This window comes from Loxodonta africana, chromosome 5 (assembly GCF_030014295.1).
Source record: "Loxodonta africana isolate mLoxAfr1 chromosome 5, mLoxAfr1.hap2, whole genome shotgun sequence".
Taxonomy (NCBI): domain Eukaryota; kingdom Metazoa; phylum Chordata; class Mammalia; order Proboscidea; family Elephantidae; genus Loxodonta; species Loxodonta africana.
The window spans coordinates 125,426,045-125,498,133 of record NC_087346.1 but is presented as its reverse complement, the minus strand read 5'-3'; positions in this window follow the sequence as shown (position 1 = coordinate 125,498,133).

The following is a 72,089-nucleotide window of genomic DNA, read 5'->3' as shown; positions in this document are numbered from 1 at the left end:
ACATTTAGAGATAATTTCATCTTCTCCACTTCGTTCACTTACACACAGGAGTATATTCTAAATTTTGTCATCACCAATACATGCTCCACTTCCCAATATTTTATGTGAAGCTTTGGCTCTCTGACCTTGATCTACAATAATTCTAGCACATTTTACACCATATTCTGCTGTATCATTGTGATGGTTAAGATTGTGTGTCAATTTGGCTGGGCCATGATTCTCAGTGTTTATATGTGATAACTCCCATGATGGGATATGCCGTGAGTAACCAATCAGTTGAAAGGAACTTTCTTTGGGGGTGTGCCCTGGATCCAAATATAAGCAGCTGTTCTGGCTTTATGCTCGCTCTGGATCAAGTCTGCTGATCTTGGGATTCATTGATATTCACTGCCTGTGGGCAAGAGCCCTGCTTTCCGATCTGCAATTTTGGGTTCACCAGCCCCTGTGGCTACATTAATTGAGAGAACCCTTTATCCTAATCCATGGCTTTGAGACGTTCCCGCCTCTACAATCTCATGAGTTGTTTCTGTTCCACCGGTCAATGTGTCTGTTGTTGTACCAGTACCAGGCTGTTCAGAATACCGTAGCTGTGTAGTAGGCTCTGAGCTTAGGTACCAGGCCTCCTACTTTGTTCTTTTTCTTCAATAATGGTTTACTTATCTGGGCCCTTTTCCCTTTCCATATAAAGTTAAAGGTTAGTTACTTCATCTTGTTAAAAATACTGTTGGTATTCAGATCCTGGAATTGCATTGTATTTGCAGATTCCTTTGGGTAAAATTGACATCTTCACAATGTCGAGCCTACCTATGCACGAGCATGGTATTTTTTCCACTTCTGTAATTCTCATTTGGTTTCTTGCAGTAGTGTTTTGTAGTTTTCTTTGTATAGGTCTTTTACATTCTTGGTTAGATTTATTCCTAAGTATTTTGTTTTTTTTTAGGGGCTATTATAAATGATATTGCTTCCCTGATTCACTTTTCATAGTTCTCTTTATTGGTGTATAGAAATCTAGCTGAATTTTTTTTATCTAGTATCCTGCTCTCTACTGAATCTTTCTACTAGTTACAGTAGTTTTCTTGTGAAGTCTTTAGGTTACTCTATGTATGGTATTATAACATCCATGAATAGGGATAGTTTTACTTCTTTCTTATCAATTATGCTGCATGAAATTAGTCAATCACAAAAGGACAAATACTGTATGTGACCACTATTATAAAAACACAGGAAAATGTTTCCACACAGAATGAGAAAATCTTCGAAGTTTACAAGGGAGTAGAGAGGTGGGAGGGGTGAATGCTAACTAGATAGTAAAAAAAAAAAAAAAAATTTTTTTTTTTTAGATAAGTGGTAACTTAAGTGAAGGGTAAGACAGTACACAGTACTGGGGAAGTAAGCACAACTTGATGAGGTCAAAGTCATAGAAGTTTCACAGACACATCCAGACTTCCTGAGAGACCAAGATACTGGGCTGAGGCATGGGGACCATGGTCTCAGGGGACATCTAACTCAATTGGCATAACATAGTCTATAAAGAAAAGGTTCTACATCCGACTGTGGGAGTAGCAACTGGAGTCTTAAAAGCTTGCAAGTGGCCAGCTAAGATGCATCTGCTCGTCCCATCTCAGCTGGAGCAAAGGAGAATGAAGAATATCATAGACACAAGGGAAAGATTAGTTCAAAGGACTAAGGGACCACAACTACCACAACCTTCAGCAGACTGAGCCCAGAACAAGTAGATGATGCCTGATTACCACCACTAACTGCTCTGGCAGGGATCACAATAGAGAGTCCCAGACAGAGCAGAGAGAAAATATGTAGAACAAAATTCAAATTCACACACATACACAAAAAACCAGGCTTGCTGGTATGACAGAGACTGGAGAAACCCTGAGAATATGGTCCCTGGGCACACTTATAACTTAGTACTGTAGTCACTCCTGAGGTTCACCCTTCAGTCAAAGATTGGACAGTTCTAAAGTGCCAACAATAGCACAGATGAGGGATGTGATTTATAATTCAATCCTATATACAAGACTAATGGTCACACAGCCCAAAAGCAAAGATGAGAAGGCAGGAAGGGACAGGAAAACTGTACAAATAGAATGGGAAACTTTGGTGGAGAAGGCGAGAGTGTTGAAAAATCGCAGGGTTGGCAACCAATGTCACAATACAATTTGTGATTAACTGTTTAATGAGAAACTGATGTCTATGTAAATTTTCACCTAAATCGCAATTTAAAAAAAATAGAAGAAGAATAAAAAGATAGAAGGAATATACAGAGTCACTCTATCAAAAAGAATTGCTTGATCTTAAGTCATTTCAGGAGGTAGCATATGCTCAAGAACTGATGGTACTAAAGGAAGGAGTCCAAGTTGCACTGAAGGCATTGGAAAAAAAAAAACAAAAAACAAGACTCCAGGAATTGATATGATATCAACTGAGATGCTTCAATAAATTAATGCAATGCTGAAAGTGCTCAGTCATCTATGCCAAGCAATGAGGAAGATAGTGACCTGGAAGAGATCCATATTTGTGGCCATTGACTGGAAGAGATCCATATTTGTGGCCATTCCAAAAAAGTCGATCCAACAAAATGTGGAAATTTTCTAACAATATCATTAACAGCACACGCTAGCAAAATTTTGCTGAAGTTAATTAAAAAATGGCTGCTGCAAGATGTTTTCTTGTGTATTATCAACTATGAGAAGTCAATTGACTGTGTAGATTATGACAAATTATGGATAACATTACAAAGAATGGGAATCACAAAACAATTGTGTTCATGCAGAACCTGTACATAGACCAAGAGGAAATCATCTCAACAGAACAAGGAGATATTCTTGGTGTAAAATCAGAAAAGTGTGTACCATGGATGTATCCTTTCACCATATTTATTCAATCTGTGTGCTGAGCAAATATCCCTAGGGGCTGGACTATATAAAGATGAACACAGTATCAGGTTTGGAAGAAGACTCATTAACAACCTGTGTTATGCACATGACACAACCTTTCTTGCTGAAAATGGAGAGGACTTGAAGTACTTACTGATGAAGATCAAAGACCACAGTCTTCAGTATGGATTACACCTCAACATAATGAAAACAAAAATCCTCACAACTGGACCAATAAGCAGCATCATGATAAACAGAGAAAATATTGAAATTGTTAAGGCTTTCATTTTACTTAGATCAGTATCAATGCCCATGGAAGCAGCAGTCAAGAAGAAATCAAATGATGTATTGCATTGAGCAAATACGCTGCAAGATTTCTTTAAAGTATTAAAAGACAAAGCTGTCACTCTGAAGGTTAAGGTGCACCTGATCCAAGCCATGATATTTTCAATCACCTCATATGCATACAAAAGATGGACAAAGAAATTAGAAGACCAAACAACAATTGATGTATTTGAATTACAGTGTTGGCAAAGAATAGTGAGCAAACCATAGACTGTCAGAAGAATGAACGAATTTGTCTTGGAAGAAGTACAGCCAGAATGTTCTGTAGAGTGAGGATGGTGAGATTTTGCCTCACGTACTTTGGACATGGTCTCAGGTGGAACCAGTTCCTGGAGAAGGGCATCATGGTAGGCAAAATAGAGGGCCAGCAAAAATGAGGAAGATCCTGGATGAGATGTGGGCTCAGATATACATACTATTGTGAGGAGGGCACAGGACCAAGCAAAGTCCTGTTCTATTATTCATAGGGTCTCTATGCGTTGGAACCTACTTGATGGCACTAACAACAACGATAAGTTATATAGAAATGCAATTGATTTTTTTTTTGTAATTCGGACTTGCATTCTGCAATTTGTTAAATTCAAAGTTTGGAGTTTTTTTTTTTTTTAATTGTGGATTCCATCAAATTTTCTACGTAGACAATCATGTTGTGTCCAAATAAATAAGTTTTATTTTTCCTATGTAATTTGTAAGATTTCTTTCTCTTGACATATAGCAATTACAATATTGAATAAAAGTGAGGTGAGTCAATGTACTTGTATTGTCCCTAATCCAAGGAGTCTAGCATTTAATCTTTCACAATTAACTATGATGCTAGTTGTAGATTTTTCACAGCAATCTTTTGTCAAGTTCAGAACTTTTTCTCATATTCCAAATTCACTGAGGATTTTGATCAAGGAATGGAAATTGGATTTTGTCTAATAGTTTTTGTTGTTGTTTGATACTATAAGACATTTGCCTGTTCATTTTGTTAATATGGTAAATTTTATTGATTGTTTTCTGAATATTAAGACAGCCTGAAAAATATTTCCTCATTATTTCTCCAAATAATTTTTCATTCTCTACTCTTTCTCCTCTCTTTTTTGGAATCTAGTTATACATGTATTCACCTGCTTGAAGTTGTCTCACAGTTCGCTGAACCTCCACACGTTAATTTTTAATTCCTTTGTTTTGGATATTTCTTACTGCTATATCTTCAAGTTTTCTTATCTTTTGTTCTACCATGACTAATCCGATGTTAATCCCATCTAGTGGATCGCTCTTTCTTTTAAATCTTAGGCACTGTAGTGTTCATCTCCAGAATGAAATGTGGTATCTTTTATCTCTCATGTTGCTACTTAACTCTTTAAGTGTTTGGAATGCAATTATAACTTCTTTTTTGTTTTGTTTTGTTTTTATGTCCCTGTGTGCTGATTCTTAAACCTGTATCAGTTCTAGTTTGACTTCGATTGATTGGAATCTTGTTTTCTTGCTCCTTTTCATGTCCGATAATTATTATTGGGTACCAGACGCTATTCATTTTATTTGTTGAGTCCTGAAAAATTTTTTATTCCTACACATAATTTAGGAAACCTTGGTGGTGTATTGGTTAAGAGGTATGGCTGCTAACCAAAAGGTCAGCAATTTGAATCCACCAGGTAGTTCTACCCTGTTCTACCCTGTCCTATAGGGTCACTGTGTGTAGGAACTGATTCAATGGCAACAGGTTATACACAATTTTGAAACTTTGTTTTAGGATGCAGTTAAGTTACTTGAAAGCAGTCAGTTCTTTCAGGTCTTGATTTTAAATTTTTTTGTTTGTTTTTATGTGAGACCAAAGAAATGTTCAGTCTAGTCTTGCTCCTCTAATGTGACAAAAAAAAAAAAAAAAAAAAAAAAATCCACTGGTATTTTGCCCAGTGCCTCATACATCATAAGATTTTAGTGCCTGTCTGGTGGGAAGAACCACAATTTCCAGTCCCTTTGTGAGAAATGGACACAGTTAAATCTATTCCTTCCAATGGTTCTTTCTTGACCTCAGTAGTTCTCTCACTTATGTTCATTAATTTTTACCTACATTAGTACTGGAGGGTGATGCAATAAAAACATTCAGAATTTACTCTCTGTGCAGCTATTTTCTCTCCAGTACTTTGTCCCATAAACTCTTGGTTTCCCCAGACTCCCAGGTTCATCCCAACAAGTTATAGAGTACTCTGGCCTCCACCAATATCTCCCCTCCCTAAGCCAAAGTCTAGAATCTCTTAAGGAAGAAAGCCCTAATATTTGTAAACTGTAAGCCTCATTTTGTTCCTCATTTCTCAAGGGTAACTATCCTTGGTTATCTGATATCTAGGGTCTTGCAAAACTTTGCCTCCTGTTGTTTGCCTATTTTTTATTTGTTTTACTCAGAAGGGTCAATCCAATCCTTGTTATTCTATCTTGGACAGAAAAAGAGTCTCGAAGTTCACTTGTTTCATCTTTTTGCCATAAAATACACAGTATTTTCTAAATCTATACTTATGCACTCTGGTTATTTTATATTCCAAAAACCTCTTGTCAACGAGTAGAATCCAACTCAGAGTGAGCCTATAAGGACAGAGTAGAACTGCTCCATGGGGTTTCCAAGGCAGTAAACTTTATAGGATCAGGCTACAACATTTTTCTTCCATGGAAAAAAATATATTCTTGCTTCTATTTGAAGTCAAATCTCCCAATGTCCTCTCAATTTCTTAAGGAATAATCTCTTGTAATTATTCCCTTCACAGTTTGTTCAATTTCATCCTTTACGTCAGGGGTCAGCACAGTTTTTCTGTATCGGACTAGATAACAATTTTTTAGACTTTGCAGTTCATATGGTCTCTGCCGTAACTATTCAATTCTGCCATTATAGCACAAAAGCAGCTATATATAATATGTAACTTAATAGGCAGGGCTGTGCTCAAATAAACTTAACTTGTAAAACAAACAAACAAAAAAACTGGCTGTGATCTGGATTTGGAATTGGACCACAATTTTTAATATCTGCTGTGCTTGGTTATTCTCATGGCATAATGTTCCTCAGCATTATGCTTCCAAGTAACTTAACTGCGGGAACATCTATCCATACTCCTTACATTTTCCTTCTCATTTTCTACTTTTTCTATAATGGATCCTCATTGGGCTTTAATCTCCAAAACTTACTGGAAATAACTTTAATCAAGACAGTGAATAGCTACACTTGTTATGGAAAACTACATAGCGCCTCCTTAAAAAGCTAGAAATAGAAATACCATACATTGCAACAATCCCACTACTGAGGTATATCCTAAAGAAATATGAGCCTTCACAAGAATAGACATACGCACACTCGTGTTCACCGCAGCATTATTCACAACAGCAAAAGATAGAAACAACCTAAATGCCCATCAACAGATGAATGGACAAATTACAGTACATAGAAACAATGGAAAACTATGCAACAATAAAGAATGATGATGAATCTGCAAAACATCTTACAACATGGATACATCTGGAGGGCATTGTACTGAGTAAAGTAAGCCAGTTACAAAAGGACAATTATTGTATGAGTCTAGTGATATAAAAACCCAAGAAAAGGTTTACACACAGAAAAAAATAATCTTTGATGGTTACAAGGCAAGAGAGGTATGGGAGGGGCAAATTCCTAACTAGGTAGTAGACAAGTGTTAACTTTGGTGAAGGGAAAAATAACACACAGTATAGGGGAAGTCAGCACAACTTAATGAAGGCAAAGTCCTAGAAGCTTCCTAGACACATCTGAACACCTTGAGGGACTAAGTTACTGGGGCTGAGGTCTGGGGACCACGGCCCCAGGGGACATATAGGTCAATTGGCATTACATAGTTAATAAAGAAAAGTTCTACATCCTACTTTGATGAGTAGTGTCTGGGGTCTTAAAAGCTTACCAGCAACCATCTAAGATACATCTATTGGTCCCATCCCTTTTAGACCAAAGGCAAATGAAGAAAACCAAAGACACAAGGAAAATATTAGTCCAAAGGATTAATGGACCACAGGAACCTCTGCCTCCACCAGCCTGAGCCCAGAACTGGATGGTACCCAGCTACCACCACCCCCTGCTCTGACAGGGATCATAATAGAGGGTTCTGGATAGAGCAGGAGAAAAGTGTAGAACAAAATTCAAATTCACACAAAACAAAACAAAACAGACTTACTGGCCTAACAGGGACTTAAGGAACCCCTCCAGACTATGGACCCCTGGGCACCCTGATAACTCAGAACTGAAGTCCACCTTTCAGCCAAAGATTTGACGAACCTATAAAACAAACAAGACATGTGAAGAACCTGCTTCTTAATTCAATCAAGTATATGAGACAAAATGGGCAATACCAGCCCAAAAGCAAAGACAGGCAGGAAGGAACAGGAAAACTGTACAAATGGACATGGGGAGCCTACAGTGGAAAGGGAAAGGGGGAGAGTGTTGACACAATGTGAGGATTGCAACCCATGTCACAAAACAACTTGTGTATAAATTTTTGAATGAGAAAAAAATACCATCAGTATGAGAGCAAAAGGTCAACAATTTCTCAAAAGCATAGATCAGAAGACAAAGGGAGTAGGGAAACTAGAATACTGGGAAGGGAAAAACAGAACACAATTAGAACATTGACATACTGTGATAGATGTAACTAATGTCACTGAACAATATGTATGAAAATTGGCAAATGGAAACCTAACTTGCTGTGTAAACGTTCACCAAAAATTCAATAAAATGTTATTAAAAAAAAATAACAAATGGCATACAACTTTACTCATATTATACTATCTGGTACCTTCTTGAACCACTTTATGCTCTTGTTTACAAACACACTGGCTTGCTTTTGTTTCTTTATCATATTTGCTTTCTCTTATCAATTTTATTTTCTCATCCCTTCATGTCTCACAGATCTATAAATGTTAAAACCCCCTGGGCCACTTTTTTTTTTTTTTCTATCTTATCTCTCCCTTACCTGATTTCATCTGGTTCTAGAACTTAAAAAAAAAAAAAAAAAACCTATATAATAAAGCCTTCTAAATTTAAAGCCCTAATCCTCAATACTTCCCAGAGCTCAAACTTGTATATTCAACCTCCTATTTACCTTGTCATATTTGGATTTGATAGAGAGTTCAAACTAAACATATCATAACCAAAACATAACTCTTAATATATCCTCCTAAATTTGTTACTCCTCAAGTATTTTTTCCATACCTGTAAATGGCACAAATAGCATTATTGCTCAAATCTATTGCTAAGAGTCATTACAGATTTCATTTTCCTTCATCCCCAACAACAAATCAATCTATAAATCCTATTGGCTCTACCATTGAAATATATCCTGCATTTCACCGTCTATACTGAATGTGACACCTTTCTTGGTAACACTCTTGTCTAATCCACTGACATATTTCACCAGGAATACAACAACTTAATCCTCTCTAGCTTTCCCCCTGCCCATTGCCACAGCAGCCAAGCATATCTTTTTAAAATATAAATTAGATTATTTGACTCCCATCTTCTAAACGCTATATATTGGGTTACTATGAGTCATAATTGACTCAACGGTAATGGGTTTTTTCTTCTAAACCCTACAGTGTCTTTCAACATTTAAATAAGCATCCAATCTCCTTCTCAAGACCCCAAATACAGCGTGGTCTGATCTCAAGCAACTCCTTCAACATCATTTCTTACTACTATCCAACCAGCTTACTGTGGGACATCCGTTTGGCCTTCTACTGGGTATTATTCTTTAAATATGCCAGGCATACTCTCGCTTTAGGAAATTTATACTTGCTGGTCCATGTGCCTGTCATTTACACCACGTGCAAGGCCTCAATCCATTCAGCCATCATCCCAAAACTCATCTCCTCTGAGAGGTGTTCATTGCTCCACCATCATTGTCTATGCTACATTACCATGTTTTCATATATTCATAAAATAAATAAGAATTATCTTATTTAAAGTTCCCTGAGTGGTGCAAGAGGTTTGTGATATGCTCTTATCCTAAAGGTTGGAGTATAAAATCCATTAAGATGTGCCATGAAAGAAAGCACAGCAGCTCTACTCTTAAATTCATATTTGTGCCCATTCCAAAAAAAAAAAGTGATCCAACAGAATGTAGAACTTATCAAACAATATCCTTAATATCACACGAAAGTAAAATTTTGCTGAAGATAATTCAAAAATGGTTGCAGCACTACATCGACAGGGAACTGCCAGAAATTCAAGCTGGATTCAGAAGAGGACATGAAACAAGGGATACCATTGCAGATGTCAGATGGATATTGACTGAAAGTAGAGAATGTCCGAAAGATGTTTGTCTGTGTTTTGTTGGCTATGCAAAGCTATTCAGTTGTGTGGATCATAACAAATTATGGATAAGATTGTAAAGAATGATAATTCCAGAACACTTAATTGTGTTCACGTGGAGCTTGTACATAGAGCAAGAGGCAATCCTTCGTACACAGCAAGAAGATACTGCATATTTAAAATCAGGAGAGGTGCGTGTCAGCGTTACATACTTTCACCATACTTAGTCAGTATGCTGAGCAAATATTCAGAAAAGCTGGACTATAGGAAGCAGGCGTGACATCAGCATTGGAGGAAGACTCTTTAACAAACTGTGATATGCAAATGACAGAACCTTCCTTGCTGAAAGTGAAAAGGACTTGAAGCACTTACTGATGAAGATCAAAGACCACTGCCTTCAGTATGGATTATATCTCAACATAAAGGAAATAAATATTTTCACAATTGGACCAATAAGCAATAAACAGAAATGATTGACACTGTCAAGGATTTCATTCTACTTGGATATGCAATCAACAGCCACAGAAGCAGCAATCAAGATATCAAATCAAGTATTGCATTGGGCAGATCTGCTACAAAAGACCTCTTTAAAGTGCTGAAAAGCAAAGATGTCACTTTGAGGACTAAGGTGAGTCTTGTCCAAACCATGATATTTTCAATCACCTCATATGCATGTGAAAGATAGACAATGAGTAGGGAAGACTAAAGAACAATTGATGCCTTAGAATTATGGTGTTGGTGAAGAGTAGTGAATATACCTTGGACTGGCAGGAGAATGAACAAGTCTGTCTTGGAAGAAGTGCAGCCAGAGTGCTCCTTGGAAGTGAGGATGGCGAGACTTCTTCTCAGGTACTTTGCACATGTTATCAGGGGATACCAGTCCCTGGAGAAGGACATCATGCTTGGAAAGGTAAAGGGACAGCCAAAAAAAAGGAAGAACCTCAACAAGGTGAATTTGCATAGTGACTACAACAACGTGCTCAAACATAGCAATGATTATGAGGGTGGTGCAGGACCAGGCAGCATTTCACTCTGTTGTATGTAGGGTTTCTATGAGTTAGAATCGACTTGATGGCAGCTAACAACAGCACAACTTTAACATATGGGCTAAATTGACTCAAAGGCCAGCAGTTTGTTTTTATTTTTTATCTTATTTATGCATTTGGTTTTGTGGATATCATTATTTCCACCATGGGTACCCTTTCACTACAATGTAAGTACCATAAAGGCAAGAATTTAAAAATCTTACTCACTTCTCTATCACAGGAGTCTGTAAATTGTTTGGAACACATTAGACACTCAGTATATATTTGTTGAGGGGTTGACAAATTCCAACCAAATCTTTACTTGTCAATCACATCATTATAATGAGGTAATAAAAAATAAAATTGTACATAATATCCTCAAGAGGGAAAAAGTTACAGTCAAATGTAAGGTAAAATGTAAAGAAAACCAAAAAACCAAACCCATTCCCATCAAGTTGATTCTTTTTAGGTAAAATTTGAAAAAAAAAAAAAAATCTGGAAAAGAAAACTAGACAATGAATTGTTTCTATGTGTTTAAAATATTATAGAAAAAGTGAGATAGAAAAGTGATGAACTTATTTAAAAAGAATTTTCATAAGTTGGCCAATAAGCACTACATATGAATTACGAAGCGTGTTTCAAGACAGTAAAAAAAAAAAAAACCTTAAAGGGCACATTAGGGAAATAGATACATAAAGTAGTAAGAAAATCTAGATGTTAATGAGTTGAATCAAGAAAGCACGTTTTAAAAAAAAACACCTTGAAAATAACTGAGACACCTTCTTCCAACATTGATGTAAGTTAATATTTGGACTAAAATGACAAGTGTCTAAGAGATTTTAAAATGTCAGGTTTGTTCTTCTAAAAACGGTTACTGTTGTGGAAATTAACATTAATCTATTTTTTTCTCCCCACGTGTCAATGAATAAAGAAAAACAGAGAATGTCACACAGTCTTCAAAAATGTTCTGTCACCCAAAATAGTAATAAATGATATGTACAGTGCATCTCCAGTATAACTCTGTTGATAATTCATTTTCCACACACCTCTGGGTACTACAGAAGCTTTTAATAGACTCTCTAGTACACAGTCTGGAGTGTGTTTTCCACTCAGACATTGACACAGTGGAATAATGCTGAGGAAAACATAGTACAACTCAGCCCTTTGGTGAATGATTGGAAGAATGATTGAATTTTTTTTTTTTTCTTTCTAGGATAGAAATCAGTGTTGTTGGTACTGTTCCACATTTTTATTATTGTAAGTAAGGCTTGCATTTTCTGTGGAAGAGTTTGTCTTATTCTGACAAATACTCACTGGAAGTTTATAGGCAAGCAGAGGAGAAGATATAGTAATTTTATAGAGGGAAAAGAAAAAAAAAAAACTACAATGAAAATGACTTATGATCCTTCAGCGGATATCTGATCCCAGAGAGTGCCATTCAAACCATTTGGTACTGCTGAGAAACCCATGGTCTTCATAAATCTTCCCTGTTTTAAGGGACTATTCCATTTCTTACCATACTTAGAAGAGTTGTTAAATTACTACTCCTCACTTCTTAGTCCTTAGAGATGAGAATTATGTGAGGTTAGTGGATTTTATACAAGTGCTTTTATGGTTTTCTAGGTCGATTGAGGTTAACTTTTGTTCCTACTTTCTGGACAATGCCTTTTGTTTTCCTCCTTTGTTCTTTTCTTGTCCTCCTTTCAAATATTGATATTTGGTTCTTGAGGTTAAGAAAGCAAAATCAGTAAATATGGAAAAAGAGAGGGGTACAGAGTGCATGGAGGGATTATGAGATGAAATTTGATGTGGGAGAATAGAGTAAGGGTGGTGTGACTTTTAGTTCCAGAACCCAACCCTCCACTTGAAGTCAGAAGTGGGGGTAAAAGGAGTGGCATTGTGTTCTTAAGAAGCCATTAAAAATATCAAAAACTTAATTGAGCTATTTCAAATTGAATATTTCCTATCATACGGAAATGAGAACTGATGTTTCAACTTGTGAAGAATTCTTTTTACTCTTCGTAAGTGTAACAATGGTGGCTTTCAGGGTAGAGATCAAAGAGAGCCATTGATTGTGAAGGTGGTGGTGCTACATATTTTAAACTGTCCACTTATCCTGTGGATGGAGCTAACTTTCTTTTTCAACAATGAGTCAAATGAGTACCTCTCAACTCTTTTTTTTTTTTAATTGTTACACAGAGATAAAAAAGCAAGTATTGTTCTACATTACATTTGATTTCTTGGCTGAGACAAAGTCTCCAAATTCCTTATAATGCAAAGCCATGAGGCTGAGAGAACCTTTGCATATGGAGCAAAAGACTTTTTTAGGAAGAAAAGGACCGATATTCTAAGTGCTTCATGAGTTTTAAGTTAAGGAGATAGGAAGGTGTGGATGAAGGATTCTATAATGCCCTATCCTAAATAATGTGGGAGGGAAGCCAAAATAAAATAAAATGACTCTGAGGATAGGAAAAATTGGGATAAGTGGCTTGATTTCAAGAAAAACAGGCATGAGAATTCTTGGTACATGTTGACATCATGGGAGTTCACTCCTAAGTCTGGATGGCCCTCATGACCCGAACATTTTACTGTATGATGCCATGTAGACTAATAGAACTGCTATTTTGCAGTTCCTTGGGTTGGCAGCACACAGAACTGGACCTGGCATTATTACTGAGTGCATGAGCACCCCTAGTTGTACAAGAAGAGAACAGTTACAAAGATAGTGGAAGAAGGCTACACCCTTCTGGATAGACATGTTGTTCCCTGAGAAACTAATCTTCTCCACTCCCAGGCACTTTGCTATAAATATGCACCTGAATTTCTTGGATAAATCAAGATGGGCATTTGAAAGAGAACACTACCAAAACAGTATATTTTGGACCCCTATGACTAATTAAAAAAAATGATAAGTAGGTTTTAGCCTGATTTCATGGGGGCAGTTCATATTTGTCAAATATAATAAAGCTCTTAAAAACCCTTTAATTTATTACATTTAAATTTATGCTTAATTGCTTATGCATTTTATCCTCCCAAGTGAGCGTCCATTATATATTTACCTTTGTACCTCTAATACCTAACACAGTGACTAATATGTATAAAAGTCTTTACTTAAAATATAGTAAAGACACTCAAAAGTCACAACTCTTTGTTTCTCACTCTCAGCTACTGGTGTCCAGAGAATAGTACTTACTGAAAAGATTGCCTCTAAGAGATTTAATGAAGCAACCACATGCTGAGCTAGAATTAGTCTTCTCCAGCAATTGATTACTAATTGAATTCATGATTAATAAATACATGGATTTCTAAGTTTATAAAGCAGAAGTAAACATTTTTTTCTCTCTTAACCTATAACTTGGCACTACAACTTGAAAACAATTAATAGATGACAACACTTATCTCCAGCAGGTAGCAGAGATACATTTTATTAGAAATTTCATGAACGTATTGCTTCCCAAGTTTTTCCATTATTATTTTTATGGTTAAATGGAGGAGTAAAGCTTATGATAAATTAAAGGGATTTATGCCTATAAAAAGTGAATGAAGTCACTTTCTCTCCTTTAGGAATTAGTCATTATTATTGCAGTGAGTAAAGAATTGCTGCTCCTATTATGCACATCAGAGGCCTGAGTGGCTTTCATTGAGCTTGTGAATAAGCTCTAAAATTGGTGAGTTGAAAAAAATTTTTTTGAAATAGGTTAGAGTCAATATTCCACTGGTGCACAAGCACAATGGAGAGCTCATTCCTGTATCCAGTGGTCTGCTGTACTCCATACAGCCCAGGAGTGATTCTCTTCCTTAGTCTAAGCATAACGTTTTATCAAGGAGGTACAGGCTGAGTGTACTTCTCTTTGACTAAGAGGTAAAATTGAACAGATTTCTCCTTGACCAAAAGGAGAAGCCATATTCACCTAAATAGTGTCATAGTGTCATATACAAAACTGAAGGCTTTGCTTAAATTAAAACCACCAGTTGGCTTCAAGCTGCCTTTTCCAACTCATGGCAATCCTGTGTAAGTCAGAGTAGAACTGTGATACAGAGGGTTTTCAATGGAAGTAATCACAATACCTTTTTTCTAAGGCACCTCGAGGTGGACTTGAACTGCCAAACTTTTGGTTAGAAGCCAAGCTATATAGTCATTTACACAACCCAGGGATTAACTTACCCTGGGGTGATAATATTTTGGCTCAGAATCGTTGGCTCACTTACAATTGTATATGTGCATGCGTGTGTGTATGCTGGAGACTGAGGGGTTATGAGGATACTGCCCAAATTCAAAGGGCCTTTCATAAAATTATGTATAAGGTCAATAATGAAAAGGAGCAGAATTTTAGAAATATGGTCTATAAACTTGGATAACTGAGGAAAGAAGAGGGGCGACCCAGATAATCTGTAATCTATAATATGTAATACCTATTTTTTTTTTTTTTTTTTTTACGGCTCTTCTGTCAGTTTGTACTGTGGTGGCTTGTGTGTTTCTATGATGCTGGAAGCTATACCACTGCTATTTTAAATTACCAGGAGGGTCACCCATGGTAGACAAGTTTCAGAGGTGCTTTCAGACTAAAACAGATTAGGAAGAAAGGCCTGGAGGTCTACTTCCCCAAATAAGCCAATTAAAATCTTATGGCTCAAGACACGACATTGTATGACTCACTTGCTTTGAGCATGTCATGAGGAGGGATCAATTACTGGAGGAGTGTGTTATGTTTAGTGAAGTAGAGGGACAACAAGGACCAGGAGACCTTGGGTGAGATGAATTGGCACAGTAGCCACAACTATGAACTCGAACATGCTCAAGATAGTGAGGATGATGCAGGACTGGGCAGCATTCCCTTCTGCTGCACATGGGGACACCATGAATCAGAGTAAGCTGAATGGCAGCTGACAATAATAACAACAATACATCATATAAAATATGGGGTATGACATTCCATATAGTATTAAACCAAACCCACTGCCCTTGAGTCAATTCTGACTTGATCCTGTAAGGCAGAGTAGAACTGGCCCATAGGGTTTCTAAGGCAGATTGCCACATCTTTTTCCCTTGGAGCAGCTGGTGGATTCCAACCACCTACTTTTCAGTTAGCAGCCGAAGGCTTAACCACTGCACCACTCTTTATTTCACGTAATATAGGCATAAATAAATATAAATACAAAGTAATTTATAATACATTAATTAAAATTAAATTCTATTTATAAAATATATATGTACATATATACAAATATATATGCATATTTATGTGCACAGCATATATTTTAAGCTCATGATTTCTATCACAGCAGAAGTATTTGTTAGGGAAAATCCTAGATTTTGAATGATTGGTATTGGTTCAACTGTCTTCTGGTAAAAGCAATGAACAGTTAATACCTAAATATCATTACGTGATTCACAATTGCTAGGCTTTCTTTTTAACATCCTACAATTTGATTCCTCATTGAAGGATTGTGTTTTCCTGACTTAGTAGATACAGATTTTACTATTTATTTACTTTCATAGAACCCATTTTCTATGACCAGAAAAGCACTGAGTACATTTCACTGAGGCCCTAACACGTTCTTGAGTCATTGATCTCAATATCACCGCATTTCCCAGACATCTTTTACATGAACTATAAACCAATTCTTCTCAGGTAGATGAGGAGGACTATATTATAAATTCACATCAAGGACATCATCCATGAAGAAAATGAGAGGTCACTGAAAAGGCTGGAAAGAAAGAAAAGACCAAGATGGATGTCAGAGGAGACTCCGAAACTTGCTCTTGAGCATCGAGCAGCTAAAGCAAAAGGAAGAATTGATGAAGTAAAAGAACTGAACAGAAGATTCCAAAGGGCCTCTCAAAAAGACGAAGGATTACAATGACATGTGCAAACAGCTGGAGATGGAACACCAAAAGGGAAAAACGAGCTCGGCGTTTCTCAAGCTGAAAGAACTGAAGAAAAAATTCAAGCCTCGAGTTGCAATAGTGAAGGATTCCATGGGGAAAATATTAAATGATGCAGGAAGCATCAAAAGAAGATGAAAGGAATACACAGAGTCATTATATCAAAAAGAATTAGTCGATATTCAACCATTTCAAGAGGTGGCATATGATCAGGAACCAGTGGTACTGAAGGAAGAAGTCCAAGCTGCTCTGAAGGCATTGGCAAAAAACAAGGCTCCAGGAATTGATGGAATATCAATTGAGATGTTTCAACAAACAGATGCAGCGCTGGAGGTGCTCACTCGTCTATGCCAAGAAATATGGAAGACAGCTTCCTGGCCAATTGATTGGAAGAGATCCATGTTTATGCCTATTCCCAAGAAAGGTGATCCAACTGAATGTGGAAATTATAGAACAATATCATTACTATCACACTCAAGCAAAATTCTGCTGAAGATCATTCAAAAACGGCTCCAGCATTATATAAACAGGGAGCTGCCAGAGATTCAGGCTGGTTTCAGAAGAGGACGTGGAACCAGGGATATCATTGCTGATGTCAGGTGGATCCTGGCTGAAAGCAGAGAATACCAGAAGGATGTTTACCTGCGTTTCATTATGTAAAGGCGTTTGACTGTGTGGATCATAACAAACTATGGATAACACTGCGAAGAATGGGAATTCCAGAACACTTAATTGTGGTCATGAGCAGCCTTTACATAGATCAAGAGGCAGTTATTTGGACAGAACAAGGGGATACTGACTGGTTTAAAGTCAGGAAAGGTGTGCAACAGGGTTGTATTCTTTCACCATACCTATTTAATCTGTATGCTGAGCAAATAATACGAGAAGCTGGACTATGTGAAGAAGAACGGGGCCTTAAGATTGGAGGAAGACTAATTAACAACCTGCATTATGCAGATGGCACAACCTTGGTTGCTGAAAGTGAAGAGGACTTGAAGCACTTACTAATGAAGATCGAAGACTACAGCCTCAGTATGGATTACACCTCAACATAAAGAAAACAAAAATCTTCACCACTGGGCCAATGAGCAACATCATGATAAACGGAGAAAAGATTGAAGTTGTCAAAGATTTCATTTGACTTGGATCCACAATCAACAGCCATGGAAGCAGCAGTCAAGAAATCAAAAGACACATTGCATTGGGCAAATCTGGTGCAAAGGACCTCTTCAAAGTGTTGAAGAGCAAAGATGTCACCCTGAAGCCTAAGGTGTGCCTAACCCAAGCCATTGTATTTTCAATCGCATCATATGCATGTGAAAGCTGGACAATGAATAAGGAACTCCGAAGAGGAGTTGATGCCTTTGAATTGTGGTGTTGGCGAAGAATATTGAACATACTATGGACTGCCAAAAGAATGAACAAATCTGTCTTAGAAGAAGTACAACCAAAATTCTCCTTAGAAGCAAGGATGGCGAGACTGCGTCTTACATACTTTGGACATGTTGTCAGGAGGGATCAGTCCCTGGAGAAGGACATCATGCTTGGCAGAGGACAGGGTCAGCAGAAAAGAGGAAGACCCTCAAAGAGGTGGACTGACACAGTGGCTGCAACAATGAACTCAAGCATAACGATTGTAAGGATGGCGCAGGACTGGGCAGTGTTTTGTTCTGTTGTGCATAGGGTCAGTATGAGTTGGAACCGACTCGATGGCACCTAACAACAACAATTGCCAGAATTAAAAAAAAAAAAAAGCTAACCATTATTTTATTCATATATTTACTTTTTCTGTGAAGCTCCCAAAATGTCTTTTGACTTCTATCCTTATTGTAAACTCGAGTTTCATTTTAGTACTCTATGTCACACATTCGTAGATCTACATACTATTCTCCCAAGTTTTCATACTGTTTTAGACTTTATTCCATGTCAAAAAGTTTTGTTATATTCATTAGGGTTTTAATAAAAGGAAAGTGCATCCATTTTACTTCAAAATATGTCTAATTTTTGAATTTTACACAGGTAAAGTATAGATATATTTATATAAATTCATATATACAATTATATATAAAAACAGAACAACCTATTTACACTAGTAAGAATCTTGCTTTAAAAAGAAATCACTGTTTAACAAATATTTGTACTGTTTAAACAGTAAGTACTAGAGAAGTGCAATTAATCATATTAACACGATTTATGGTAAACCATTACTCATCTTGTTTGATGAACGTGTAGAGTTTTCAACAATCTCAGGAGTGCCGTCTAATAGTGATCATCGTCACTCAAACTCGACAGATATTGACATCCATGCTTCAGAAACATACAGCTCCTACTTACTGACACATTCTTTATAACTTTAAGAGAAACTGAAGAGAGGAGACTGCATCTTGGATGTCTGTGACAAAATGGCAATCATTTTAGAGATGGATCGGCAACATTTTCTCCAAAATAATGCATTCTTGTCTTAGTTAAGAAAAAAATCTTTTGAACTTCTACTTTATAAATCGTTCCCCTGTGGGATAAAAACAGCAGCAAAAATGTTCCTTGCATTGGTTGAAGTAGAAATCATGGAGAAATTCTAAGGGGCATATACATCCATTTTTAAATGTTACCCAGAGAAACAGTAATGCTAACTTTAAAGGGGGAAAAGAAAATAAAGGTTTTAGCAATTAATTTTTATTCAATTCAACCTCTAATTTTGTTCTTATCAACATATCAAAAATTAATTTTTTTTTCCAAAACACTCCAATAGAAAGAATGGGTGTTAATAAATTTCTAGAAATATCTTGGGGCATATGTATGAAGAACTCATACAAGGGTAAAATAGTTGATTTTGATGTTTTAGATCCCTCATCCCACAATTTGTTACTCTGTAACACAATGAGTATCTTTACCGAATTCTTGTGTCAAATATGGTGTTATGTGGTGGTATTATACCATTTCCTTTTTCAATGCTGGATGCTGTCTTTATAATGTCTTCAGCCTTTACTTTTCCAAATGTATACATACACATACATAATTATGTTTTATATATTTATTTATTATTATCTATTATATATAATTATATATAATATTAAATTAGTTCTTCCTGAATCACTAGATTGTTCACCCCTAGTTCCACTTCAAATATATTTCAGAAAGTTTTCTAAGAGCCAAGGCTCTTTTGAAAATGACCTAAATAGGGAGGTTTCTTCCTCCCTCCCTCCCTCCCTCCCTCCCTCCCTTCCTCCTTTCCTCCCTTGGTCCCTTCCTCCCTTCCTCCCTTCCTTCCTTTCTTAAGTATTCTGAGGAGACCTCCTTGCTGTTTCTAATTGGGTTCCAAGTGGGAATGAGCTAATTGTTTTTTATACCATTTAGTGCATTATTGCTGTTCAAAGCACCTATAAATGACAGCAATAGTTACAAAGTCCCCTGGCCTCCTGATAAAATGTTCTCTGCCTTCCTATTTTTTCTCTGCTGGGTGCATTACAATTTCTAGTTTCACAGTCCGAATTACTTGGATCGTGGCTCATTGTTTCCATGCTTTGACATTGTTTTTACCACATATTTGCTGGTACTTTGGCATTTCTTCCACTCAGGAATTGGCTTGTGTCTATGTCAACCACAACCTCTAAAAAATACCTCAGTAGGCCCATCCAGAAAGTTCTTTATTTCTTTTATTTTGATCAGGAAATCCTTAATTTGAAGAAAATTTAAGTTTCCCTTTTCTCGAAGGAGGGAAAAAAGGCACCAAATGAAACCTGGAGTTTTTACTCAGCTTCAGTGTCTCGAGATGTTATTCAATGTCTGTGCCCCATGTTACAAATCACAGAGACGTTTATCTTTCCATTCCAATAGATCAGCAAAAAGTTAAAGGGTAGCTTTTGCATTATTACACATTAAACCTTTGCCCACTAAAAATCTCTGTTGCTTTCTTCCACAATTTTAACATGGTTACATTATGCAATAGGAATTCACACAGTGGCCCTTGAGATTGGAGTGGTTGGTTCTTAATTATTTTATTTCTTAAGGATAATATAAAAGCTAATATTCCTAGAAAGCTTGTCCTTATTTTCAAAAGCTCATTCTTATTTTCAAAATTCAAATATTTTTACCTTTCATTTTATGTACTATGACATGTAAACAACAAATATAGAACGACAGACAGGCATACTTACGGCTCCAAAGTACCATCAATAAAACTTTCCTAATACTTCCATACTGATGTGACGCAATTCAGATTTTAATCTTATTATGATGCGAACTTACTTCCAACTCAGCTTGCAGGTGGTTACCAAGTCCTGTATGTGGATCGAGAAAAATGAAGCCTTCTCTCGTTCTGAATGGGTGGTTGAATAATGTACTTTATACCATTCAAAGCTTTGCTGGATTTGTTAATATTTAGTTCAGTCTTGGGATTCACAAACACAAAAATCTTGTCCTCATTCAGCTTCCTGCACTTTTATGTTATGGAGATGGCTTCTTTTCTTAAACCTCATGAACAAACCTCTGCTACCTTCAAACATTTCTTCTGCACCTTCCTCACCTCTCTCAGCCTTCAGAGAATGGAAGAGAGTTAGGGTCATTCTCTGGATTAGGCCTTGGCTTAATTGCATGTTGTGGCTGGTTGGATCTTCTATCCAAATCATTAAAACTTTCTCCATATCAGCAAAGAGGCCATTTTGCTTTCTTATCAATTGTGTGTTCACTGGAATAGCACTTTCAATTTCCTTCAAGAACTTTTCCTTTGCATTCACGACTTAGCTAACTGTTTAGAGCAAGAGGGCTGGCTTTGGGCCTATCTTGGCTTTTGACATGCCTTCCTTACCAAGCTTAACCATTTCTAGTTTTTGATATAAAGTGAGAGACATGTGACCCTTCCTTTCACTTGAACACTTAGAGGCCATTGTAGGGTTATTAATCAGCCTAATTTCAATATTGTCCTGTCTCGGGGAATAGGGAGCCCCAAGAAGAGGGGGAGAGATGTGGAACAGCTGGTCAGTGTAGCAGTCAGAAGACACACAACATTTATTCATAAAGTTTGTCATTGTATAAGGGTGTCCCCAAATTACAATAATAACATCAAAGATCACTGATCACAGTTTACCATAACAGATATAATAATAATGAAAAAAGTTTGAAATATTGCAGGAATTACCAAAATGTGACACAGAGACATTAAGCAAGCACATGCTATTGGAGAAATGGCGTCGATAGATTTTCTAGACCCAGGGTTGCCACAAACCTTCAATTTGTAGGAAACACAATACCTGCAAAGTTCAATGAAGAGTGATGCACAATAAAACAAGCTATGTCTATTTACTTTCAACTAAGAATTGAGGCTTGGGATAAATACTATGGCCTATAAGTAAAAAATGTAGAGGAAATATCAAAGAGCAAAAATATAAGCAGTTATGCCACACAATGATACCCTACATGTTAACATTATCATACATTCATGTTTTGAGATGTTATTTTTTAAAAAAAAAGAAAGTAAATACCTTTAAATTCAGGATCCCAAAAGCAGTCGAAACATTTGTAAGTTCTTCTTTGATTATTTTTTCTTATTGTTGTTCTAATATTATTTAAACCATGTTTTTAATTGTGGAAAATGGATATTGTCCAGCTATTCTGATTTATGGAGCCCTGGTGGTACAGTGGTTAAGAGCTCAGCTGCTAACCAAAGATCAACAATTTAAATCCGTCAGCTGCTCTTTGGAAATCCTACAGGGCAGTTCTACTCTGCCCTATAGGGTTTCCATGAGTCAGAATAGACTCAAAGTCAACGGGTCTAGTTTTTTTTGTTTTATTCTGATTTACAGCAAAATATCCTACAAAAGTACCCTCACACAAATTCAGGGAGTAGTTTCAGTGATTCAGTATTAATAACAAAACCTGGAAAATCTGGTATGAGTATTTGGCTGCAGGGTGATTTGGATCTCTCCGCAGACACATTACATTGCAGTCTTACTAAAGGTTTCATTTGAATAATTGAGAAACAATTAACGGGATCTGGAGAATATAGTTCAATGTAAGATATCAATACTTCTTTCTATGGCTGTGTTCCAATATTAAGCTTAATTGCAAAGGAGAAAATTTGAAGTGGTCAGAGGAACACTATAGGATAGAAATAGATGAGCCTATTTGATTTTAATGAAAATCGTAGTCTAATTTGTGAGATGGCTGTCGTTGTTGTTGTTGGGTGCCGTCGAGTTGATGTTTGACTCATAGTGACCCCATACGACAGAGTAGAACTGCCTCATGAGGTGTCTTGGCTGTCATCTCTACAGAAGCAGATCAGCAGGACTGCCTTCCACGGAGTTTGAATGGCCAACTTTTCGGTTAGCAGCTGAGTGTTTAATCATTGCATCTCCAGGGCTCCTTAATTTGGAAGATAGGAAAACACAAAGAGAAAGAAAGACATGCTTTTACATTTTTTGGAGGATAATCAGGTTTACAGTGTGTTGGTTCATTCAATCTCTGCCCTTATGCCATTCGCCTTATATTTACAATGTTGCCTGAGACGTAGGAGTGGACGAGAACTTTCTGAGATGTAATATTATTTTATATTTTCCCTGCAAAAGTAAAATTAAAACGTGCAATGCAGAGAATGATTTTTTTTTTTTTATCTCTTAGGAGTCCTGGTGGTTCAGTGGTTAAAGCATTTGGCCGCTAATGGAAAGGTCAGAAGTATGAGCCCACCAGTGGCTTCTTGGGAGAAAGATGTGGCAGTCTGCTTATGTAACGGCCTTGGAAAGCCTACGGGGGAGTTCTACTCTGTCCTATAAGCATAATTGTGTGCTGGAATCAACTCTGCAGCACTAGGTTTTATATCTCTCAGATCCATTATCTCTCCCAAAACAAATTTGTCAAGAGCTTATCAGTGTTTGGCATTGAATAAGAAGATTTGAGAGACAGTTGGAAATAACAGATAAAAAAAAAAAGTGTTAGACTGAGGAAACTTCATTGTCTGGAAGGCTTAGTTCTCTTCCACACTCATGTGTGACAGGGCCTGAGGGAAGGTGTATCTTGTTTCTCTCAAATTTGTCACTGGTGAAACATAAGAAAATATTTTGTTGGAACATTAAATGGAGATGATAATCCAAAATTTTAATTTTGAGCCTAAATTAAAAATAAAGATCATTAATAGCAATACAGCATTCAGAGACTTAGTAGGAAATATGTGAATTGAATAAAGGAGTTAAATATAATCATACAGTTTCCCATTGAAAGACCAAGCGATTCGCCCAGATGTCAGAACATATACTAAAGGAACTGAATACTGCAGGGAGGGCAAGGTATAGAGGCATGAAAGAGTGTGAATCTCAAAACTGAACTCACAGCAAAAGAACTCAGTAAAGTGGTCACGGGACATTTTGCAGAGAAAGTTTAAATGCAATCCAGTAATATTCTCCAATGACATTGTCTTCAAAAGATTAAGAATATATAGCAGTCTTTGCCTTTAGAAACTGTCTCAAAACATTTCACATCATTAGAATTTATATACAGTTTCAATGTAATTATTCATTTAAAAATGTATGCTGAGACATTAATTTGCTGTGCTAGAAAATATCAACAATAAAGAAAGCAATTTTTTAGTGTCAGCTTAGCTTAAATGACTGAACTGGGAATAAAAGTGTAAAATTACTTCTAATGACAGTTTCCTTTCTTTAAAATATTCAAGTTCTATAAAATGTAGTGGCAGAAAAATGAAAAAAGAATCATCTACCTATTGCTTAATGACATGGAAGAGATAACTCCAATTGTTTATAATGTCACATCACTTTTTTAAGCTTCCCACAGAGTACACAGGCTGTTTAACAACTGGTAGAAACATAAAAGCTAAAAGAACAGGTTTCTCATTGCATGAGGAGGTAGTCCTCTCTCATTTTAATTTCTTATGTATTATTTGGAGAAAAATGAATTCTCACAGAAGGATTAATAAAAATTTTCTGAAACCATTCTTTGTTTATACTTTATTATCTCATATAAATCTACTTGCCTATTCTTTTTTGTCATCCAAAGACAATTCCTGTTTAGTAAAGAAAACGTACCTTATTTTTATGCAAATAACGTGGGCCTTCTACATTTGTTTGCCAACCATGCCTTCCCCCATGAGGTATTTTTGTAAGTATGCTGTGCTAATTTTTTTATATGTAAAAACCAAATTGACATAGTGACATTTATGAAAATACCTCTTGGGGGGAGGACACAGTTGGCAAAAAAAAAAAACAGGTGCATATTATTTGCATAAAAATACAGTAAATCACTATAAAATTTTAATATCTCCTTCCCACCCCTCTACCTAGAATTAACTACGGTTAATATTTTGGGTGAAGAACTTGGCCCCAAGAGCCAGGAACATCTAGGTTGATTCTCTATTCTCTGAATATAAAGTGTGTGTTTGGGCAAATGTCATGACCACTTTAGTGTATGCAACAATGAAAATAATTATATAATATCCAGCTCATAAATTTGGTATAATAAGTTAAATAATACATACAAAGCACTTTGCACAAATGCTAGCATATAGTAAGCATTTTAAAATGTAAGCTTTTGTTATATTTATGATTGTAATTTTTCTTTCATTCAATATAACATGATTCAGGAAAAAAAACGGTACTAAACATCCCATGTCGATTTTATGAGTCATCTTGAGTAGGCTGTGATTCTCACTGGTTTGGCCAGATACTGCACTGGTTCCTGTTCCATAATGTAATGTAATCTAATGTAATGTAATTTGATCACCTTCCATGGTGTGATCTGAAGTGATCAGCCAATCAGTTAAAGGGACAGTTTCCATGAAGGTGTGGTCTGCCTCCAGAATATAAATGGATATTGGGGCGAGCTTACTTTGCTCTCTCTCTTTCTCTTTCTCTCTCTCTCTGTCAATCCTGCAGTCTTCGAGAACCTGACTGATGAATCTTGTGATGTAAGCTTGCGGTCTCTGTCCTGTGCTGGACCTATGGAGTTTTTGCACCCTTCACCCCCACAATTGCATGAGGCAGTCTCGTAAAGTAAATCTCTCTCTCTAGATAGATAAATAGATAAACAGGTAAATAGATGATAGAGAGATTGATACAAATATCTAGATACATTTATCTCTATCTCTGTCACTGGTTTTGATCCTCTAGAGAACCCAAAACAAATTTCTGTGCGTTCTTTTTAAAGCATTCTGCTCTATGGTGAAACAGTAATTTAACCATACCTTTGTGAGTCAGAATCGACTCAACAGCAATGGGTATGGGTCTGTTGAAGGATAAGGAGTCCTGGTGATGAAGTGTTAAGTGCTTAGCTGCTAACCGAAAGGTCAGCAGTTCAAACTCACCAGCAACTCTGCTGGAGAAAGATGTGGCAGTCAGCTTCCTTAAAGATTACAGCCTTGGACACTTTATGGGGCAATTCAACTCTGTCCTACAGGGTCACTATGAGTCAGAATTGAATCGATGGCATTGGGTTTGGTTTTGGGGGTTTTTCAGTTGAAGGATACAGAGCCCAAATGATGCTGTGGTTGAGCGCTGGGCTGTGAATTGAATGGTCGGTAGTTGAAACCCACCACCCACTCCTAGGGAGAAAGATGTGGCAGTCTGCTTCTGTAAGGATTACAGCCTAGGGAACATTATGGGGCAGTTCTACTCTGTCCTATAGCATCCCTGTGGGTCACAAGTGACTTGACAGCAATGGGTTTTGGTTTGTTCGGAGAATAATTAACTTTTTTGTTGTTGTTGTCCTTGTTATTGCAATTAAAAATATTATTGTTGAGGAAAAACATGTAGCAATATATTTATACACTTCTAAAAGTATTTGCTGAATGTAGAATTTTAGAAATTAGATAACAAGAAAAAAATGTAAACAAAATATTGCTAAGTACTTCCCAATTTATCTGCATGAAGTTTTGTAACTATTTATGCCTTTGCTAATGGCACTTGAGTGTGCTTGATTCCCTGGCTCCTCATTATCATTTCTTTAAAGTATGCAAATTTGCTGGGTGAAAAATTGCACCGTATTTTAAATTGTCATAGCCTTTAGTTATTAGTTAACTTTAAGGTTTTCCCATACGATCATTGGTCATTCAATTTTTTTCTTTTTCTGTAAATTGTTCTAGGGCCTACTTAAACCCATCTAATCCTTCAAGGTTGATATAAAAATTCAAGGAACTTCATAAATCTTCCAGTTTCACTCCAGTCTGAGTCTGCAGTGCAATTGCTGTTTCCTGTCTGCATCATCCAGAGTGACATAATCATATAACCATACACTAATTTTTATCAGTATTGATCATATTTTAAAATAATATTGTGTTTTTCGTTCCACTTTGACAGTTTCTGCACAAATTGATTGATGACATTAGTTGCATTTTTCACATTGTGACAATATTCTGATTAATTGTGTTCTGGTTGTTCCATTTCCAATATTCTAGTTTCCCTGCCCCCTCATTTTCTCATCTCTGCTTTGAATTAGATGTTGACGTTTCGGAGGTATACAGATATTTTTTAACCGAGCACCAATCTAATGAGAAATATCCTTTGTTTTGTGTGTCACTCTTCTTTTTTGTTAAAAAGGTGATCTCAGGATAGTTTTGGTTCAAGATTTAAAGCAGGTCTCAGTGCAATAGTCTCTGGGAGACCCCTGATCTCAGTGGTCCAGTTAGCCTAGTCATTTTTAAGAACTTGAGTATGGTCTGAGTTGTCTCCAGTTCTAACCAGGATCACCTATTGTACCCCCAGTCAGATCAGTCAGCGGTGGTAGCTGGGCACCATCTAGTTCTTCTGGTATCAGGGTAGATGAGGTCTTGCTTTATGTAGGCTATCAGCCTTGTAGACTTGTTTCTTCTCTGTGATTTTAGGTACCTTCTTACTCTTTGCTTCTAATGAAACAAGTAGAGACCAATAGTTGTATCTTAGATGGCTGCTTACAAGCTTTTAAGGCCACAGACACTACTAACTTCACTAGGATGCAGAACATGAACTTCATGAGCTGTATTATGCCAATTGACTGATGTGTCCCATAAGACTATAGTCCTAAGCCTTCAAATCCAGAAAACCGATCTTGGAAGGTGTTTGGTTATGTCTGAGGAGTATCTTAGTTGTGCCTTCAATGAATATACATGTCTGCCTGTACATATCTGTATTTGTACCTACATGTAGATACTTCTATCTGTTCTCGCATATGTGTGCACCTGTACCTACCTATATACATACATGTCTATATCCATCATTATGTGATCCTAGACTCATTTTTTGTTCTTTGTTGAATTTATAAATTACCATCTTATAAATGTCCAATTCTTTGGTACAGTCAGGCTTTTCTCATGAGTGTTTCTCAGTGGCCATTTACTTCGGTCATGATGTGTTCATTACACCCATATTCAGTGTCACTTTTCCCATCACCAAAAATAACAAGTATCTACAGCCTAGAGTGTGCTTTCCCCTATCTTCATTCCTCTCCCTGGTAACCACCATTGAACATTGGTCTCGTTATATTTGTTTTTGTATTATAAAAGAGGACTTATACAATATTTCTCCTTATGTGCTCAACTTATTTCACTTAGCATTATTCTCTTCAGATCCACCTATATTATGTTTCTCAGACTCATCATTGTTCTTTATGGTTGAGTATTATTTCATTGTATGTAGGTAACACAATTTGCATATCCTTTCACCCACTGATGGGCACTTCGGTTGTTTCCATTTTTTGGTATTGTGAATAAAGCTGTAATGCATGTAGGAGTGCATATATCTTTTTGTGTCACTATTTTTACATCTCTAGAGAATACCCCTAGCAGTAGGATTGCTGGGCCATAGTGTAGTTCTATTTCTAGTTTTTTGAGGACACACCATATCATTTTTGATAGTGGTTGTATCCTTTTACATTCCTACCAGCAATTGATGAGGGTTCTAATCTCCCCACATCTCCACCAACATTTGTTGTTATCTGTTTTTTTTTTTTTTTCAGTGCCATTTTAGCTGGGAGTGTGGTAATATCTCTTTGTTTTTATGTAATATCTCTGTGAGTTGGAATTATCTCAAAGGCAACGGGTTTGTTTGTTTTAACGACTAATGATTGTATCTTTCCATGTGTTTGTTGGCTGCTTGGATGTCTTCTTTGCTCAAAGTACTGTTCATGTCATTTGCTCATTTGTAATTGTTATTTTCAAAATTTTTTTCCCAATGAGTAGATTCTTTTTACTCTTTTGATGAGCATACGTTTTTAATTTTTATGAGGTCCCATTTATCTACTTTGTCTTCTATTCATTCTTGCATTTGTTGTTATGTTTGTTATTCTATTTTTGCAAAAGATTAGGTCTCATAGGTTTCTACCTATGTTTTCTTCCAGGAATTTTATAGTGTTAGGTTTTACACTTAGGTCTTTGATCTATTTGGTGTTAATTTGTGTCTAGGTGTGAAGTATGGCCCTGTTTCATTTTTCTGCAAGTGTATATCCTGTTTTTCAAGCACCATTTATTAAAGAGACTTTTTTTTTTCCCCTCATAGGATGAAATTTGACCCCTTGTTGAAAATCAGTTGGCCATAGATGGCTGAGTTTAATTCTGATTTCTCAATACTATTCCTTTGGTTTACGTGTCCATCACTGGACAAATATCAGGCTGCTTTGATTACTGTGGCTGGATAGTATATTTTGATATCAAGGAGTGTGAGACGTCATACTTTGTTCTTTTCTTCAATATTGCTTTGGTTACTCAGGGTTTCTTTCCTTTCCATATCAAGTTGTCGTTGTTGTTTTTCCATTTCAGTAAAGAATGTTGTTGGAATTTGTATAAGGATTGCATTTTATCTGCAGATTGCTTTAAGTAGAACAGATATTTTCACTCTATTAAGTCTTCCAATCCATGAGCATGTGATGTCTTTTCATTTTTCTAGGTCACTCTTAGTCTCTTGTAGTGATGTTTTATAATTTTATTGTATGTCTTTTATGTCCCCGGTTAGGTTAACTCCTAGGTATTTCATCGTTTTGGGTGCAATTGTAAATAATATTGTTTTCTTGATTTCCATAATACTCTTTGTTAGTGTAAAGGAACCCAACTTATTTTTGTGCATTGATCTTGTACTCTACAGCGCTGCTGAATTATTCTATTAGTTTCAGCAATTTTCTTGTGGAATCTTTTGTGTCTTCTATATATAAGATCATGTCATCTACAAATAGAGGTAGTTTTACTTCTTCCTTTCCAATTTGAATGCCTTTTATTTCTCTTTTTTTGCCTTATTCCTCTGGCTAGGACTTCTAGGACAATGTTGAATAAGAGTGGTGATAATGGGCATCCTTGCCTCATTCCTGTTCTCAGAGGGAAGGCTCTCAGCCTTTCTCCACTGAGTATAATATTGGCTGTTGATTTTGCATATATGCCCTGGAATTTTGTTGAAAATTTTTGTCTCTGTTTTTGAGGGATATGGGTCAGTAATTTTCTTTTTTTGTGTTGCTTTTGCCTGGTTTAAGCATCAGGGTTATGCTGGCAACATAGAAAGGGCTTAGTACTATTCCTTTCTCTTCTATGTTTTTGAAGAGATTGAGTAGAACTGGTGTCATCTCTTCTCTGAATGTTTGGTAGAATTCCCTAGTATAGCCATCTGATCCTGCGATTGTTGTTATTGTTAGTATTTTTGATGATATCTTCAATCTCTTCTTTTGTAATGAGTCCATTTAGACTTTCTATATCTGTTTGTGTTAGTTTAGGTATTTGGTGTTTCTAGGAATTTGTCCATTCCATCTAGGTTTTCAACTTTGTTGAAGTACAATTTTTCATAGTAAGCTGTTATAATCCTCCTTATTTTCGTTGGATTGGTTTTAATGTCTCCAGCTTCATTTCCTAGTTTGGTTATTTGCCTCTTGTCATTTTTTTCTTTTGTCAGTCTAGCCACTGTCTATTTTATTGGTCCTTTCAAAAAAACAACTTCTAGTTTTATTGATTTTTCTATTGATCTCTATTTTCTATTTTGTTTATTTCTGCCCTGATCTTTATTATTTCCTTTTTTCTGGTAGCATTTGGCTTCTTTTATCCTTTCTTTTCTATTTTGTTCAAGTTGTCAGTTTAAGTTATCAATTTTGGATCTTCTGTATTTTTTAATGTAGGCATTTATTGTAATTAATTTCTCCCCGAGTAATGGTTTTGCTGTATTCCAAATATTTTGGTATGTTGTGTTTTCATCCTTATTTGATTTTAAGAATTTTTTTAATTTAACTTTTGATTTCATCTGTGACCCAATATTTTCTTAGTAGTGTATTATTTTGTTTTGATGTATTCAATTTTTTTTTCCTGCTGTTGATTTCTAGATTCATATCATTATGGCCCATGAAGATGCTTTGTATAGTTTCAGTCTTTCTAAATTTGTTGAGACTTGTTTTGTGTCCTACGTATAGTCTAATCTGGAAAAAGATCTATGCACACTGGAGAAAAATGTGTATTGTTCTGTTGATGGATGGAGTGTTCTATAAATGTCCACTAAGTCAAATTGGCTTATGGTTTTATTTTATGTCCTTATTGATCTTCTTTTTAAATGTTCTGTCTAGAATTGAAAGCAGTGTGTTGAAGTCACCTACTATTATTGTAGAGTCATCTATTTCTCCTTTCATATTAGTATCTGTTTCATATATTTTGGAGCATCGTTGTTAGGTGCATATATATTTCTAATTGTTATGTCTTCTGGCTGGATTGAACATTTTATTATTATGTAATTTTTTTTGATCTCTTGTAATAGATATTTATTTAAAGTCTAATTAATCTGATGTTAGTATTGCCACCCTTGATCATTTTTGTTTATTAGTTGCATGGAATACTTTTTTCCCACACTTTCATTTCCAGTCTTTTTGTGTCCAAGGTGTGTTTCTTGTAGACAACAAAATAATAGATCTTTTTTTTTTTTTTAATCCATTCTGCTACTCTGTCTTTTACATGGGGAGTTTAGATCATTTACATTTAGATTATTCAGTTATTACTGCAAACGAAGTTTCAACCTCATTGATTTTGCTATTTGTTTTTCAGTGTTTTGTATCTTCTTTGTTTTGCTTGTTCTCATTTTTCTGCTGTATGTATTTGCCTGTTTTCTTGTGATAAGCCTTTTTGCTTTCTTCTCTCATTTTGTCTGCATATTTTTTTCTTGGTTAGTTCTGAGTGGTTACCACACATATGCCATTACACAACTTACAATTTCAACAACGTTTAACATATGAACAACAGATAATGTACAACCTTCACATATTAAATATATTCCTGACATGCTTCCCTCTCCTCCGTTTCTGTTGATGAGTCTCCATTAATATCACTGAACATCCTATATCTGATAGATTTTCTTTGTGCCTATTTCTTAAGCTGTTGATTTTGTATGTTTGTGGAATCATATTATCAAGTTTATTCCTGGAAAATATCACTATGTTGTTCTTACTATTGCTTGTGTTGTCACATTTTTTGAAGATCTCTCTCTTCTCTCTCTTTTATTTTTCTCCATGTATAGATCAAAGTATTTGTTTAATGTTCTTCCCTTTCCATTTGGAGCACTCCCTTGTGTAGTGTTTGCAGAGCTCCTCTGGCAGTGACAAATTCCTACAGCTTCTGTCTATTTTGGAATGTCTAGATATCCCACCTCAAGTTTGAATGACGACTTTCTGGGTAAAGAATTCTTGGCTAATAATAGTTTTCTTTCAATATTGTATAAGAATCCAGGCTGATTCTTACAAGGGACACTTGGCATGTTATATTTTGTGTTTTCCCTTACTGCTTTCAAAATTCTTTCCTTGTTTCTGGTTTTGGGAAATTTTATTAGACTGTGGTGTGGAGTTGATCTTTTTGTGTTTTGTCTAATCTTTTTGTGTTTCGTCTAATTGGGCTTTGTGTATCTTCCTGTATTTGCAACCTTGGTTCTGTGTGCAGTTTTGGTAAATTCTCAATGATTATCTCTTGGAAAATTCCTTCTATGCTTTTATTGTTGTCATGCTCTGAAATTCCAATAACTCTAATGTTAGATTTCTTAATTGAGTCACATATTTCCATTTGGTTTGTTCACATTTCTTTGTTCTTTTTTCTTCTTTTTCTTGAGATTTCTTAAGTTCAGTTACTCTGTCTTCTAGTTACTTAGTCTATCTTCTGTCTGTTCAACTCTATTGTTGAGTGTTTCTCTTGCTTTTTCTAATTCAGTTGCTTTATTCAGTTCTAGTACCTCTTTTTTTTTTAATGTTTTCAATTTCCTTGTTGAGTCTTTAATTTTGCTTCTCCATTTGTTTCCTGATCTCTGTTATTTTGTTTTCAGTGTGGTTTTTGCTTTTTTTTTTTAAATATCTAACACTATTGTCTGAAAATTTTCTATTTTTTGCATTAACCTGGCCTCCTTAGGAGAAATTTCTTTTTCTTCATGTTTTCCTTTTGATTTGTCCTTCTCTTGTGATTTTGTGTGTTTTATGATTATTTGTTGAACTTTCATTGTTTTGATATCTTTTTTTAGTAGCTTAAATTCTGTTTTCCAATTTTCATTGAAATTTTTCTGGTTCTGCTTAGTTGATATACGTCCACTACGTTCTACTGAGAACCATAAAGGGCAAACTTATCCTTATGTTTTTTGTTTGTTTGTTTTTGTTTTTAGCACTGATTTGGAAGTTCTGGATGCTCGGCCTCTGGAGTTCAGTATGCATGTATGGATGATTTTAGCTGACCACCAACACTGACATAGCTGCAGTATTAGGAGTTCCCATGGCAAAGGTAAGGATCACTTTTTTATGGGTTCCCCTGCATAGGCTCCCCCATGATATATCTCTGTGGGCGGGGATCCAGCTGTTTCCCTCTGTTGCCCCTCAGTAGCACCCTCCTCCTCCTGGTGCTTTTTCAGCTTCTCTCGATCCTAGTGCCCATCTTTCTCGGATCTCAGAGAGATTCACCAGCACTCTCTCACAGTGCCAGGTCTCCCTCCCCACCCACCCAAGTGTGCAGCCCACTATTCTCGCTGCTAATTTGCATACTTTTGAAATCGGGATACAGCTTCCTCAGTTTAGCTGCTGTTCCATATTTTTTTTTTTTTCAGGTTGTTGCCCCACTCCATCCCAAAATGGTCACTGTGAGCAAGTGCTCCAGATGCTAGCTTATAGGTTTTCCCAGCTTCTGTGCTGCTCCTCCTTCTCTTCCATGTTTCTGGACTTACCTTGACTCTCCTATACCTCAGCTGCTGTCTGGAGTTCTGAGATCTCAGTCTGTGTTTGTTTTTATTCATTGTCATTGCGTTATTTGCTGGGTTTAAGTAGGAGCAACCACTCACTTTGCAATCTTACCTAGCCCACATGCCTTCAGTATAAATCTTGCTCTTCAAAGAGATTTTCTTGCATCTTTTTAAAAATGTGGCAAAGCATATATCACAAAAAAATTAGCTGTTCCAATCAGTCTTAGGTGTACAATTCAGTGGCATTAATCATATTTATCATTCTGTACAACCATCGCTCTTACCCATTTTCAAAGATTTTATCACTTAAAACAGAAACTTAGTACTTCTTAAGCAGTTATACTTTCCCTTATTATCCCCTCCCCTAATAAACAGCAATAAACTTTTGTTTCTATTCATTTGCTTTTCTAGATATTTCAAATAAGCAGAAGCATACAGTATTTGTCCTTTTGAGTCTGATTTATTTCACATATCATAATGTTTTCAAACTTAGTCCACGCCATAGTATGTATCAAAACTTCCTGTATTTTTATAGCTGAATTGTATTTTTTTTTATCACATTATGGGAAACCATTGTGCATAGTGGTTAAGAGCTATGGGTGTTAACCAAAAGGTCGGCAGTTCAGATCCACCAGGCACTCCTTGGAAACTCTATGGGGCAGTTCTACTCTGTCCTATAGGGTCACTATGTGTTGGAATCGACTCTATGGCAACAGGTTTTTTTTTTTTTTTTTTTTTTTGGTTTATCACATGCTTATCCATTTATCTATTGATGGGCCTTTGGAATGGTTCCACTCCTGGCTGTTGTAAATAAAAGTACAGTGAAAGTTGGTGTACATCTATCGATCTTTTAGTAACTGTTTTTAAATATTTTGGGTGTATACCTAAGGGTCAAATTACTATGTCATGTGGTAATATTTTCCAACACTTATTGCTTTCCATATTTTTTATAATAACATTCTAGCATGAGTGAAGTGGTATCTCACTGTGGTTTTGATTAACATTTCTCTAATGACTAAGGTAAATTAGTGTGCCTGTCAGTTTGTCATACTGTGGGGGCTTGCGTGTTGCTGTGATGCTAGAAGCTATGCCATCAGTATTCAGATACCAGCAGGGTCACCCATGGAGGACAGGTTTCAGCTGAGTTTCCAGACTAAGAATAGGAAAAAGGATCTGGGAGTCTACTTCTGAAAAGCTTTAGCCAGTGAAAACCTTATGAATAGCAGCAGAACATTGTCTCATATAGTGCTGGAAGATGAGCCCGCCAGATTGGAAGGGACTTAAAAGATGACTGGGGAAGAGCTGCCTCCTCAAAGTAGAGTATACCTTAATGACGTGGATGGAGGAAAGCTTTCAGGACCTTCGTTTGCTGATGTGGCACGACTCAAAATGAGAAGGAACAGCTGCAAACATCCATTAATAATCAGAACCTGGAAAGTCGGAAGTATGAATCTAGGAAAATTAGAAATCATCAGAAATGAAATGGAATGCATAAATATTGATATCCTAGGCATTAGTGAGCTGAAATGGACTGGTATTGGCCATTCTGAATAGGACAATCATATAATCTACTATGCTGGGAATGACAGCTTGAAGAGGAATGGTGTTGCATTCATTCATCATCAAAAAGAACATTTCAAGATCTCTCCTATAGGGTCACTATGAGTCAGAATCGACTCGACAGCACTGAGTTTACTGGGTATCCTGAAGTACAATGCTATCGGTGATAGAATAATATCCACACACCTACAAGGAAGAACAGCTAATATGACTATTATTCAAATTTACACACCAACCACTAGGGCCAAAGATGAAGAAATAGAAGATTTTTATCAGCTGCCGCAGTCTGAAATTGATCGAACATGCAATCAAGATTTGTCGATAATTACGGGTGATTGGAATGTGAATGTTGGAAACAAAGAAGAAGAATCAGTAGTTGGAAAATATGCCCTTAGTAATAGAAACAATGCCGGATATTGAATGATAGAATTTTGCAATACCAACGACTTCTTCATTGCAAATACCTTCTTTCACCAACATGAACGGTGACTATACACATGGACCTCATCAGATGGAACACACAGAAATCCAGTTGACTACATCTGTGGAAAGAGACCATGGAAAAGCTCAATATTATCAGTTAAACAAGGCCAGGGACCAACTGTGAAACAGGCTATCAATTACTCATATGCAAGTTTAAGCTGAAACTGAAGTAAATCAGAGCAGGTACACAAGAGCCAAAATATGACCTTGAGTATATCCCACCTGAATTTAAAGACCATCTGAATAATAGATTTTATGCATTGAACACTGGTGACCGAAGACCGGACAAGTTGCAGAATGACATCGAGGACATCATCCATGAAGAAAGCAAGAGGTTATTGAAAAGGCAGGAAAGAAAAGACCAAGATGGATGTCAGAGGAGACTCTGAAGTTTGCTGTCAAACATCGATCAGCTAAAGCAAAAGGAAGAATTGATGAAGTGAAAGAACTAAACAGAAGACTTCAAAGGGCAGCTAGAGAAGACGAAGTATTATAATGACATATGCAAAGAGCTAGAAATGGAAAACCAAAAGGGAAGAACAGGCTCAGTGTTTCTCAAGCTGAAAGAATTAAAGAAAAATTTCGAGCCTCTAGTTGCAATAGTCAAGGATTCTATGGGGAAAATATTAAATGACACTGGAAACATCAAAAGAAGATGGAAGGAATACACAGAATACACAGAATTGGTCAAAGTTCAACCATTTCAAGAGGTAGCATATTATCAGGAACCGATGGTACTGAAGGAAGAAGTCCAAGCTGCTCTGAAGGCATTGGTGAAAAACAAAGCTCCAGAAATTGATGGAATATCAACTGAGATGTTTCAACAAACAAATGAAGCGCTGGAGGTGCTTACTCGTCTGTGCCAAGAAATGTGGAAGACGGCTTCCTGGTCAACTGACAGGAAGAGATCCATATTTATGCCTATTCCCAAGAAAGGTGGTCCAACTGAATGTGGAAATTATAGAACAATATCATTAGTATCACAAGCAAGCAAAATTTTCCTGAAGATCATTCAAAAACGGCTGCGGCAGTATATCAACAAGGAACTGCCAGAAATTCAGGCTGGTTTCAGAAGAGGACGTGGAACCAGGGATATCATTGCTGATGTCAGATGGATCCTGGTTGAAAGCAGAGAATCCCAGAAGATGTTTACCTGTGTTTTATTGACTATGCAAAGGCATTCGACTTGTGGATCATAACAAATTTATGGATAACATTGCAAAGAATGGGAATTCCAGAAAACTTAATTGTGGTCATGAGGAACCTTTACATAGATCAAGAGGTAGTTGTTTGGACAGAACAAGGGGATACTGACTGGTTTAAAGTCAGGAAAGGTGTGCGTCAGGGTTATATTATTTCACCATACCTATTCAATCTGTATGCTGAGCAAATAATACGAGAAGCTGGACTATGTGAAGAAGAACGGGGCATCAGGATTGGAGGAAGACTCATTAACATCTTTTTTTAAGCAGATGACACAACCTTGCTTGCTGAAAGTGAAGAGGACTTGAAGCACTTTCTAATGAAAATCAAAGACCACAGCCTTCAGTATGGATTGCACCTCGGCATAAAGAAAACTAAAATCCTCACAACTGAACCAATGAGCAACATCATGATAAACGAAGAAAAGATTGAAGTTGTCAAGGATTTCGTTTTACTTGGATCCACAATCAACAGCCATGGAAGCAGCAGTCAAAAAATCAAAAGATGCTTTGCATTGGGTAAATCTGCTGCAAAGACATCTTTAAAGTTTGAAGAGCAAAGATATCACCTTGAATACTAAGGTGCGCCTGACCCAAGCCATGGTGTTTTCAATTGCATTATAAGCATGTGAAGGCTGGACAGTGAATAAGGAAGACCAAAGAAGAATTGCTGCCTTTGAATTATGGTGTTGATGAAGAATTTTGAGTATACCATGGACTGCCAGAAGAACGAATAAATCTGTCTTGGACAGAGTACAACCAGAATGCTCCTTAGAAGCAAGGATGGCGAGACTGCATCTTACATACTTTGGACATGTTGCCAGGAGGGATCAGTCCCTGGAGAAGGACATCATGCTTCGCAAAGTAAACGGTCAGCAGAAAAGAGGAAGACCCTCAACAAGGTGGGTTGACACAGTGGCTACAACAATGGGCTCAAGCATATCAATGATTGTAAGGATGGCGCAGGACCAGGCAGTGTTTCGTTCTGTTGTGCATGGGGTCGCTATGAGTTGGAACCGACTCAATGGCACCTAACAACAATAATGACTAATGATTGCTAACAAAAAGTTCAATGTTTTGAACCCACTAGCTGCTCCATGGAAGAAGTATGTGACATTCTGCTTCAATAAAGTTTATAGCCTTGGAAACCCTATGGGGCAGTTCTACTCCATCCTATTGGATTGCTGTGAGTGGCAATAGGCTTGAGGGTAACATATTTTGTTTGTTTTGCCAGATACATAGTTACCATAATTATTTTTTTCCCAAATTGTAGATTGTATCTTCACTTCGTTGATGAAGTTCTTTCAAGAGTGAAGTTTTTTAATTTTGATGAAGTCCAATTTATCTATATTGAAAAGTCTTTCAGAACACAAATTCCATAATTTTCTCTATTTTGTTTTTTGCTGCTTGTGCCTTTGGTGTCATACTTAAGAATTCATTGTAAAGTACTAACTTCCAGGGCATTACTCCTACATTTTCTTGTAATAGTTTTATGGCTTTACTTCTTATATTTAGATTCTTAACACATTTTGAGTTTTAATACGTGGTGTCACATATGGGTCCACATTCATTCTTCTGCATGCAGATATCCAGATGTCCTGGCACCACTTATTGAATTATTTTATTTTATTTTGCTTTAGGTGAAAGTTGACAGCTGAATTTAATTTCTCATTCACAAATTAATACACATATTGCTATGTGACATTGGTTGCCATCCCCACAATGTGACAGCACATTCCTTCTTTCACCCCAAGTTCTCTGTGTCCATTCATCCATTTCCTGCCTCTCCTCTTGCTTTTGGACAGGAGTTACATATTTGGTCTTGTATATTGGATTTAACAAAGAAGCATGTTTCTCAAGTGTGTTATTTTTTGTTTTACAATCCTGTCTAATCTTTGTAAAGTGGGCTTCAGGAATGGTTTCAGTTCTAGGTTAGCAGAGTGTCCAGGGGCCATAGTCTTGGGGGTTCTTCCAGTCTCTGTCAAACCAGTAAGTCTGTTTTTGTGTGTGTGTGTGTATGTGAATTTTAATTTTATTCTACATTTTTCTTCCATCTCTTTGGCACTCTCTGTTGTGGTCTCTGTCAGAGCAGTCATTGGTGGCAGCTGAGCACCATCTAGTTCTTCTGGTCTCAGGCCAGTTGAGTCTCTGGTTCATGTGGTCCTTTAGTCTTTTGGGCTAATATTTTCCTGTGTCTTTGGTTTTCTTCACTCTCCTTTGCTTCGCATGAGATGGGACCATTAGATGTATCTTAGATGGCCACTCACAAGCTTTTAAGACACCAGACACAACTTACCAAAATAGGATATAGAAAATTTTCTTTGTGGACTATGTTAAGCCAATTGACCTAGATATGCCCCGAGACTATGATCCTCAGCCCCCAGGCCCAGCTACTTGTTCCCCCGAAGTGTTTGGATGTGCCTATGAAACTTCCATACTTTTGTTTTGGTCCAGTTGTACTGACTTCTATATTGTGTTATCCTTCCCTTCACTGAAGTTGACAGTTGTCTGCTATCTAGTTAGTGATTTTCCCTCCCCCTCACTCCCTACCCTCATAACCATCAATTTTTTTTCCTGTGTGTAAACCTTTTCTTGAGTTCTTGCAATAGTGATCTCATACTGTATTCATTCTTTTGTGACTGACTTATTTCATTCAGCACAGTGTCCTCCAGATTCATTCATGTTGTGAAATGTTTCTTGAATTCATCATTGTTCTATTGTTGCTTAGTATTCCATTGTGTATATATGCCATAATGTGTTTATCCATGTATCTATTGATGGGTACTTAGGTTGTTTCTACATTTTTGCTACTATGAATAGCGCTGAAATGAACATGGGTGTGTATATGTCTACGCAGTTGGAGGCTCTTATGTCTCTATGGTATATTTCTAGGAGTGGGATTGTTGGATCATGTAGTATTTCTATTTCTAGCTTTTTAAGGAAGCACCATATCGTTTTCCAAAGTCGTTGCACCATTTTACATTCCCATAAACGGTGCATAAGTGTTCCAATCTCTTCACAACCTCTCCAACATTTGTTATTTTGTGTTTTTTGGATTAGTGCCAGTATTATTGGGGTGAGATGGTATCTCAATGTGGTTTTGATTTGCATATTAATGGCTAATCTGTCTGTTAGCTGCCTGAATGTCTTCTTTGGTGAAGTGTCTGTTCATATCATTTACCCATTTTTTAAATTGGATTACTTATCTTTTTGGTGGGCATTACAGTATCTTGAACATTTTAGAGATCAGATCCTTATTGTATATGTCATAGCCAATTTTTTTTTTTTTTTCCACTCCATAGATTCTCTTTTTGCTCCTCTGGTGAAGTATTTTGATGAGCATAAGTGTTTAATTTTTAGGAGCTTCCAAGTATCTAGTTTCTCTTCTGGTGTTTGTGCATTGTTAGTTACAGTTTGTATGCTATTTATGCCATATTATTAGGATCCCTAGCATTGTCCTTATTTTTTCTTCCACGATGTTATTGTTTTAGATTTTATATTTAGGTCTTTGATCCATTTTGAGTTAGCTTTTGTGTTTGGTGTGAAGTATGGATCTTATTTCTTTTTTTTTCAGGTGGAAATTCAGTTATCCAGCACCATTTTTTAAAGAGATTGTCATTTCCTCATTTAACGGACATTGTCCTTTGTCAAATAACTGTGCATAGATAGATGGATTTATATCTGGGTTCTCAATTCTTTTCCATTGGACCATGTATTTGGTGTTATACCAGTGCCAGGCTGTTTTAACTACCGTGGCGATATAATAGGTTCTAAAATCAGGTAGCGTGAGACCTCCAATTTTGTTCTTCTTCTGTAATGCTTTACTTATCCAGGGCTTCACTCCTGTCCATATAAAGTTGGTGACTTGTTTCTCGATCTTGTTAAAGAATGCTGTTGGAGTTTGGATCGGGATTGCATTGTATCTGCAGACTGCTTTGTGTAGAATTGACATTTTCACAATATCGAGTTTTCCTATCCATGAGCATGATACATTTTTCCACTTATGTTGGTCTCTTTTGGTTTCTTGCAGTAGTGTTTTGTAGTTTTCTTTTTAAATGTTTCTTATGTCCCTGGTTAGATTTATTCCTAAGTACTTTATCTTTTGGGGGGCTATTGTAAATGGTATTGATTTGATTATTTCATTTTTGAAGTTCTCTTTGTGTAGAGGACTCCAATTGCTTTTTGTAAGTTATTCTTTGTTCCTGCTACTTTGCAGAGATCTTGCATTAGCTCCAGTAGCTTTCTTGTGTGTGGATTCTTTGGGGTTTTCTGTGTTTAAGATGATTTCATCTGTGAATATGGATAGTTTCACCACTTCTTTACCAATTTGGATGCCATTTATTTCTTTTTCTTGCCTTATTGCTCTAGCTAGGACTTTCAGCACAAGGTTGAATAAGAGTGGTGATAAAGGTTATTTTAGTCAGGTTCCCATTCTCTAGGACAATGCTTTCAGTCCCTCTCCATTTTAGAGTGATGTTGGCTGTTGGCTTTGAATAAGTGCCTTTTTTTATGTCAAAGAATTTCCCTTCTCTTCCTATTTTACTGAGAATTTTTATCAGGATTGGGTGTTGGATATTGTCGAATGCTTTTTCTGCGTTGATTGATATGATCATGATTCTTTTGCTTTAATTGTGTGGAGGATTACGTAGATTGATTTTCTAATATTGAACCATCCCTGTATATGTGATATGAATCACACTTGGCCATGAAGTTTTTTTTTTTTGTATATTTTGAACTCTATTGATTAGAATTTTGTTGAGAATTTTTGTGTCTGTTCATGATGGATACTGGGCTGTAGTTTTTTCTCTCTCTCTTTTTTTCTTTTTTTTTGTGGTGTCTGCCTGGATTTGGTATCAGGGTTATGTTGGCTTCATAGAGTGAGAAAGGGAATATTCCTTCCTTATCTATGCTCTGAAATAGCTTGAGTAGTATTGATGTTAGGTCTTCTCGGAAAGTTTGGTAGAATTCTATGATGAAGCCATCCAGGTCAGTGGTTTTTTTTTTTTTTTTTGATTGGGGGATTTTTAAAATTAAAATTCTTCAATCTCTTATTATGTGTCTTTTTAATTTCTTTACGTCAGTTTGTGTTAGTTTAGGTAGGAAGTGTTTTTCTAGAAATTCGTACATTTTGCCTAGATTTTCAAATTTATTGGAGTACAATTTTTCTTAGTATTCTGTTATGTTCCTTTTTATTTCAGTTCGGTCTCACTTCTTATTCAAGTTATTTGCTTCTCCTGTTTTTCTTTTGTCAGTTTGTCCAGTGGTTTGTCAATTTAGTTGATCGTTTCAGAGAACCAGCTTTTGGTCTTGATTCTTTCCACTGTTTTTCTACTATTTGATTTGTTTCTGCTCTAATCTTAACTATTTCCTTTCTTCTAGTGCGTGAAGGCTACTTTTGCAGCTCCCTTTCTATTTGTTCAAGTTGTATGGTTTATGTTTCAGTTTTAGCCCTTTCTTCTTTTTCAATGTGTGTGTTTATTGCTATGAATTGACCTGTAAGTACTGCTTTTCTGTGTTGGGAAGGTTTTGGTAAAATGTGTTTTCATTCTCATTTGATCATAGGAATGTTTTTTATTCCATCCTTAATTTCTTCTGTTATTTGTTAATTTTTAAGCAAGGTGTTGTTCAGTTTCCATGTATTTGTTTTTTTTCCTTGCTGTTTCTGTTATTAATTTCTACTGTTGTAGCATTATGATCAAAGAAGATACTTTGTATTATTTTGGTGTTTTGGATTTTGTTAAGGCTTGATTTGTGGCCTAAAATGTGGTCTGTTCTGGAGAATGTTTCATGTACATTGGAAAAGAATGTATACTTTGCTGCTGTTGGGAGGACTGTTCTGTATGCCTATGAGGTAGGGTTGGTTGATTGTGTCATTTAGACCTTCTGTATCTTTATTGAGTTTCTTTCTAGATGTGCTATCATTCACTGAAAATGGTGCACTGAAGTCCCCTCCTGTTTTTGTGGAACTGTCTTTTTCTCTTATATTTTATATTGATAGAGTTTCTTTTATGTATTTTGGAGACCTGTCATTGGGTGCACACATATTTATTGTGGGTATGTCCTCCTGGTGTGTTGACCCTTTAATCATTATATAGTGTCCTTCCATATCCTTTATGGTGAATTTTGCATTGAAGTCTATTTTATTCGTGATTAGTATTGCAACTCCTGCTCTTTTCTGGTTAGTATTTGCTTAATATATTTTTTCCATCCTTTGAATTTTAATTTGTTATGTCTTTGTTTCTAAGATGTGTCTCTTGTAGATAGCATATAGATGGGTTGTGTTTTTTTATCCATTCTGCCACTCTCTGTCTCTTTACTGGTGCACCTAGGCCATTTATATTCAGTGTAATTATTGATGGGTATGAGTTTTTATGAGTTTACTGCTATTATTTTGATGTATTTGTGTGTGTGTGTGTGTTCCTGTGTCTGTATGTGGTGTTGACAGTTTCTTTGTCACACAGTTTTCTGCGCTGAGTTCTTTTTGTTTACGTATTTCTTTTCATCTACTTCATTATTGTTGATTTTGTGTTTACTAAGTCTTTATGTTTTTCTTCTTTTTTTATTTTGATGAGTATGTTTGTTAGCTTCCTTTCTGGTTATCTTGAAATTTACCTTTATTTTTCTAAGTTTAAACTTGTTTCTTATTTCTTGATATTGCCTTGACTTCGTCTTCATATGGAAGTCCTATGACTATAACTTTTTTCCTTCTTTTTTGTTTTGTTGTTGTTGTGGTTTACATAGTGATGTCTCTGGTTCCTCATTTCAGTCTCTTAGCTATTATTTCTTTATATGAATTCCCTATCTGGGTTGACATCTGGTTGACCTGTCCTGTGTCCTAGTCTTGGACTATTGTCTGATGTTGTTGGCTCTCTAACCAAAGGACTCCCTTTAATATATCTTGTAATTGTGGCCTGTTTTTTACAAATTCCCTTAATTTCTGTTTATATGGAAATCACCTAGCTCACCATTGTATGTGAGGGACAATTCTGATGGATATATAATTCTTGTCTGGAAATTTTGTCCTTCAAGGCTTTACACATGTCATCCCATTGTCTTCTTGCCTGCATGGTTCCTGCTGAGTAATCTGAGCTTAGTCTTATTGGTTCTCTTTTGTAGGTGACTTTTTGTTTATCCTTAGCCACTCTCAGAACTCTTTCTTTGTCTTTGGTTTTGGCAAGTTTAAATATGACCTGTCTTGGTGACTTTCTTTTGGGGTCTATCTTGTATGAGATTCATTGAGCTTTTTGGATAGATACCTTCCCATCTTTCATGATATTAGTGAAGCTTTCTGCCAGCAAATCTTCAACAATTCTCTCTGCGTTTTCCATTATTTCCCACGTCTTCTGCTACTCCAGTCACTGGTAGATTTTTCCTCTTGATAGTAGCCCACATAACTCTCAGGCATTCTTTTTTTTTCCCCCTCGGTTATTCCTCAAGCAAATTGGTCTCAAGGAATTTATCTTTAATTTCATTAGCTCTGACATCCATTGTCTCAATTCTCCTCCTGTAGCTTTCTATTGAGTTGTCTAATTCTGAATTTTTATTGTTAATTTTTTGGATTTCTAGTTGCTGTTTGTGTATGGTTTCTAGCAGCCTGGTGATTCTGTCATTTTGTTCTTGTATTGTTTTTCTGAACTTTTCTATTGCTTTGTCTTTGCATTTCTTTGTTTTGTCTGATCTCTGTTTGTCTTGGAAAGCTCCGTATATTAGCCTTTTGAATTCTTTAGCAGGTACTTCAATTACCTTTTCTTTCTCCAGAAAAATTTCTGATCCTTTATTTTGGCCACTTGCTGAAGCCACCTTGTTCTGCTTCTTTACATGATTTCATATAGAGTGTTGCCTTTGAGGCATCAATAAGTTATTATATTCACTTATTGCATTTTTATTTACTGCATCTTGTATTTTTGCTTTGTTTTTTTACATCCAAATAGGCTGGGCATGTGTACTACTCTGTTCGTTGACATCATTGATGCTTTCACCTCCTGTCTCCAGGTGGTCAGAGAAGCTACTAGTTGTGTGAGCCCAGGAGTATGTTCACTGTTCTTGCAGGGGTGGTGTAGATGTAGGTAAAGAATTTTTGTGAGGTGGTAGTTCTGTCCTGCTGGTCACCTGGCTAAGGCTGCAGGGAGTATTCTCCCTGGTCATTGGGTTGGGTATTTTTTGTGTGGTCTGCACTTACCTGTTTTTTGGGGCACAGGTGCCTGGGTTATCTGTCAACAAGTGTTTGGAGTGGAGACTGTCACCTACAGTCCTAGGAGGGCAGGGCTGAGTGGGTTTGTTCAAGGTTAGTATAGGTCTCTGGTTGCAGCGGGGGAGGTGTGGGTGTGGGGGGCAAAGAAGGGGTTGTGATTGCCCCTGATGACAGGATAGAGGGCATGGACCTGTCTGCTATAGCACATAGTGGAGCTAGGTAGTGCAGCTGGTCTTTGGGTGCCTGGTGCCCTTGGCTGGAGGGGTTAGGAGGCACCATTAATTCTCAGGCCCCTGTTGTGGGTGCTAGTTGGAGTGGGTGATATCACCAGCCCTCAGGCTCCCAGTGTGGGTAGATGTGTTGAATGTCACAATCTGCAGCTCCCAGTTGTCTGCTGCAGGTGAAAGTGGGCTTCATGTGGATGCCCTGCCAGTTTTGTCTTAATGAGGGAGAGCAGTGTTAGATCAGCTTTCAAGACACTGGTACACGGGTGAAGGGCAGGGGTGAAGGGCACTCCAAGTCTATGGACCCCTTACGCCAGTGACTGGGCGAAGAAGTGGGCACCAAGCTTATGGGCCGAGGTGTTGTTGATGCTGTGGGACTGATGTTGGAGCTGGGATTGGAGAGGGGAAAAGAGTGCTTCTTATCTGTGGAGCTCTGTGGGGGGAAGAGTTATGGTGTATTCACAGTGGTTTGGGAGCTTGCACTTAACTTTTGCAGATCTGGTGTTGTAACTGTTTGGTTCTGGAGATGCATGCAGATTCCCTGCTGCTTGGCTGCACCAGATTAGATGGATTTCAACTTGGGATGTTGCTGCTTGCCTCACTCAGAGTGTGCTGGGCAGATTCAGCTAGCAGGACACCAGCAATCCCACCATCCATAAGTCACCACTTCCACTGTTTTTGAATTGTGTCTCCTTCCACCTGTTAGTCAGGTTCTTCAGCTTTGTCTTTGATAATTAGGGTTCCAATATTGTCATATATTATGATTTTTTTTTTTTTTTTCCTGGTCTTTGTTGTAAGAGGAACCACACAAAGCATCGGAATATTCCACCATCTTGGCCCCACCTCCAAAGAGACAATTTTTTCCTCATTGAATGGGCATGGCATCATTGTAAAATATCAATTGACCATAGGCATATGGATTTCTTTCTGGGTTCTCAATTGTATTCCATTGATCTATATGTTTGTTATTATACAAATACCACACTGTTTTGACATATATAGATTTACAGTTAATTTTGAAATTAGAATGTTAGAGTCCTTCTATTTTATTCTTCCTTTTCAAGATTTTTGGGTTGTTTTGGACCCCTTGCAATTTCATGTGAATTTGAAGATTGGCTATTCCATATCTGCAAAGAAGGAAGTTGGAATTTTGATACAGACTGCATTGAATTTGTGGATTACTTTGGGTAGTACTGGCATGTTAACAATGTTAAATCTTTCAATCCATGAACACAAGATGTCTTTTCATATACTAAAATTGTCTTCAATTTCTTTCAGCATTGTTCTATAGTTTTCAGTGTACAAGTCATTCACTTTCCTGCTCAAGTAGTTATCTGATGTTTTCTTATGACTTAATTTAGGTTAGACATCTCTGGAAGAAATGTCATGGAAGTTATACTTTTTCTTTTCATTACATTTTACCATGCAGCACAGATATCTAATTATCTTGTACATATTCACTTTATCAGTGACAATGGTGGTGTATACTGTTTTCACTACTGAAAATATACATATTTCCCCTTTTTGAATTTACATTTTGTGAGATTAGATAAGATACCTCTACACAACTATTAGAATAAATAAAATAAAAAAGAAACAATATCATATATGTTAATTTTATGAAGTCCAGTTTATCACATTTTTAGTAATTTTCTGAATTGTCTAAGAAATATTTGACTAACCCAGGTAATGAAGAACCTATCTCATGTTTTGTTTTGTTTTGTTTTTCCTAGAAGCTTTATAGTTTCAAGTTTAACAAAGGGTTAATGGTTATATATATTTCCATATAAGTATCCATTTTTTCCAAAACCATTTATTGAAAACAACTTCCTTTTCCAATGAAATTGAACAGGAAACTTTGTTTAAAGTGAAGGTGTTATATGATTTTGGGTCTATTTCTGGAATATTTGCTGTTTACTATTGATCTATTCTCTTTCCTTCCACCACTACTAAATTTCCTTAATCAGTGTAGCTTTATAATTATAGCCTTTTAGCACGTGTTGAAACAGTTAATGTTAGTTCCTATATTTTTTCTCTTGCTAAAACTTGTCATAAGTATTTAAAGGTCTTTATGTTTCCATATAAATTTTATGATCAGTCCATGATAACAAAATAATAAAAGAACATTCTCCATTTAGGGACAAACGGCATCTGAATAAAAACAGTATATTAGGTCTTCTTTCATTTATCTTATAATTTTTAATATTTTCAGTGTATAAGCATTGCACATCTTGTATTTTATTTATCTATGGTTTTTGTTTTTGAAGAGTTTTGATGTTACTTGAAATTTTGTGTTTTTAAAATTTATTTCTAAATATTTATGATCAGTATATGGAAATACAACTGAATCTCACAACCTCACTTACTTATAGTACTTTACTTGTGTATTGCTTTGCATTTCTATATATTCAATCACGTGTTTGGAGAATAACTACAATTTTACTTATTTGTTTATCTAATTGCCCCTATAATTTTCTTTCCTTATTGCCCTGGGTAAAAATTCTAGCATAAGATTAGTGAAATTGTAAAAATGGTGGGAATATCTTCATCCTAATCTGGTGAGGGGGTGGAGGATGGGGATTTATTATTTCACCTTTAACAAAAATGTTTGCTGTAAGGTTTTTTAGTTACCTTTTGTCAATTGAAAAAACATCTTTTTCTTCCAATCTTCAGAAAGTTTTTATTATGCACAATTTTAAATTTATCACTTTTGTTCTGTTTTTCTTGAGCTGATTATATTTTCCTTTCTTTCTTTCTTTTTGGCTAATTACATTTATTGATTTTCAAATATTAGTCCAAGTTTGCATTAGTGAGATAAACCACACTTAGTCATGATTCATTACCCTTTTTATATATTTGGATATAATTTACTACTATTTTGTATTTGTTCTTGTGAGGTATACGGACATGTACAGTCTTTTCATGTTTTGACCTCATCAAAATATTATTATTATTTTTTATGTTAGCCTCATAAAACAAGTTGGGAATTGTCTCTTTTCCTTTTTTCTCAGAAAGAGATTTTATAATTTTGTATGCAAGTTTGTATTATTTCCCACTCAAATAAAATTTGCTAAAATTTCCCAGTGAAACCACCAGGTCCTGGAGTATTTTGATGGGAAGATTTTTAATAATAGTCATTTTAACAGATACGGGAGTCTTCAGATTTTTCTATTTCTTTATATGTTAGTTTTAGAAAATTGTATTTATCAAATAATTTGTCTATTTCCTTCAAATTGGCAAATTTATTAGCATAAAATTATTCATCATATTTCTTAATTACTCTTTTAATATTTATAGGATCTGTTGTGATGTTCTTTTTTAAATATTCCTGATATTGTTTGTTTGTTTTTCCTCTCTCTTTGTTCTTGCTCAGCCAGGGGCTGATAGATTTTATTAACCTTTGGAAAGGTCTGACTCTTGATATTCATTGTTTTTTCACTATTTGTATTTTTTCTGTTTCATTGATTTCTGCTTATACATTAATCATTTCCTCTTATCTACTTCCTTTGAATTAATTTGCTGTTTTAAAACTTCCTTGAAGTTGAATTTTGGGTATTAGGTTGTTCATCCTTTTTCTTTCTAATATATGCATTTGAATCTATACATTTGGATCCCAGCACTGCTTTAACTGTACGAAACAAATTTGTTATGTTGTTGGTTTTTCCCACTATTAATCAATTCAAAAAATTGTTTTTCATTTCTTATTTGTTTTTTTCCTTTGACCTATAAACTCCTTAGAGTTGTTCTGATTCACTTCCAGACATTTGTGGATGTATTTTTTTAGTTTTGTTTTTATTTACTTCTAATTGAATTACATGGTATGAGAAAATATGCTCTGTGATTTCAGTCCTTTGAAATTTAATAAAATTTGCTTTATACCCCAGAATATATTCTATTTTGGTAAGGGTTCTATGAATACTTGAGAAAAAAAAAAAAAAGGTGCATTCTGGAGTTGTTGGTTTTAATGTCGGGTAATTGTCCACAATCTGAATTAATAGTGTTGTTCAACTCTTCCATATCCTTACTATTTCTTGCCTACTTTTTCTAATATTAATTGAGAGAGGTACATTTACATCTTTAACTATGATTAATACTTTAGTATTTTATTTTTTCTATGAGTTTTTAAATCATATATTTTATGGATTTTTTTATTAGCTGCATAGAGACTTACAAGTAAGATTTTTAAATAAATTGACCCTTCTATCATTTCAAAACTTTCCTTTTTTGCCTTAAAACTCACCAGGTCTTCATTTAAATCAATCTGTATATTATAGCCACCAAAAAACAAACCAAACCCCCTGCTGTCAAGTGAATTCCTACTCATAGCAGCGCTATAATATAGCCACATTAGACTTTTTTTATTAGTAGGTTTGTATTTTTTATTTTTCCCAAATATTTACATTCACCTTCTCTCTTTTCTTCTATATAAAATATATTTATTTTAAACAGAATATATTTGAATTTTATTTCTTTAATCTTTCAGTCACTATCTTTTCATTTTGTGTTTAAAGTATTTGCAGTTAGTGAAATTACTGATATGGCAGCAATTGGTTTTTGTTCTTCACATGAATTCTTTGATCCTTTGTTCTTCCTTCCCTGCATTATTTTCTATTATTTACCTAAAATTGTATACATTTTTATAAGCTCTATTGATTTTTTAGTCATACATCTTGTATTATTTTTTAGTGATTATTGTAGGTTAAAGTATGCATCCTTAATTTATAAAAGCCCATTCTATTATATCACTTAATAAACATTATAATATTGTACTTATACCTTCACACTCACATTATGCCTTTGTTGCCAAACATTTTGCATTTTATATATTTTAATACTAGAGTATATTGTTATTATATTTGTTTTAAAGAGTAAACAGTCTTTAAATAAATTTTAAAATGTAATCTTGCATATTTGCTCACAATTTTCTCCCTGCTTTTTTTTTTTTTTTCTATTTTGCTGTGCTCTCCTTTCCTTCCTGCATGTATGCAGTATGATGGATCACTTTTGTGTGGTCTTCCGAGCTATGGCCTTGTAACTTCTACCTAAGTGATTGAGCAAGACTGAGTGTTAGGGTAATTGTGGTCCATCACAGGATTTGTCAGTTTTGACATCATGCTGGGCTTGAAATGAGCCAGCCTGGAGGTGAGAAAGAGAGGATCCCATGGCCACCAAGGGAAAACAGCCAGGAGCAGAGAGTGTGTCCTTTGGACCCAGGAATCTTACTCTGAGAAGCTTCTGGAACCAAGGGACAGAGAGAGAGAGAACTGGAACACTAAATGCAGCAAGAAGCAGCAGTAGAGACCAGGCAGCAGAGGCCCGTTAGCAAGAGATGGCACGGTGGGTTTCCTAGCGCATGGAGAGAGAAGAAAGCTAAGTGGCTTTGGACAAACTCTGAGTGCCAGGGAGAGGTGTGTCTGTGAGCACGGCTGGGAAGAGGCTGTCTTGATAGAAGAACTGTATCCTGAATGTTCCTGACCCTGAATTGTAACTTACTTCCCTAATAAACCCCATAATTATGAGTACTGTCTGAGTTCTGTGTGGCCATTTCAAGGGAATTTTTGAACCCAGCAGAGAAGTAGAGAGTGCTGTGGGAGGGATAGTGGGGGTCAGAATTGGTAAAGATGGCAGAGAGAAGACTCATGTCTGACCTCTGCCTCACAGGAATCAGCCATGGGCTGTTGATTTTGTTTCTCCTTCCCCCTTGTGAAGATAGAGGAGGTCAAACACCTCCCTCCCTCAAACCACTTTTACAGTGTACCTACAGAATTATTTTAATTAAATAAGAAGACTTGATTTTGCCCTTCTTGCAAGTCACCTGGCAATTGATTTATTCAGCTTTTGCCTGCTTGAAAACGTCTTAATATTTCCTTCATTTTTGTTGATATTTTTATTGAGCATAGAATTCAAGGTCACCTTGTTTTTTCATGTGTTTGTATGTTTTTAACTTTTCCCAAAAAGCTTGAGGAAATAATTCCTTTACCTTCCAGTGTCTGTTGTTTTTGAAGAAAACTCTGTTATTATTGTAACTTTTTTACATCTAATTATAAATGCATTCTTGCAAGTTACTGAGATATTTGAATTGGTTATATGTCTTATAGCATTTAATATAATTTTCATCCATTATTTCTTTATGTATTTCTTCTGCCTCATTTTACCCTCCCCTCTTTCTCTCATTCCAGTTATACATATTTTATATTTTGATATTGTTTTACATATCTAAAATGCTTTGTTAATTTTTTGTTTTATTTTTTTCTCTCTGCTTCAGCTGGTATAATTTCTATTGTACCATTATTATATTTACTAACACTTTCTTCTGCAGTGTTCAGCCTATTTTAAAACCATCATAGTAGCTTTATTTTAGAAAGTCATTTTTAAATTCTAGAAATTCATTTTGCTTGTTTTTAAAGATTTTTCCTATGTAGACATCCTCTATGTTTTTTTGTCATTTTTTTTGAAATACTTTAACTTACACAGAATAATTATTTAAAAGTCGGTCTGCTAATTTTATTATCTGTGCTACTAGTGACTGTTCCTGTTCTGTTGATATGGATCATATTTTACCACTTCTTCAAATGTCTAATAAATAATGATAAATGGTGAATACTAGCAGGATATTTTGAGACATTCTAAATTAGTTAAAATAGATTGTAATATTTCCCTCTTAAAGTATGGCATTTTGTTCTGGACTGATGTTACAGTATTTTGTTCCTGAGAGGACTTGGTTTTAATTTTGGGAGGAGGGTCAATTTCAGTTTTACCATTATTCCTAAAGTAGGCCATAATTCTATGTATAGTTTATACTGCATGTACATGGCCATTTTAAAGTATCAACTAATAAAACCCAGGATTTTTACCAATGTTCTCCTCTTTTTCGGACTAAAATTTCAATCTTTCCCCAGTATTGTGAGGCTTCTGAAATGTCTGTTTGTCTGAAAGACCCCCAGGGCCTCTTTTCTGCTGTACTTCCCAGATTGTTGCTTTCCTTGTATTAAGCTTAGGATTTGGTATCTGAGGAAAATCTTTATCAACATAAATATTCATGTTTTCCTGGAACTCAAAAAATTTTTGAGGTCTTTTGCTGGAGATATTGACTTTAGCTTGTAGTGGATATGATTTACATTTCATGTAAAATTAAATGCACTTGTAAAAAAATCAAAATAGAGGTATCTTATTTTTAAGAACATAAAATCGTTTTTATTTAGACAATAAAATATAACATTTTTGACAACATATTAGAGGTAAAAAGTGTATAACATGGGTGGAAATAATGGAACACATGTTTGATGGAGGTCAAAAATGAAAAATCACTGAACAGTTAACTTCATTATCCTTATATTTCAATAACATATTTTGAATCCATAGCCAGAGGTTTAATAATTGAAACAAATGCAGTCTTTGATTTAGGCTTCAGAATAAATGTGTTATAAATTTTCATTGACTTAACCTAAAAAACAAAACAAAAACAAAACTTTATCCATATCAATGACTCTTAGCTAAGATGTCTTATGAGAATACGTGTATTAAAAACTGGGCTATTGGTGCAGAACAGTTCCTGAAGTTGCTCTGTGAAGAGGCAAGGAAAAAATGTTGAATAAAATAAAATGTCAGATAGGAAACTGAGGTCTTTATCTCACTCCCAGAAAATCATATAGCAATACTGTCTCTATTTTAAAATATTCAAAGTGAAATTTGCCTGTAGAGGGTTTTTTTTTTTTTTTTCTTTTAATCTGTAAGAATGAAAATGCTCACTTAAGAGGAATGAGAAGAGGCTAAAGGGTAGAAAGGTCTCCTGAGACATAAATTACTGAAACTATTTTTTTATTTATTTCCAAAGTCTCATTTTTTATGCAGCAAGACAATCCATTCTACTATAAAATTTATTAAGAATTCAGAAGCATTACATAAAAGCATTGTAAAATATGTCTATTTTGATTCATTTATGCCAGTATCTAACTATTTTCTATTATCTGCCTAGTAGAACAATAATTTTTTTTATTCTGTTAGTTCAGGAAGATTCTCTATTTTCCCAAACAAATTAAGTTGAAGGAATTTAATGGGTGTGTGTAAAAATTACAAAGTGATGGAAAATCAAAACATTTTAACTTCAATATCTTATGATTTGGTGTAATTTGTAGTGCCCCAAAGCATTGCATAAACTTTAATAAAGAATAAGTCTTATGACTCATTTCTATTGATTGCTTCTAGGCAGGCAAAAATGAGGAATCATTACATGCACTGGTGGAAGCAAACTTTTAAGCTGCAGTTCTGTTTAATTCCTGTCACCTTACTCATGACAGTTATAACAAATAAAGAAACTGAGGATGAATTCATATGGATAATTAAGTAGTGTTGATCTGAGGACAGTTGTCTGTTCAATGAGACATTGATTGCATTGTTCATGACAAAACTATCTCTGCATGACAGGACTAATTAGTGACCATCTGAACTTACTTAGCCAAACAAAAAAAGCAATTAAAAACACCGTCATCACTGAATCTACCATTGAACAGCTGGTTATATTGATAAGGAATCCAGCAAGTTAAAGCTGCTTTAGAACACAATGGAACATAATCTGCTTCCTGAGTAGTAATTAGAGAGCAATAAGAGAATATGAGATTACTGTTCAGAAACCGTAATTGTGATCCAAGCAACTTTAAAAATATATTTTTTCCACATGAATTGGCAAGAAAATAATGAGTGAAAATATTTCATATTTTCTGCAACATTTTAGATACCTATTAGTTGTACAGATCATCTTGAAGGACTTATCAGCAATTAAGCACACTTGTATAACGTTACAATTAGATTTATCCGAGCAGATGAAGATGCCCTTTACGAAGGAACCATTGTAACATTTACAAAATTGGGGAAGGGCTCGCAGGATATTGGGTTATAAATACCTAGAGGACATTTATTACAGCCTGTAAGTAGCAAAAGCTCTGATTATGTGTGTGTGTTATTTAATGTTGCTAATTATATGTGTAAGGTTGAAAAATAAGATCACATTCTAGCCAATCATACTTGGTAGCAGTTTCATGTAAAAAAAACTCAAAAGAAAAAAGTTAACACTGCCTCAAACTCAGCTAACCTACAGGCAGTTAAGTAGGCAATTTGAAAGAGAGCTTGCTACTTTTATGTTGCTTGTGTCCCTTTTGTCTTTAAAGCCATGTAGGTAAATAATTTTTTATTCCAAGAATGGATAACAGTAGAATATTCATGCATACAGATTTTGGAAATAGGCAAAACAGGCATAAATCCAAATTCTGTATAATGGCCACCCAAAAATGTCAGATCCTAATAGCTGGCATCTGTAAATGTTACCTGATGGAAATAGAAGGGGCAGGTGTGATTACATTAAGGATTTCAAAATGAGGAGATTATCCTGGACTAGCTGGGTAGGCCTTAAATGAAATTATATGTCCATATAAGGAAAGGGAGATTAGGACACACACATATATGGCCATGAAGGCGAACACTGGAATGATGCAACCACAAGCCAAGGAGTACCAGCAGCCTCCAGAAGCTGGAAGCAAGGAATGGAGCCTAAAGCCTTTGGAGGAAGTGCAGCCATGTTGATACCTGGATTTTGGCTCGGTAATACTGACTTTGGACTTCTAGCTTCCAGAATTATATGAAGATAAATTGCCTTTGTTTTAAGCCACCCAGTTTGTGGTAATATTTTACAGCAGCCACGGGGAGGGGGGTATAAATAGTCCCTGGGTGGTGCAAGTGGTTTGTGGCAGACAACGGTTAAAATGGCATGGGGGCATTGTCTGACCTCTTCTAACTTCACTATGAGGAGGGAGAATCCTTACTAGCCTCAACCACCCAAGGCTGATTTCTATGAGGCAGAGGTCAGACATGCCTCATCCACCCAAACTTTTTACCATTTCTGACGCCAACCGTCCCTCACAAGGCAAACTCTATTTCTCTGCTAGGTTGGATAATTTGTTGCAATGACCACATAGAACTCACAGACCATACTAACAGGATTATTAGGGAAGTAACAGGTTACAATTTGATCCAAGAACACTTGGGATACAGTTCTTCAATCAGGACAGCCTCTTCTCAGCCATGATGCAGGCAGCCCTCTCTCTGGTCTTGACCCCCTGAAGGCCCCCTTGTGCTGCCCTGGCCTGTGTTCTGCTCAGGCAAGTGTTATAAATCTCTTTTAGCTCTGCCAATAAGTGCTTGGAGGCACCACACTTCACCAGTAAGCCTCAGCTGAAGACACTCAGCTCTGGCTCTGTGGGTTGGCAAACCTAGCTCCACCGACAAAAGCCTGGAAGTACCCCACTCTGCAGCAAGCCTCTTGCCTGAAGGAGTTCATGCTTCTCATGTAGTGGGTCAGAACACCCACCATGCTGGTCTCCTGCTTCTGTTGCCTCTGCTGCCACCATTTCTTGCTGTCTCTTGCCATCTCTTGCTGTCTTCCCAGCGTTAACAGCTCTTTCTGTCTCCTGGGTCTAGGAGGCTCCCAGCACAGAGACCCAAGGTCCAAAAGACATGCTCCACTCACAGCTCTTCTGTCTTAATAGCTTTGAGGTCTCCTCTCTGCTCTGGAATTGACTCTTTTTAAGCCTATTGGGATGGAAAAACTGACCAATCCCCTTGTTAGGGTTCTATACACCTTATTTACTTGGTTCCACCCCCACAATGGTGCCATATACCTTATTTGCATTATTTAAGTATGCTGTCTAATTACCTTGGTGGACCACAAGCACCTTATTTGCATAATCCCACACAATCAGTGCATGGGAGTCACAAAGACTATGGCTAGAAGGGCCATATTATGTAATTCACTGCACCACAACTACTAACCTAAAGGTCCTAAAAGTTGGTAGTTCAAACTGACCCAGTGGAGCCATGAAAGGACCTGGCTATTTCCCTCTGTAAAGTTTATATTCAAGAAAATCCTATGTATCAGTTCTACTTTGTAACACATGAGATCACCATAAGTCAGAATCAACTCAATGGTGATGAGTTTGATTATGGTTTTACACATCTGGTTTATCTACCTGGTGTGTGTATGTATGTATAGATAGTCAGATAGATATATGGAAACCTGGTGGCATAGTGATTAAGTGCTACAGCTGCTACCAAAAGGTCAGCAGTTAGAATCCACCAGGTGCTCCTTGGAAACCCTGTGGGGCGGTTCTACTCTGTCCTATAGGGTTGCTATGAGTCAGAATGGACTCGATGGCAACGGGTTTGGTTTTTTTGGTTTTATTCATATATACACATTTGTATGTTGAGTGGTACATATGGAAATTATAATTATTTCCAGACATTTCATTTTATCATTTGTTTGGATACTAACTTCATTTTCTTTCCTGGCTTTTGTCATTATTCTTTCTTTTATTTTTCTTTGTTCATGGTAAATAAAGTTTAAAAAATGATGCATTTGTCAGTCAACTGCAAAAAAAAAAAAAAAGATGACAAGTTCTTAATCTTCAAAACAGTCCTTTTTTATCAGTAATACAGGACATAATATTACTTCTTCACCCCTGCCTTATTGTTTGCAATAAAGTTCCCTACCAAGGGAGAAACACTTATTGAGTACTATCTTGTGGCAGTTACTAATCTAAGCACTTCTTACCTATGGATTAATTTATCTCTTAGATTGAATATGGCAGGTTGTTATGCTATTCCCATGTCACAGGTGAGGTAATGGAAGTTAAAAAACCTTAAGCAACTTGTTCAAGATCAAGCTAGTCTGTAACGCAGCAGAGATCTCAAAGTAACTTTCATGAATATTAAGGCAGAGAGGTTGCTCATTTATTCAAAAAACAAATATATATTGAGCACTTACTTTGTGCCAGGGATATATCAGGCAATAGGGATATAATAGTCAAAAACATAGGCACATTTGCTGCCCTTATGGAGTTTTCTTTTTGTTAGTATAAATTAATAAAGAGATCAACTAGCTTGTTCTGTAAAGGGCCAGATAGTAAATATTTTAGCCTTTGCAGGTAATGTCACCTCTGCCATGAGTACCTATCTTTGCCTTTGGAACATAAAAGCAGCCATAGACATACATAAGTAAATGTGCATACTGTGCTCCAATAAATGTTTATTTACAAAAGCAGGTGGAGTGCTAGATTGAGCCTTTGGAGCATAACATTCCCACCTCTGGTATAAACCAAAAGACCAGCTGCCATCAAGTTGATTCTCACTCATGGCGACCTCAAGTATTTTCAGAGTAGAACTGAACTCCATCAATGTTTCATGGCTGTGACCTTTTGGAAGCAGATGGCTGAGGCTTTTTTCCAAGGTGACTCTGGGTGGATTTGAACCTCCAGCCCTTCAGTTAGTAGGCAATTGTTGAACAATTTGCACCAGCCAGAGACACCTATCCTTGTATAGATAGACTATGAACCAGGTAAATACATAGCAATACAATATAAATCATATTAGACCATATGATTAAAAAATATATATATGATTACTGGAGAAAAATAAAGCAGAAAAGAGAGATAGGGAATATTAGAATGAGAGAGTTTATAATTAATTTCTGGAGTAGGTGGAGTGAAGAGCAGGCTCAAAATCCGTGAGTTAGGAGCATGGTGGTTATGACAAACAAAGAGTGAAAACTGGAGTTCATGAGATGTGCACGGGTGTGGGAGAGGTCAGGAAGCAGACCAGATAGTGTTGTGTGCTCCATAGGAAAGGCCTTGCTCTCAGTCACATGAGAGGTACTGAAGGATATAGATCAGGACAAGCATGGTATGATGTATTTTTTACTTTAAAGTGAACACTTTAGCATTTAAGACAAGAAATATTTTGAGGATGGGCTTGGCAGAAGCAGGGAAATCAGTGAGAGCTCTTTAAACTTCTTAAAGAAATTTTCTTCAAATGCAATTCTTTGCCATAAAATTTCCTCATTAGTCACACAGTACCCAAGCTCAATAAAATGTATACAATACTTCTTTATGCCAAGTACTCTCATATGTCCTCTTGTTTACAGTCATACAGAAAACTATTTTTGGCTACTGAGTATTTAGTAGCCTGTTTAAAGAAGCCTGTTTAGAAAATAATAAGTCCGTTTTTACTGAGTTTGCTTAAAACAAAAGAAATTTACTATTCTGCAACAAAGAAATACTAGGAGAGCAGGAATTCTACATGCATCAGCAGAATATCTCATACTCCAGTGACTCCACCACCATCTCTTTGCCAAAAACTGCACAGCTGTTGATGGTATGGTAGTACCAACCAGAGAGAAGGAAAGAGAGGAGTCCAGAAGTGAGTTTCCTGATAACAAAGTGACGAAGTGTTATATAGTACCTAACTCCTGACAATGTCAACAATTCCTTCATTTGGGTAATTTTATGCTTTCAGCTGAGTTGCAAGGCCCACACACAAAAAGGCCCAACCATTAAGGTCAGTGTAAGTGTGGGGGAAAAGCTCCTTCAGTTGCAGGCAGGGCTTTGAAATGGTTTGAACTTGTTCAGTCAATGGACGACAAAGGCGAAATCGAAACAGACTCGAATTTTTAAAATTTGGGTGAAGCGGTGCAATAAGAAGAGCGGGGGGAAAAGAAAATATGAGTCTAAGCACTGGAATGGGAGACTCAGAAGAGGCATAGTGAGTAGTTTCAGGAGTCTCATGAGGGACATTGGATTATTATGCAGTCGCCCCATTTTTGAGCGAGGGCACTGCTGTTTCCAACTCTGCTGGTGAACAGATTTGGCGCCTATGTGGTGCGTAGCTGCCCTTGTTTTCCAAGAGGGAGATTAAGTTTCTAGCAGGGCTTCAACCTGCAATTTCTCCCATTATGATTATCATTCTGCTTCACCCACATTTTAAAAATTTGTATCTGTTTGAGTTTTGCTTTGTCGGCCATGACCGAACTGGGCATAAACGGTTAAACACCCTGGTTGTAAGGCAAGCCAGAAGGATTAGGGATTGTCTGCATCACTGACTGGCATCATAAGCTGATAAAGAGAGGATGGTTTCATACTGCAAAGGTACAGAATACGTAGGGGACAAATAAAGTCCTGTGTTTTCATCTATTTCCCAGTATCTCTTTGGATTAAAAAACTCATGACCATTTCTCTTGGAAATTGAGAGTAATTTGTCATCCAGGGAAATTAGATGGAAAAAGGTGAGGTTATTGTAAGGCTTTGAAGTCATTCCTTGTGGATTGCTTCAGTCTCCAGGCACTTACTGTCTAATAATAATATTTTTCTTTATGTAATCTAACAAATCACATTGGTATTTAGTTTTTATTAGAGTATGTAAGTTTTATTACAGATGCCCTCATTAAGTTATTGTTTTCCTATTAAATGTATGCTTTCTTAACAATCAAATTTTATTGAGTCTAAGCCCCAAGTTTTAATGTAAAGCATGTTAATATTATAAAGCATAACAATGGCTAATATATTTTAAAGTATGTAATTCACACATAGAGCTTCTAAAATATAATTTATTGTATGAAGTATAAATAGCAAATACTCAAAGCTGATTATTCAATCTTAATGTATTTAAGGGAGCCCTCATGGCAAAGTGGTTAAGAGCTTGGCTGTTAATCAAAAGATCTGCAGTTCAAATCCACCAGTTGCTTCTTGAAAACTCTGTGGAGTAGTTCTACTCTGTCTTATAAGGTTGATATGAGTTGGACTCGACTCGATGGCAACAGGAAAAAATGTAATTAAGATCTATCTGAAGCACAATGCTGTCTGTGATAGGATAATATCCAAACACCTATAAGGAAGACGAGTTAACACTATTATTATTCAAATTTACACACCAACAACTAATGCCAAAAATGAAGAAATTAAAGATTTTTACCAACTTCTGTAGTCTGAAATTAATCAAACATACAAAGTGCATTGAAAATTACTGATGACAGGAACATGAAAGTTGGAAACAAAGAAGAGGATCTTTATTTGGAAAATATGGCCTAGGTGATAGAAGAGATATCAGAGACCTAGTGATAGAATTTTGCAAGACCAATGACTTATTCATTGAAAATACCATTTTTTCAACAACAGAAATGGTGACTATACACATGAATCAAATCGACTACATCTGTGGAAGGAGACAGTGCTCAATATCACCAGTCAGAATAAGGCCAGGGGACGACTGTGGAACAGGCCATCAATTGCTCATATGTAAGTTCAAATAGAACCTGAAGAAAATTAAAATAAGTCTATGAGAGCCAAATTGCAACTTAAGTATATCCCACCTTAATGTAGGTTCCATCTCAAGAAGAGATTTGATCACTGAACACTAATGACCAAAGACTAGATGAGTTGTGGAATGAAATCAAGGACATCATATATGAAGAAAGCAAGAGGTCCTTAAAAAGACAGGAAAGAAAGACCAAAATGGATGTCAGAAGAGACTCTAAAACTTGTTCTTGAACATAAAGCAGCTAAAGCAAAGAGAAGAAATGATGAAACGAGAGTTGAACAGAAAGTTTCAAGGGCAGCTCGAGAAGATAAAATAAAGTATTATAATGGAATGTGCCCAACACGGAGTTAGAAAACCCAAAGGGAAAACATGCTGGGCATTTCTCAAAATGAAAGAGCTGAAGAAAGAACCTAAGCCTTGAGTGGACATATGAAGGATTCTATGGACAAAAAGCTGAATGATGCAGGAAGCATCAAAAGAAGGTGGAAGGAATAGTACACACTTACTGTACCAAAAAGAATTAGTCAATGTTCAACCATTTCAGAAGGTAGCGTATGATCAAGAACCAGTGATACTGAAGGAAGACGTTCAAGATGCACTGAAGGCAATGGTGAAAAACAAGGCTCCAAGAAATGACAAAACACCAATTGAGGTGTTTCAACAAATGGATACAGCACTGGAATGGCTCATTCATCTATGCCAAGAAATTTGGTAGACAGCTACCTAGCTAACCAACTAGAAGAAATCCATATTTGTGCCCATTTGAAAGACGATCTAACATAATGCAGAAATTATCAAACAAAATCATTAATATCACACTCAAAATTTTGCTGAAGATAATTCAAAAATGATTGCAACAGTACATCTGCTGGGAACTGTCAGAAATTCAAGCTGGGTTCAGAAGAGGACTGGAAAGAGGAATATCATTGCTGATGTCAGGTGGATCCTAGCTGAAAGCAGAGAATACCAGAAAGATTACCTGTGTTTTCTTGATTATGCAAAGACGTTCAACTGTGTGGGTCATAACAAATGATGGAAAACATTTCAAAGAATGGGAATTCCAGAACACTTAAATGTGCTTTTGTGTTACCTGTGCATAGACCAAGAGGCAGTCATTTGAACAAAAAAGAGAGATACTGCATGATTTAAAATCATGAAATGTTTGCATCAGGTTTACATCCTGTCACCATATTTATTCAATCTGTTTAGTGGGTACAAGAAGTACAGGGCAACAGGATTAGAGGAAGACTCATCAGCAACCAGCTGTATGCAGATGACACAACTTTGCCTGCTAACATGAAGAGAACTTGAAGCATTTACTGATGAAGATCAAAGGCTACAGCATTCAGTATGGATTACACCTCAAAATAAAGCAAACAAAACTCCTCACAGTTGAACCAATAAGCAATATCATGACAAACAGAGAAAAGATTGAAGATGTCAAGGATTTCATTTTACTTTGATCCACAATCAACACCCATAGAAGCAGCAGTCAAAAAATTGAAATGTGTTACATTGGGCAAATTTGCTTCAAAAGACCTCTTTAAAATGCTGAAAAGCAAAGATGGTTACCTTGAGGAATAAGGTTTTTTGACCCAAGCCGTGTTATTTTCAATTGCCTCATATTCATGCAGAAGCTGGACAATGAATAAGGAAGACCAAAGAAGAATTGATGCCTTTGAACTATGATGTTGGTTAAGAACATTGAATATACCATGGACTGCCAGCAGAAGGGACAAATCTGTCTTGGAAGAAGTACAGCCAGAATGCTTCATAGAAGTGAGGATAGTGAGATTTTGTCTCATGTACTTTGGACATTGTCTTAGTTATCTAGTACTGCTATAACAGAAATACCACAAGTGGATGGCTTTAACAAAAAGAAATTTATTCGCTCACAGTTTAATAAGCTAGCAGTATGAATTTAGGGCATCTGCTCCAGAGGAAGACTTTCTCTCTCTGTCAGCTCTGGAGGAAGGTCCTTTTCATCAATATTCCCCTGTTCTAAGAGCTTCCCCAGGTCCAAAGGATGCACTCTGCTTTCTTTGTGGTATGAGGACCCCATATCTCTCTGCCTCCTTCCCTCTTTTATATCTCAAGAGAATGGACTTAAAACACAAACTAATCTTACAGATTGAGTAATGCCTCATTAACATAACTGCTGCTAATCTCACCTATAGCCATCACAGAGGTAGGATTTACAACACATGGGAAAATCACATCAGATGACAAAATGGTAGATAGTCACACTATACTGGAATCGTGGATTAGCCAAGATGACAAATATTTTGGGGGAACACAATTCAATCCATAACAAACATGTTATCAGGGGGAGCAGTCCCTGGAAAAGGACATCATATTTGGTAATCCAGAGGGTCAGTGAAAAAGAAGAGACCCTCAAGGAAATGGATTGACACAGTGGCTGCAACAATGATATCAAACAAGTAAATGATTATGAGGACAGCACAGGATCTGGCAGTTTTTTGTTCTGTTTTACATTAGGTTGCTACGAGTCAAAACTGACTGAATGACACCTAACAACAACAGTGTAATTAAAAGTTCTGAAGAAGTTTTAACTGATTTATATACTCATTTGCACTTGTATCTGTTTTTTACTTAACAGTTCCTGAATATTTTATGTATTTTAATCATTTTTAAGACTCTTGAATGTTATATATCATTATTTCAATTTTATAGCATATTAAATTTAAATCTTAGGAATGAAACAGATTTAAGTACCAAAATGTCAGACAGCCAAATATATTATTCAGTAGTCTATTCTTGATTCTGAAATAAAACTTTTCTTATATTGTAAAATTCTTTGTTAAGTACAGTCATTGGAACATTTTTGTTTGCCTGTTTTTAAAACCATGCAGATTTATAGAAATTAAATGACTTTGTATTATTTATTATTTTCTCTATTTGGCAGTTACCTCAAAACTTTTTAAAATGCTAGTGTGTATGTCTGTAGATCAAGTATGCACTCATGCATGGTAACTCTCTGCTGTTGTGATTTTACTATATTCTCCTCCAATTGAGTGGTTTAAATTTCTATTTGGTGCCATGATCTCAGTCTTGTAGTTTGATTGACATAATAGTCATGACAGACAATGTACTCAAACATAACAAAGACCTTGAAGATGGCACAGGAACGAGAAATGTTTTATTCTGTTTTACATAAGGTAGCCATGAGTTGGAGTCAGCTAAACAGCAACTTACTACAACTAACAACAACAATCTCAACCTTTGACAACTCACCCATTCTACTCTTTGTTCTGCACTCTTTTTATGCCCACTCTTTCTTCCCAGCTGCACAGGTGCACACATGTACACACGTCTACCTTCAAGGTACTCAAAGATTTAGGACAGGGTTATGGAAATGAAAGTATCCAAGCAAACAAACAAATACACAGCAATAAAACAAACAGTGAGTTGCATCAAATTTTATGTAAAATTGGTGAAGAAAAATGTTTTATTTAACTATTATGTTTTAAAACTCTCGCAAGAATTAAAAATATATATATTTTTTCCTTCTAACCTCCCATTCTCACCATCTCTTATGTAAAAACTGAATTTTTAAGTTCTGAAACTTGAACATTTTAGACTCAAGGTATTAAGAGTGTTTATGTTGGAAGTATAGCTCTTGGTGCCTTGAGCTGGAGTAACCTAAGTGGCCTCTGAAGTAGAGGAAATGAAACTCAAATCTTTGAGTTTGTAAATGTTTCAACACAGGAGAGAAAGGGTTTACTGAGGGAAAAGAGCTGTCTTTAAGAGTAGAAAATTATATATTATTGCAATAATTGGAGGGTATTTAAGAATTGATGACATTTTTAATTTTATAGATTGTTCTCATGTTTTTTTAAGCCCACCAAACCCAGTAATATGAAAAGCTGATGAGGAGATAATAATCAAAGAATGCTGTTTTGGAGACATTTTTAAAATAAATCCTGTATATCTATCTCTATATGCTATCTCTTGGCCATTAGAACTCAAACACAATGTAATTATGTTTTACTTTAAATTGCCAATGTAATATTTTGGGAATTTTTTTTTTTTTTGAGAATTATCTAATTCTTTTCTCATGTTGTTGTATACCATCAAACAAAGAATGAACAGAAATTAAATTGCTTTCCCTGATGTGTCAGATGAAGCACTCAGTTCAAAGAGGGCTTGAATTTTCCTTCACATAACATTGCCTTTTGCTTCAATCACTTCCAGTTGACCATTGATCACATAAATAGTTAATATCCCTCTGACCCTTGCAGATGACTTGGCTAATTCCTGTGCTGACATAGGTGTCAAAATGATTGTGAATGCTTTCTAAGTTGATGCGTAAAATATTTTTTATGCTTTTCTCCTCTTGTACTATGAGATATTTGACTTGAAACATAATTTCCTGTAGATAGATCACTCTGAATATTTTTTAAAGAGAACTTAGGGTGATTAGTACTTAGCTTATGGTATCTGAATATAAACCAAAGAACATCAATGTGGTTGACACCCTAAATCTGATTAGTCCCTGCCTATCCTAAGATTGGAGCCCTGGTGCCACAGTGGTTAAGCCCTCAGTTGCTAACCAAAAGGTCGGTGGTTTGTACCTACCAGCTCCATGTGGGAAAAGATGTGATAATCTGCTTCCAAAAAGATTACGACTTTGGAAAGTTTATGGGGAAGCTATACTCTGTCCTATGGTGTCACTGAGTTGGAATCAACTTGATGGCAATGGGTTACCCTAATGTCTGGTTCAAAATTGGCAAAGGAGCGTGTAGGTTTGTATTGTTTCACCTTATTTATTCAATCTGTATGTGCAAGCTAGACAAGGAAAAAGGAAGGCATTCAAACTGGGGTGTTAGCAAAGACTATTGAATATACTGTGGACTACCAGAGAAAGAACAAATTGGTCTTAGAAAAAATGCAAGCAGAATGATTCTTAGAATTGAGGAATTCTCACTTATTTTGGGCGCATCATCTGGAAAGAGCAATAGCTAAAAAAAGTACATCAGAGATGGCAAAATACAGGGCCAGTGAAAATAAGAGAAACTTTCAATTAGATAGATTAACAAAAATTGCTGCAACAGTGGACTCAAACATAGCAACAATGATGACCATGGCCCTGAACTGGGCAATGTTTCTCTCTGTTATACATAAGGTTGCCATTGAGTTGGAGCCAACTTAATGGCAACTAACAAAAGCAAAATCCTTATATCTCCCCCTTTCTACCTCCATAGCAATTATAGTCTGCCTCCTGCTTTGAAATCTGCCTAATTTCCATCCTGAACTTTATATTACTCTTGATCATGTTTTTAATTTAATTTTAAAACAATTTTATGTACAAATTTTATATCCACAAGCAGATTATCACTATCCTTAAGAAAGTTCTAGTCATCTCCCACAACTACTTATGGATGTCAACACTTCATTGATATCATAGAAAAAATGTGAACTTTAGACTCTGTCTTACTAAACTTCAAATACTAGCTCCTCCTCTTTTTAATTATTCTTCATCTCTATATCCACATATGTCAAATGACAACATGGATACCAAGATCACAAACTTGTTGTAAGAATTAAATATGATAAAACATGTGAAGTGCTTGGCTTATAGTATGCACTCAAAAGTTGTTGTTTTTTTATTAACATAAAACTAGTATTGACTTTTAATAAATGATTACTAGATTTCGGTTATGTGTTGACATTTAATGTTAGTAAAGAATACATGTTACATATGAACTGATGGTGTATCATGAAGATTTTTGTTTGTTTGTTGGTATAACTTTTTGAGATAAAAGAAATTAAGAATTGATTTTCAAGCTATCCAGTTTAAAACTTTTTCCTAGAGTAAAAAATTCTACAACCTTCTTTAAAACCTAATTGAAAGGCTTTAATCAGTTACTCTTATGTGGAGGAGCTCCTGACTTTTGACAGCATGCCAGCCCACTGTTTGACGATTCTAATTGTTAGAATTTTCTCTCTTATTTTGAACTGGAGGAAGTCTTTTCCTTCCTCTACCTTCAAACACTAGTTTGATATTCTGCTTTCTTAAGGCAAAAAATAGGCTTATGTGATATTATGAGAGAAATATCACATCAACCATCTTTGGATGAGATTTTTCACTTAGGTAGGTACATATATAAAACTCTGCTGTCATCAACCCATATTCTAAGCTTAGCCCTAGAATAATGTGAGCGTTTGTGAAATGAAATACCAAGGTAAACAATACCTTGCTGTGATGGTTAAGGTTGTATGTCAACTTGGTTGGACCATGGTTCTCAGTGGTTTGGCAGTCATATGATGTGATCATTTCCATGATGGGATCTGCTATGAGTAGCCAATCAGTTGAACTCCAAGGGAGTTTCCTTGGTCATGTGGCCTGTAATGAATGTAAGTGTACATTCTGGTAAGGCTGGGGGGCTTTTGCTTGCTCTGAATCCTGCAACTGACTCCTGTTCATCTGACCTCCATTTTTTGGGACTTGAGCTAGCAGCTTACCTTGGGTCTTGGCTGCCAATCTTGGGATCCATCGGTCTTTATAGCCTGTGAGCAAGAGCCTTGCTCTCTGACCTCCTGATTTTGGGTTCACCAACGTCTGTGGCTACATGAAAGAGGAGAAGCCTCTGTCCTGACCATGCATTTGGGACATTCCAGCCTATACAACCTCGTGAGCCATTTCCTTGATATAAACCTCTCTCTATATATACTTATGTGCTTTACTGGTTTTGCTTCTCTAGAGTACTGAGCCTAAGACATTTGTATACATTGTGAAAGCAACATGCTTTCACTTAAATCTGAGATAAATATCTATAGCATTACCATAACCTTTTAGTTTATAACGCTATTACAAATTAGATGAGGTTAGTTTGGGTCTACTTAGTTTTAGAAAACAAAATTTGGATTCAAATCTTGTTTTTCCATTCATTATTGTTTCTCTGTTACATTTCAAAAAGCCTTGACAACAGCTCTGATATTACATTATACAATTGTTGCAATATCATAGGTGGAAAAACCTAGTTAAATAAGCTGATTACCTATGTGGAGCTATCATCATTTGCCTTCTTAAATATTCTTTTTTATATTTCTGCAGTAATGCAAACAAATTATACAGCAATGTTTATTCACAAAAGCCAAAGGTACAAACAACCTAAATGTTCATCAACTGATGAGTGGATAAACAAAATGTGGTACATATGTACAATTGACTATTAGTCATAAAGAGGAATGAAGTCCTAATACATACTATAACTATGAAAACATTATGTTGAGTGAAGTAAGTCAGTCATAAAAGGACAAATACTGTATTTGCCCCCACTTATATGAAATATCTAAAATAGGCAAATATATAGAGACCAAAATTTATTGGTGGTTACCAGGGACAAAAGGGAAGGGGAAAGAGGGAGCCATTGCTTAAGGGGCACTGAACTCTGTTAAGGATAATGGAAAAACTTGGAAACAGTGGTGATGATTGATTGCACAACATGGTGAACGTAATTAATGTGACTGAATTGTATATGTAAAAAAATGTTGAAATGGCTATATATGTATATATGTGTACGTGTATATATATCACAATAAGAAAACCTGTTTTTATACAATTGTTATTTTTTATATTTTATAATTTTCATTTACTTTTTGCTTGTTGCTTCTGTTTTTCTTCTTTTAATCATATTGTCTGGCAAATGAGAATTTCCATTTTATTCCAATTTCAGGGCCTTCCATATTCCTGCCTTTTTTTTTTTTTTTGCTGGAATTGCTGGATCATATGGCAATTCTGTGTTTAATTTTTTGAGCAACTACCAAATTGTGGTATTCCATAGTGGCTGTACCAATCCTACCTGCAATGGATGAGGGTTCCAATTTCTCCGCATCCTTGCCAATACCTGTTGCTTTTCTTTTATATCTCTTTTTTTCGTAGCCTTCTTAGTGGGCCTGAAGTGATATCTCATCATGGTTTTGATATTCATTTTCCTAATGAGAAACACGATGTTGAGCATCTTTTCACGTGTTTGTTAGTCATTTGTATTTCTTCTTTGGTTTTACTTTCTCCTTCTTAGACTTTGTCTTATGCAAACTTATACATTTTCAATTTATATTTTTATTCTCTATGTTTTAGTTGGGGGGGGGAAACAATGCCATCAGTTGATTCCTACTCATAGCAACCCTGTAGGACACAGCAGAACTGCCCCATAGGGTTTCTGAAGAGCAGTTGGTAGATTTGAACTGCCAAACTTTTGGTTGGCAGCTGAGCTCTTAACTACTGTGCCACCAGGTTTCCATACACTAGATTTTAGGCTCTGTCAATAAGGATGTTGTCTCAAACTGCTTATATATATAATGGGGACAACCATAAAGGTTGCATTTTTTGTTTGGTTTATTTTGTGTTTGTGTTTAGAAAAAGGAGCTCTGGTGGCTCAGTGGTTAAAGCAGTTGGCTGCTAACTGAAAAGGTCAGCAGTTGGAACCCACCAGCCACTCTGTGAGAGAAAGATGTGGCAGGCTGCTTCCACAAAGATTTACAGCCTTGGAAAAGCTATAGGGTCACTATGAGTTGGAATCATCTAGAAGGCTATGGGTTTTTGGTTTGTGCTTAGAAACAGGGGATTAATTCATGTGTCACTGCTTAATTGCTGAAATATTTGCTTGATTTTTTTAATTTTATTTTTTCATCCCAGATGTATATACAGAATTTTAATTTTGTTTATTTTCTGTCTCCATTTCAAATGGGACTTGACTACAGTCTTACAGCTAATATGGGTTAGAATTAAAATAGCTATTAAATGATTTTTTCCTCTCTATTCTGTCTTTTTGTTATCAATACACCTGCAAGATTTTATGTTAAATTACATTAATCAGACTCCTGATATCTGGTAAAAAAAAAAAAATAATAATAAGTATATTTTACATAGCTGATGCTCAATAAAAGTTTCATTGTTTTGATATTTGATGCCGTATGTTCAGTAGATACATCAGCTGTTGAATGATGTGATTCATTATTTTATTATTTACTTTATAAATAAAATGAAGAATTCCTAGCCAACTTTATTTAATTCAACAATATTTATTGAATAACTACTCTTTCTCTGGGAGTGCATTAGGCATTATTGTGAATATTTAACCCAGTGAGATATAATTTGTGCCACTTCTATTCAAAGAATTTACTATGTCCAGGAAAATTATGTTGGTCAAAATTTTCTTTCGGGGTTTCTGCACTGGCAATGAGTCACACTTTCACCCAAGCTCGCTTCACCTGCCTAAATCTTATCCATGGCCGGTAACTTTCATGTCATTCTCCCAAAGATTTCATATTTTTCAGACACTAAGTTAACATCTTTGTTACATATTTTCTACTCATTGTGATACTTGATAACCTATTTGTTTAATATCTGTCTAGCCTGCTAGAGCGTATGCCACAGAAAGGAAGGATCCATTCTTATTTACCTCCGTATACCCAGAGTCTAGCAGAATGCCTGAACAAATGATTATTAATTACATAAATTAATAATTGGTAAAAGCATATAACTACTACTATTTTTGCCATCTCTTTATTTTGAAATAATTTTTATATATTTTTTAAAAAGTTGTAATGTCTTTCCCCTAGATTCACCAATTATCAACATTTTACCATTTTTATTTTCTTTCTCTGGCCCTCTCTCTCTTTATATGTAATGTTAGCATGTAACTCCTAGGAATGAGAACAGTTTCCTATCAAACCACAATATAATTATTCTCAAGAAATTTAAAACTGATAAAATAACATTATTTTTATATAGCCCATATATTGTCCCTGTAATTCCCTCTTTTGTTTAATTCATGATCCAATCAAGGATCACAGATGTATTTAATTAGTTGCCAAACTGTTTTAGTATACTGTTGTCGGTAGGTGCCATTGAGTAGGTTCTAATTCATAGTGACCCTATGTACAAAAGAATTAAACTCTGCCAGGTCCTGGGCCATCCTTACAGTCCTTGCTATCTTGAGCTCATTGTTGCAGCCACTGTGCCAATTCATCTTGTTGAGGTTATTCCTCTTTTCTGCTGGCCCTCTACTGAGCATGATGTCCTTCTCCAGAGACTGGTCCCTCCTGAAGCATGTCGCGAGTATGTGAGACGAAGTCTCGCCATCCTTGCTGTAAGGAGCAGTCTGTACTTCTTCCAAGACAGATTTGTTCTTTCTTCTGGCAGTCCATGGTATATTCAATATTCTTCACCAACACCATAATTCAAAGGCATTAATTTTTCTCTGGCCTTCCCTGTTCTTTGTCCAGCTGCCTCATACATAGGAGGCGATTGAAAATACCATGGTCTAGGTCAGATGTACTTTAGTTGTCAATGTGACATCTATATTTTTTAACACTTTAAAGAGGTCTTTTGCAGTAGATTTGTCCAATGAAATATGTTGTTTGATTTCTTGATTGCTGCTTCCATGGACATTGATTGTGGATCCAAGTAAAATGAAATCCTTGATGACTTCATTCTTTGCTTATTGATCCAGTTGAAAGGATTTTTGCTTTCTTTTTGCTGAAGTGTAATCCATATTGAAGGCTGCAGTCTTTAATCTTCATCAGTAATTACATCAATTCCTCTTCCCTTTCAGAAAGCAATATTGAGTCAATTTCATATTGCAGGTTAATTAGTCTTCCTGCAGTCCTGATGCCACGCTTTTCTTCATGTAGTCCAGCTTCTAGGATTATTTGTTCAGCATACAGACTGAGTAGACACGGTGAAAGAATACAGCCCTGACACACATCTTTTCTGATTTTAAACCACACAGTATCCCTTCGTACTTTTCAAACAGCTGCCTCTTTGTCCATGCACAGATTCCTGATGAGTACCATTAAGTGTTCTGGAATACCCATTTTTGACAATGTTATCCCTAATACGTTACAATCTATACAGTCAAATGCTTTTGCATAGTCAGTAAAACACAGGTTAACATCTTTCTGGTATTCTCTGCTTTCAGCCAAGACCTATCTGACATCAGCAATGATATTCCTCATTAAGTGTTCTCTCCCGGACCCAGCTTGAATTTCTGGCAGTTTCCTGTCAATGTACTGCTGCAACTGCTTCTGAATTATCTTCTGCAAAGTTTTGCTTGTGTGTGATATTAATGATATTGCTCAATAATTTCAACATTCTGTTGGATTGACTTGCTTTGGAATGGACACAAATATGCAGCCATCTCCTCCAGTCAATTAGCCAGGTAGCTGTCTTCCAGATTTTTTGGCATAGACTAGTGGGTACTTCCTGTGCCCTACCCATTCTTTTGAAACATTTTAGTTAGTATTTTATCGATTCTTAGAACCTTTTTGCCAATGTCTTCAGTGCAGCTTGAACTTCTTCCTTCAATACCATGGTTTCTTGATCATTTGCTACCTCCTGAAATGGTTGGATATAGGCTAATTATTTTTGGTAGTGACCCTGTTTATTCCTTCTATCTTCTTTTGATGTTTCCTTTGTCAGTGTTTTGTCCATAAAATCCTTCAATATTGCAACTTGAAGCTTTAATTTTTTCTTCAGTTTTTTCAGCTTGAGAAATGCCACATGTGTTCTTCCCTTTTGGTTTTCTAACTCCAGGTCATTGCACATTTTGTTATAATCCTTCTTCTTAGTCTTTCTTAGTCTGGAAACTCCACTGAAACCTGTCCACCATGAGTGACCCTACTGGCATTTGATATCCTGGTAGCATAGCTTCCAGCATCCCAGCAACATGCAAGTCACCACAGT